The sequence below is a fragment of the Papaver somniferum genome, unplaced genomic scaffold (genome assembly GCF_003573695.1).
Source record: "Papaver somniferum cultivar HN1 unplaced genomic scaffold, ASM357369v1 unplaced-scaffold_5, whole genome shotgun sequence".
Classification (NCBI taxonomy): Eukaryota; Viridiplantae; Streptophyta; class Magnoliopsida; order Ranunculales; family Papaveraceae; genus Papaver; species Papaver somniferum.
This window is the reverse complement of record NW_020647637.1, coordinates 1,546,297-1,618,385: the sequence shown is the minus strand read 5'-3', so window position 1 is coordinate 1,618,385 and position 72,089 is coordinate 1,546,297. Positions and strand designations below refer to the sequence as shown.

General features: G+C 37.0%; 3 protein-coding genes and 1 long non-coding RNA gene across 7 annotated transcripts; 3 read left to right on the top strand and 1 right to left on the bottom strand.

Annotated features, from left to right (window-relative positions):
* Positions 1-24,928: 24,928 nt before the first annotated feature.
* LOC113342911 lies at positions 24,929-27,710 on the bottom strand. Of its 4 annotated transcripts, none has more exons than XR_003356910.1 (5): positions 26,443-27,710; positions 26,212-26,245; positions 26,010-26,112; positions 25,481-25,833; positions 24,929-25,404 (listed from the first exon to the last, which is right to left on the bottom strand). It is a non-coding gene; the product is annotated as an uncharacterized LOC113342911 (long non-coding RNA). The 4 variants fall into 4 exon arrangements; XR_003356909.1 differs by having other exon boundaries at positions 25,279-25,414; XR_003356908.1 differs by having other exon boundaries at positions 24,929-25,833.
* A 3,156-nt stretch (positions 27,711-30,866) lies between these two features.
* On the top strand, positions 30,867-32,775 carry LOC113342939 (floral homeotic protein PMADS 1-like). The gene is made up of 8 exons (XM_026587303.1): positions 30,867-31,054; positions 31,145-31,211; positions 31,313-31,374; positions 31,487-31,589; positions 32,030-32,071; positions 32,175-32,222; positions 32,346-32,411; positions 32,539-32,775. Exons 1-8 carry the CDS (start codon positions 30,867-30,869, stop codon positions 32,773-32,775), a joined length of 813 nt encoding a protein of 270 aa, XP_026443088.1.
* Positions 32,776-41,376: 8,601 nt separating this feature from the next.
* LOC113342937 (floral homeotic protein PMADS 1-like) lies at positions 41,377-41,901 on the top strand. The gene is made up of 3 exons (XM_026587302.1): positions 41,377-41,564; positions 41,660-41,750; positions 41,836-41,901. The coding sequence occupies exons 1-3, from the start codon at positions 41,377-41,379 to the stop codon at positions 41,899-41,901; spliced, it is 345 nt and encodes a 114-aa protein (XP_026443087.1).
* Positions 41,902-46,812: 4,911 nt separating this feature from the next.
* Positions 46,813-48,470, top strand: LOC113342912 (floral homeotic protein PMADS 1-like). The gene is made up of 5 exons (XM_026587285.1): positions 46,813-47,326; positions 47,421-47,511; positions 47,615-47,676; positions 47,782-47,884; positions 48,124-48,470. Exons 1-5 carry the CDS (start codon positions 47,139-47,141, stop codon positions 48,262-48,264), a joined length of 585 nt encoding a protein of 194 aa, XP_026443070.1. The 5' UTR covers positions 46,813-47,138; the 3' UTR covers positions 48,265-48,470.
* The last annotated feature ends 23,619 nt before the right edge of the window (positions 48,471-72,089 follow it).

Here is a 72,089-nt window from a genome sequence, read left to right as displayed (position 1 = left end):
TATTAGTAAACTAAAGAATCGTATATACCTCTCGTAAGGGTACATCCACCTAAACTGAACAGGCCCCAATTGATGTGCCTCTTCTGCCAAGTGTACGACAACATGAGTCATACTAACAAAAAATGCAGGCGGGAAATACATTTCGAACACACATATTGACTCCACCACACGTTCGTGCATTATAAGAAGCTCAGCACGATCAATAACCTTGGAAGTTAGTACTTTGAAAAGCAATGATAAGTGTCGAACTGCCTCACGCAAAGGCTTATGATCTTTGAAACAATGCATTATAAAAATAGGCATTAACCCCTGCATCAGAATGTGATAATCGTGAGACTTCAAACCCTTCAATTGGAACTCTTTCAGGCATACTTTCTTTTTCCAATTACCATTGTAACCAATTGGAACTTTAATCGTGCTATGAGTTTTACAGATGACTTCCCTTTCTGCCTTAGATATACAATAAGGTGCACGAGGCATCTCCACTTTTCCATTATCATCCTTCAACCACAAGATAGGCTTCAAGTTCAATAGTTTCAAATCTTTGCGCGCCAGATGCCCATCCTTGTTCTTGTCCTTATGGCTCATAAATGTTCCAAACAAATTCTCTACAAAATTATTTTCTACATGCATGACATCCACATTGTGCCGGATTTGCAGAAACTGATAAGATTAATTAATTAGAAAGGAATTTTAAACAACACAAACATATTGAAGTAAGGTAACTGCAAAGTATAATTGGTCAATACCCTCAATTTACCTTCCAATATGGGAGACAAAAAAGTATCGATCTCTTTGACCACGGAGACTCACGTACGGCCGGCCGCTTGACCAACTTCCCATATTCTTTGTCTGCGGTTGTTGTCTTGTTGAATTCGACGCCACTCAAACGTCTTGGTGCACCCCTTGTCTCCACACTTCCGTTGAAATCATATGTTTTCCGTCTATAAGGGTGAGACTTATCTCTTAGAAACCTTCTATGACCCATATAAGCATACTTAGTACCCCATTTTAGCCTGATCGCCTCTGTATTTTCTCCACACACAGGGCAACCAAATCTTCCAGAAGTACGCACACCAGAAACATGAGCATATGCAGGGAAGTCATGTATGCACCACAATAACATTTCTTTCATTGTAAAGGATGTTTGTGTATGCGCATCGTACGTTACCGCACCGAGTGTCCACAAATAAATTAACTCGTCGATCAAAGGCTGCAAATAAACATCTATGTTATGATTGGGACCAAGTGGACCAGGAATCAGTAGTGTTAACATCGTAAAATCCTTTGACGTGCATTCAGATGGCGAAAGGTTGTAACAAGTAAGCATAACAGGCCATGTACTATGCACGCTCATCATTCCGAAAGGGTTAAAACCATCAGTAGCTAGTCCCAGACGTACATTTCGCTTCTCTTAAGCAAAGTCAGGCCACTTCATGTCTATTGACTTCCATTGCGACGAATCCACCGGATGTCTCATGTGTGTAGCACTTTCTTAAACCTTAGCATACCATGTCATCAGCTCAGCTATCCATGTTGTACCATACATACGTTGCAACCTTTCTGTGACTGGAAAATACCTAAGTCTCTTCACTGGAACCTTTTTTGTTGATTTACTGCCTTCTGGTGGTTTCTGCTATCTACTTTCACCACATTTTGGACACTTATCTTCATTAACATACTCCTTGCGATAAATAATACAGTCATTGATGCAAGCATGGATGATATGGACATGCAACTGAAATGGCTTAATCATGTCCTTTGCTTTACGACAATTAGATGGTAATGTGTTCCCTTCCGGTAAAATAATTTTCAAATATCAAAATAATTCAGTCATGAAAACATCAGAACATTGATACCTCGCTTGCATACTAAGCAACTCAACTGTTGCTGAAAGTTTTGTATGTTCAGCATCACAACTTGGAAATAGGGGTTGCACCGCATCCTTCAACCTCTTCCTGCGATTGACAGTAGCCCGATCTTCAACAACATTACCATCTTCAACAGCAGTACCAGCTTCAACAGAAGTACCATCTTCAACAGCAGTACCAACTTCAACAGCAATACCAACTTCAATAGTAGTACCCGGCTGGTCTTTAGGATTATCAAGACCATCTACACGTCCTAGTGTCTCATTGAATAAGTCAAATATTCTCGTAAAAGATGCAGCTTCCTGATTCAGAACATTATTGGCAGGTAAAGTACGTGCTTGAATATTATTCACACGAGGTCGCTCTCCATGATGGATCCATGTTCGGTATTGGCTGTAGAACCCATAATCAAGAATATCCCCATGTATCTATACATTTTGGTAAACTATTGTAATTCTTACACTTAACGCAAGGACAACGGAATTCTTTGATACCTTTACCAAGACTCTTTGTTGCAAATTGGATGAAAGATTGAACACCTGCAATCCATTGAGGTGAACCCTTGCGTGCAGTCATCCATTCTTTATTTGGAGTAGTTATAAGATTTTGAGACATCTGCAAAACAAAGGAATTACATATATATATATATATATATATATATATATATATATCAGAACCAACTTAATGGGCTAATGCTTAACAGCTTAACATTCCAAAGCAATGTAAACAAATATGTCCTGTATACTTCACATAAAGACTCAAGACACCAAATCAAAGCTGATTTTTCAATCTCGATGCAACCAAGTTTACTACCAGTTCAAGCACGTAATTCTTAAGTGCACCTAATATACAGTTCACATATAAATACACGATACTCTACTTAAGAAAGGATGTCCTTAAGAGATGAACACTTAAATTCAAATCCACATAGAATATGAAAACAGATTAATGAAATTGTACATCACTCATTGATTACAAATACACCTACTTATTTTGACCTAATTAAACAAAACCCCAAGATTCAATATACATTATTCAGTTAAAAACCAACCTTCCAACTGAAAATGAAATCAATTGGGCTAAACCTTAATAAATTTTAATTCAGAAAGAGGTACTTACCCTAATAAATTGGTGAGCTAGAGATCTGAGTTCTGAAATCAAATCAGAGTTGTTGAGCCTTCTTCGTACATCCTACAATAGTTTAACTAATTAGGTCAGCCAGGTACATATCGAGAACCAAAATCCTAACCAGAAACTTCGAGAATTAAAAGCCTCATCTATTTTACCTAGTACATCATCAATTATATTTGCCTGCGATGAGAGTGTTTTTCAGAAGTAGATATCGAGAGAGAATATAAGTTTATTACGAGAGGAGAGAGCTTATTTCATTTTTCTCTTTCTTTTTTGTTCTCGGATCGATGGATAAGAAACTCATGGTGTCAAAAGAGTCAAATTGATAACTGACTCAGTTGAATGGGCCGAATCGCCTTTAAAACGAGTCAGATTTCTTTTTTGATTTTTTTCCCAGTTGATTTTTCCCCAGAGAAGTTCTTAATATGGGAAGATTTTTCACCAGAGGAATTTAACTGAGACAGATTGATAAGAGAAGTTCTTATGTGCTTATGAATGATGTAATCTTCTCTTGAATGTAAAAGATTACGGTAAACTGTAGTGTTCATCTCTTGCTGATGTTTTTTGATGAAGTTAAAATTTGAATGTAAAAGATTATGGTGATGAAAGCTACCAATTTCTATCTTTATTTTCTGATTCTGAATTAGTAATGAGTTGAAGTTTCTGTGCAACATGATAATTATCAAAAGACTAGATAAACAGATGCAAAATAGGTCTTGCAGAGATTGAAATTTGAAGTTCCTATAAAATACAAGTTACAAGTTAGTAACAATATTAAAACTGAAATGCTCGAAAAATCCGAAAGCTAATAAATGTAGGCCACTAAATATATTTCATTGGAAAAAAGCATGGCTCCAAAACATGTTGAAGCTACATATCCATATAGTAGTTGCAAGACACTTCTTTACATGTTTTGAGCCTCTTCTTATTTACAAAAAAATAAATGAGACTCAAAACCATACAAACTTGCAAGTTCAACTAAACCCCAAAATACTAACATCTGAAAGTTAAGCTTCCAAACCCCAAAATACTTACATCTAAAAATTAAGCTTCCCCAAAAAGTTACATATATAAACCCCGTACGTACGTAAATATATATCCGACATGTATATCCCAACCATGCATGTATACCCAAAAAGAAAAACCAGGCCAGTACGTAAATATGTATCAAACATGTATATCCCAGCCATGTATACCCAAAAAAAAGTTCCCAAAAAGTCAGTATCCTCCACTGCAACCCTGAACTCCAACTTGATTAAAAACCATCATCGGAACTTGGAGAAACATAGTTGTGCGGCCATAAAATCTTCTCGCCTATGTTAAGGTCCTTAAGTTCCATCGCAATCAAAAAGACTCTCAGATTCTAGACAAACTTCTTTAATCTGGACCAAACGACATTCATCATTTATTAGAGGCATAGTCCTGTCTATAAGGCCCAAGGCAACACATCTTTTTCACATATTTCTCAAAACTACTCTTTGACTGTTAGGTTGACAACCACAAGCATTCATTCCCTGCAGATCATAACCATATCCAATACAACAGTAAGAAATACTGGTGCACATAAGAAGAACAATGCAAACATAATAAATTTTTCAACTGCTCGCTAAGAAAGGTCATACAAAATCAAAGATTAAACACTCAATCATGATACAACTATTCTAAAATATAAGATTTTCTTTTCATTGTTTCTAATTCACTGTCAATTGGAACAAACATTCATTCAATCTAAAAACAACTCATGCAATTAATCACTAACTAGTTATAGAATGCTACCTGAGCATTAGCATTGCTGGTGCTAGCATTGCAGCTTAAACCAGCCATTAGTGTCTCAACAGTGACCTCAAGAGTACGGAAACGTTCTTCCATAGCTCTAGTCTTCATCACCTGTTGACGTAACTGCTCCCTAGGAATGGCAGAAGCGCGCACTTCAGTCTTTGATACTCCACCTCCCATTCCTCGAACAAATCCCCTACCATCAATTCCAAGCACCTACAAAGAAGTAAACAAAACATTTAGATAGCAATTGACAAGTTTCTTTTTTTGCAAATTGCAATAAAAATTCAAGTTCATCCACCGTGGCCACAACATCTTTTTCCAAATTAGTTTCATTTCTATACTGCTCAGTTTCGTTCAACTCTCTTATCTTTTCCTGCAAAGGACATCAGATTATATGTAAGTGGAAAACCAAGTACAAATAAAACTATAAGATAAATGTATGCAAGTCGATCAAAAACCAAGAAGCAACTTACAACATATTCTCTGCATTGTATTTCATAGCAATTTGGGTCCATTAACTCACGATGTTCTTGAGGGATTTCTTGATAAACATGTGTTGCCAAGTATACCACAGATCTTGATACACTACCAGTTGTACTTTGTTGCTCCATCAAATGTCGACGACGAGCAATGCCATCCCTTCCAGTAGTGTGGAGAGCTTTCAGTTGCTTCCTTGATTCCCTCCCTATCTGCCTTAGTTTCTTGTCCTTGTCTGAAGCATACAAATCAACAAAGCGTTCCCAATTCTCTCTCCTCACACCTGCTGGTCTATTTTGCTTTTGCTCAGCAATAGTATCAAACTTATCACACCACAGTCTTAGTTTGTTCTTTCTGTTCTTCCATGATTTATTTGCCATTCTTAAAACCTTGCCCTTTATGATTGCAGGTATCTTGTACTCATTGTTAAGGGTCCTCCAAATTTCTTAAATTCCACAGGGACGATCCTCCAATCCTCATAATGTGGTGAAACAACATTCCTGCATATCATCCCAATTCTGGAAGCATATGGCTTAGAAATATCTTCTATTGGTTGTCCCAAGGAATTGAAAGGAATTTCTGGAAGTTGGTCACCTACATAAAACAAAACAAACAAAAAAACAAATTAGATGTCAATTAATCATATAAATTAATCTGAAAAACAAAGTTATATAATATATCGTTGTTCATGCTTTCCTCGGTATCACCAGGATCATTATCCGCCTGATGAAAGGCCTCATGCCATCCATGTTCCTCGGGCTGATTCCCAGTACCTTGTCTTGGAGAATGTTCACCATCTGATGAAGACACTTGTCGACTCCCTACACTTGGACTTCCAGCTGGGTTTGCACCATCAGTTGACGGAGAGCCTAGTGAATTGAGCAAACCCCTTGGCCAGTTAGCTTCATTTGAGCTAGGAGTAGTACTTGGTGATCTAGTACTAGCAGACCTAGTACTTCCAGACCAAAATCGGATGCTACCTCCAACACGAGGTGTTGCCATATTTTTCTACAACAAAATCACACATTGAAATATTAACAAACTCACTTCAAACAAAGTTATTACCCAAATAAGTAAAAGTTGAAGAGAGTCATCACAGAGAAAACTTTAAGAAATAAACTGTAAAACCTATCTAAGTGCAAACATTAAGTTCCAGCAACGATCACATGACATCCATAAAGCACAAAAATGGTGTCATTAAGCATAGCAAACCATTTCATCAAAACCAGAGATTACACTAAGGTCATGCCTTGAATATATGACAGAAAACTGTAACTATTAGTGTTGCACCCTTCACAAGTCATCAAATAGTGAACATAAGGAAGAGGGATAACAGATGGTCAAACTTGAATAACCTATTAACCCATCACATAAAACATAAGGAACCAACTGCAAACCAAAAGGAAGAACAAAGAAAAATCTATGGGTAACAACCATAAAACATGATTCTTTTCAACAACACAAAACCTAAAAGATGATACACAGACCCAATCAACAATATAATTTAACTAACCATAATACATGATCAATTACTACCACCCAAATCGATAAAATCTGCTATACCTGATGAGAATCTGAACTGCAAAGCTGTTGACATGTACCTGAAATCAACCAAAAAAACAATAATTATTAAACCCTATGACCAAAATCGACCAGTAAAAGAAAAACAAAACTTCAATCCAAAATCCTAATTGTACATGTTAAAGAATTACAACTAGATCGCTATTGAGATTTACCTGAAATCCACCAATAAAACAGTTATTGTTATACCCCATGAGGAAAATCGACCAGTAAAAGAAAAAAAAGAAGGAAAAGAAAACTTCAATAAAAAACCCTAACTTACCGGTACCTGATGATTTTGAGAATTAAACCTAATTGTTGCACAATTGAGAGCTGTAACAGGTTAATCTTAGTAAAGATTTTGTGATACAAAGGCTTAATTAGTTTTAATGGTGGAGTTCTGGGAGAGGAGGAGAAATTTTAATGGTGTCTGGTTTTTTTCTCTGCAAATGAACTATTGGAGAGAGAGGGACGATATCAACGAGATAAATACCATCGTTAATAACGAGGTTTATAGAAATGGAGGGAACCGAGTGAGACTTCCCGCCTTAGAAAATATCACTGAATCAACCACGTGTAGCAGTCTCGGTGAGGGTTTCTAAATTAGGATATGAATGGAATTAAAAAAATTAATTGAACGACGGTTTCTAGGACTCCGGGATATGCTCCGAAAATTTACCGTATCAGAGACGGTCTTCAATGATCAACAGACCGTTGACCGGTAGTTAGGGTCTCTGATGTGGGTCCATAAAACCCCCTTTTCCACTAGTGTTCCTCGGTAAGATGCAGCATACTATCCCTAACCCCTGGGCCTAAGAAAGAACGAGCATGTTGTAACTCTCCTTCCAAAAGGCGCACTCTAGCCTCTAAGTCCGAAGCATGTCCTCGAGCTTCACGCAGGTTGTCACGTGTCCATAGCAGCGTACCATTAAATAGACGACGGTCATGATTGTACTTATTTCGCATATAAACCATCAGTGTTCGCTTTTCACGCCACTCAGCTGCTAAGGCGTTGTGCTCATCAGCACGAGCGTTCCACTTTACGGCTTCGCTTTTCAACTTACCCACCAACTCTGCAATGCGGGATTTCTGTCGTTCCCTTTCTTTCCGAAGCCATATGAGCTCGGGGACTCCACCCACTTAAGATAGGGTGGGGAGACTCAGACAGAACACCAAAGTACAAATAGAGAATAACGAGGAGTGAAAGATCGGTAAAATACGAACCTATGAGGGACGATACACTTCTACGAGCCTGCTCCAATTAGTTGCGGACTATAGGAAGTTCCGAACGGAGACTCTCCTCAGCATTACCCAGCCGTTCCTTTTACTTCAGGCGACCTCTTAGTTCACTTATTTCCATTTCGGCCGCAGATAGTTCTTCTTCTCTATGACAGAGCTTAGCCTCTAACTTTAAAGACTTTGCTTTAAAAAATTGGTATAGAACATGGTTACAATGTTCGCTCCTCATCATTAATGTCACAAACAACAAACGTTATTATACCCAAGGGATCGGATATCGCGAAGAATACAATGTTCGGATATCATGAGGGAATCAGTACAAGGATTTACCTCTAAGACACGCTGTTGGGGAAAACCGTATTGGTACCCATCAGATATATCCATCATATCATCAACAGAGGAGGCAGGGTCAACAACTAGGTTAGCTTTCGAAGCTCTCAGATTCTTCTCCCACATCTCAGCAATGCGGGCTTCAGAAGACACTTGCATCATCTGACGAGTATAAGCATCGGAGTTCTTCTCACCAGGGACCACTGGGGCAGGGTTGGGGACGAACATCAGATTCTTCTTCTTAAGACAAGCCAAAATGGCATCTTCACCTTCAGGCATTAGCGAGTAAGGGAAATCCTCTGAAGGAGACTCAACCGCAGACTTCCCTTTGGCTGTTCTCCCCTCACCCGCGCAAGTCTCGACATCACCGGCCTCAGCATGACCACCTGCATTTTCATCCTGCTGACCAGTAGCACCTTCTTTACCAAGATCCTCAAGCACATCCCAATCATCATTTGGGGAAGCAATGAGAAGTCTTCGGCAAGACCCATGGTAGCGTTCACATCAAAGGATTCCCCCGCAGAATATATCCTACCAAAATAAAATTCAGGGGAAATGACGGGCAGAGTACCCACACCACCAATATTATCTCCAATAGGGGCAAATCCACCCCTGCTAGTATCACCTACGGTAATATTACCCTCAGAATCACCATCACCACCCACGACAATTTCTTCTTCACCATCACCACCAGCGGAAACTTCTTCTTCACCATTACCACCTTCGTCATCATGATGAGAAGTATCGGTACGCTCTTCTCTATCGGACATTTCTTCATCCTAAGCATACCCTTCATTTACAGGACTCATAACCTCCTCATAAACCTCAGCCTCACCGGTCACCACAGTAGAAGATTGTTTGGGTCCAAGTTTCTTCTTCTTCGACACCTACAAACCAGTACACATCCCAACAAAGGCTCATTTTTTCCTCACTTCAAAAATGAAAATTATTTCAAGCAAGGAAAAAGTGGCAAATACAATAGAGAATACAAGAAGAAACTATACCTTGGAAGCAGCAACACTCTTCGGTGGATGGGTAGCACCAGAACCCTCCTCCTCATATCCATCAACGACATCAAGAGCGTAAGTAAAATTCATGCCCGCGAAATTAGGACGCCAAGGACAGAAATCTCCATAACGAGTAGGAGGAGTTTCACGAGGCTTGCTGTTTTCAGAAGGACGCCAACCGCGCGGACCAGGAATCCAACCATAAGCCCAATGACCAACTATCTCAATAACAGTAGCATGCCATTCATAATCATGATCACGCTTAATTCTTTCACGAGCAGGAAAGAGTTTCCGTTTAGCAGATCCCATAGTACCAGGAACATACTTCAGCTTGGCATCACTCACCTCACTCAAAAGACGAATTTCACCACGAGGAGCAGCAATGTTACGAAGACTAACACTCCACGGCTTACGGTTTCTACTGTTGACATAATCCCCAAAGGAACTGTTAAAATTCTGAGGAGTGTACCACTCTCTCTCAGCAGGATTTGGAACATAGCAGGTCATCATAGTTTCTCCCTTGCTCCGCAGGGAGAAACTATGATGACAAATGCGTGATAACAAATAAAACCCGACAATATAGAGATGAACCGCAAGTTTTAACTATCCATGTATAATCACCTGCAAAAAGGAAAAAGAAACAGAAATCAATAGCAAATTAAAAAGAACGCAAACTGACCCTGAATTGGAGAAGAGCCTCTGGTTTGAATTGGTTTCAGCAGTATCATGATCTTTCAACCATGCAACACCACTTAGGTCGACCATTAATGGATTAGATAGAGAAGTGAAAAACCTAGAATTTGCTAAACCCAGAAAAATTATAAATTTCAAACAATTTTTACGAATCCTAGCTATAATTGGGAGCTGATTTTTATATGGTAAAACTCTTGGGACCGAAACCTAGCTATAAAAGGCATTCCTCGTGACCACCCAGCCTATCATTCTTGGCCGTCCAAGTCAAACGAAATCAGGACGATCCCGACCGCGGGATGATCCTCTCCGGTGAATCCTGACCATCTAATGACTCTTTGATCAAAGAGTCAAAGACCACCTTTTTTTATTACAGTGATTAGGTAGTTCTTATGGGTTATATTGAATGAGCTGAGACTTGATTTAAAATTTAACAAAAACCCAGAAGATTTTTGTGGGAATTTGGTTTTCTTTTAAGCAAGCTTTAGACCCGAGAAAAATACTAGTTGTTGTCCATGATATTTGGCAGTGAATGACTTAAATTTTGAACGATTCTACGTGTATGAATGCTTAGAAGAGTTTCTACCAATTCGAGTTTGCAGAACATTATTATAAGTAAAGGCCAAAATACCACATCATACTCACCTCTTCATCACCGTAAATTAACGTCTTCAACCTGTTCAATGGAGTGCTTGAAAGAAGAGCGTAAAAAATATTGGAGTATTAAGACATTAGTGAATTAAGCAGAGAGAGTGTATGGTGTTCATGATTGATGTCTGTTGTGTATGACTTTGAAGTAACACTAGTTAATTACCAGTAATGCTCTCTGGTTTCACGTACATAGTATTGTGAATGATCCAATGACATAATAGGTTACTTACATCACAAATTAAACCTGGATGAAACCAGTTTTATCCTGCATTTTCCGATAAAAAATTTTTTTGGGCAAGGTGAAATTAGTTTCATCTTTCACATTCAGACAAGAAAAAACAAATTCATCCTACACAGTATGACAAAAATATTTTTGGCTTGAATGAAAAAAAAAAAATCTTCAAAAAGTTTAGCTTTTATCCTGCATAATCTGACAGGATTATATGAAATTATCGAAAAATTATAGTGTAAGCTAATTTAAGAATAAAGTTCCTTATTAATTGACCTGCAATTAAGATACATATACATTGTTAGATGAATCTAAGTTCACAAATGTAAGCAAAGTTAGATTTTTTACAAGAAAAAAACTTAAACTTTAACTACACCAATAGCTTTTTTGCAGCGATCTATTACTAAACAACCTAATGAAACGACAATCTTAGTTGTCGTTCAACTTCCAACAATTAATTTCATCATTATACATTTCTTATACGAGGTCCACTCATTTTATGCTCATCTCCTTCCTTAGAATTTCTTCGGTTTCAAAGGTGTAACCAATAGTCATCACCCATTCCATAAAGTAGACGCCATATATTCCCAAGTTACAACTGCAAAAATAAGTCTTGATTTAGTCTGTAATGAAAAAAAAATACAATGACAAATGTCAACACAGGATGAAGCATGGATGAAACCAGTTTTATTTAGTAATAAATAGGATGTTCAAAGGTTTCATCCAATGGAAAAACATGATGAAACCGGTTTCATCCTTGTTTAAAGTTGGATGAAAACAATTTCAATTCAATCGAAAACAGGATAAAACCAGGTACAAGCATAGATGGAACTAAAATAATTTTCATAACAGATTGTATCAACAATTCATTAGCTCAACAAAAATCATAAACAACATATCAAATTCAATACTTTAGTTTCATTTGACACTAGAATGAAAGTTGGGGGAACACATCGGCTAATCAATTATCAATTGCATCCAAATTCAATCAAAATAGACCATTTTGCATAAGAAAAACCTCCTCATTGCAAACATAGTTTGTATCTTACCAGCAATAAGTGAACATGAAACAACAAACTTAAACAATAAACATCAACCAACTAACCTTGTTTATGTATTTACTCGACATCTTTTATGAACAAACCAAAAAATAACATTTCAATTTGGATACTTTTAAGTACATAAGCTAGGTCAAAAGGAGGAAAATTGTTATCAACAATATCAAAATTCTGACCAACACTTACTGACCATTTTACCAAGTAAAACTTTCACACCAAATATAACCCAAAACCAGTTAAAATCAATAGGTGTCATTTAGTTATATACTTTGAGCATATATGTGTATTTTAACTAATATAATTTTATCTAAAACGAGATGAAACTAGTTGCGTCCTTCTTTAAACTTTGATGAAAATAATTTCATCTCATTCCAAAAAAGGATGAATGATTTTTTTTTTTCAAAACAGTTTATATCAACATATACATCCTTGTAACATACACAACCCAAAATCTTAAGTAACTGTAATCCACTAGGTTGAGTTCAACTTTCATTTCATAATCATTTTTTAATAAGAATCAAGAAATATTTCTAGCTAAATTTCATCCACATTTCAACATTTATATCAGAACAATATGATGTTGTTCAATAAGTAAAATTAAAATTAGGGTTAGGAAACTTACGGGTGTTTATCTTGTGAAATTGATTAAAGATAATATTTTTAACTTCAACGAATTGGAGCATTGAGGGAAGAAAAATCATTGTTGATGGTGGTGGTGGTGATGTTGGTATTTGTGGTGGTAAAGAAATACAGTGGAGTTGGTACTCGTCGTGGAGATACTGTTGGTGTTTATGATGTTGGTGTTTGTGGTGGTGAAAATGGTGGATGGTGCTAGAAATGGTGTCGATGACAGTGGTGTTGGCGATTTATTGTGATGGAGAAAGACATGATGATGGAGGTGGAGATATTTTCGTTAGTGGTGATGTTGGTGATGGAGGATATCGCGGAGGAAGAAGAGATCGATGTTTCCAGTGTTTAAAACGAAATTCGCAATTGATTTTGTCTGAAGGGTATAATTGTCTGTTTTCGAAAAATATATTGTTCGTCCAATTCACTCAGTCCAATAACTTACTTGTCTACCTCAACCAGACTTTGAGAATCTATGGGCATTTGACCCATTTTCTGTTAGCACTGATTATGATTCCATATTTTTCCCTATTTAAGATGATGGATACCTACCATCAAATGGCAATTCCATTCGGTAATTTTGGCAAATATTTAAAGTTTAGCTTTTCCACTAAAACATCAAAAGTGTAAGTCACATTCAACAATATTGAGCGTCATTCCAAATGATGCTTTAGAACTACATTTATTTCAATTTTATACTACCTTGTTCCTAGAAAAGAGTTACTATAGTTTTTTCAATTTTGCCTAAAAATAAGTAAAATTGAAAAGTTATAATAACTCATTTTTAGGAATTGAGGGAGTATATACCATGGGAGCTATGCTCAGTAAAACTGTAAATTTTTATTCCAAATTTATCCATGGTGATATAAATAATTGAATCAGGGATCAATCTATAGCCAGTGTCACAGGTTTACTTTTGATGGTGAAGGTTTACTTTGATAGGGAACGTCTCAGATTGTTTGGCTAAACTCTGAAGTCGAATTCAAGTACTCAACCACAAGTCTACACGTCACAAACATCCTAGATATACTTATGGAATTAATTACTACTCCCTCCGTCCCACTCCTAAGTGACCTATTTGATTTTAGATTTTGTCCCAATGATAAGTGACCTATATCACTAAACAATAAGATATTCCGGAATTATCCTTTTAGTTAATTATAAATAATATATGAAATATGTATAATTTGATAGGCATGTTTATATTCGTTACGTAGGTGTTTTAAAATGCTTTTCAATTGTATGAAATTTGCGAACATCCGTGGAGTATTTTGAGAGATAAACCATTTTTAAATTTCACTAGTTATTATTCATAAGGGTATAATTGTAAAAAATGATTAAAAATACTATTTTCCTTGCTTGCCTTAAAAATTGTGCAAATTTCAAATAGGTCACTTAGGAGTGGGACGGAGGGAGTATGTAAATTCAGTTATTCATTTAAAATAGTCTCGTCCATCCATATGGACTAAACTCTTATTTTCATATTCTTAGATCAATGGCTATGGAGTGATGGTTCTCATTCAATATAAATGACTCTTATTGGATTTGAGCAAATTAGGTGTCAGTATGGGTAGTGGATTTTCCCACCTTCCTCCAAAATCACTCACACACTCATTGGATTGAATGAGTGGTCAACAGTCTTCATTAGGCGGCTGAAAATTAGTCGTTTGGGGAAAAAACATATTGAGCGGCTGAAGATATGCCTTCTAGACATATTTTCAGAATTTTATTAATTTAAAACTCTTTAAAGTGGGCCCTCTTCAAGTTTTAATATTAAAATAACCTAAAAAAAGGTAAAATTGCTAGTGTTTAGCATCTTGTGTTTTTTAATAAAAAAAAAAGAAACGACTGAAAATCAGCCGTTTAGTCCATTAAATTTACTCACCACAGTCGCAAAATCCATCATTTAGCTAGTCTCTCACTGGTTTGGGAAGTGAATGAGTGTTAAAAACACTCAATCCATAGCCCTTGCTCTTAGCCACTTTGCAAGTTACGGTTCAAATTTAATATTAGACTTTTTAGATTTTTTTTTGAAGCATGACACTTTTTTTTTAATTTTCATATTATATTGCTTTACTCCATATACTTTGATGGTTCACCTGTGCTAGTTAACAATGAATAATTTTATGATGAGAAGATTGGATATATGAATCGACCAGAAAAGAAAAAAGATTGAAAACACTATATATTTATGGATATAAAACAAAAGTGTTAGAGCACTGCTCGGTCGAACTCGCAAGCATGGCTATCTCAAGCTTGTTTGTCAAGTTTAGTTGCCAAAACTATAAGTCTTGATTTCTAGTCTACTTATAGCTATGTCTCGGATTATGATAGAATGTGTAGTTGAGTTTTAGACTTTACGGAGTTCATCGATTGAAGACGAAGAACTACTAAGGGGATCTTGTGGAATTTCATCAACAAAAGGTATGTGGAGACTTGAACTCATCTATCACTCAGAATCCTATTTATATTATATCTTCTATTGAGACAAAAGTCGTATATCTATATAGACTTTATTTTATACACATTTGATATTTCGAGCTGAGTTTAACTCACTTACATATTTCTCGAAATATGTGTTGGTAAGATTTATCTTTAGCCAAGTTCATCTTTTATTCTTGACGAAAGTTAAAAGATGATCATGTGACAATTGCCTGGTAACATCTTATATGATTTGTGTGAAACAATCATTTGATGTAGACTCCGAATGTTTCGTATTTATCTCTTGATCACTGGAAAATTCTTTGAAGATAATAGTTTGTGTGAGACAACTATTCCCATCTTCTTAGAAAGTTTCAATGATTAAAATGGATTTTAAAACAATTAACCATTGATTGGATATAACATAGTATGCGTACTTGTATGCTTACGGTTGCATGTTACTCCAAGTCCGAGAACCATAGTATGCGTACCCGTATGCATACTGTTTTAACAGTTGAAGTCCGGGAACTTAGTATGCATACCCGTATGCGTACTGGCTTAACAACTCAAGTCCGGGAACTTAGTATGCATACCCTTTTGCATACTGATTCAATTGAGTTCGGTCGTGAATGACAGTATGCATACCCGTTCGCATACTGGCGGACAGACCAAGTCCGGAACTCTAAGTATGCGTACCTGTTTGCATACTTGAATGGGTTAAGTTCTAAAATCGGTTTCTCTGTGAACAAATACATTTATTTATATAATACGGAATGCAATATTTTGCAAATCGTGGCCATAATGTTCATGAATTAATTCGAGCGAATCAAAATTGATTTTTCTTCAATCGTGTCTTGTATACTTCTATGAGAATACAAACAATTGAACAACTCTATAACTAGTTTCATTTGAGTCATTTGAACTAGTTGTGATAAAGATGAACAAGGTTTATATGAAAGTTTTCATATGGCTAACTTCGGTTAACTATTGTTGAGCCAACCAAGTGTACACGTTTAGGTACGGTTACCCATATCTAAATGAAGGGACATTTCATTTGTGTATAACAAGCTAAGTTCAATATAACAGTTGAAATATATTGGCTTGAATCTAATCAGGTTTTCGTCCAACAGTGAATATTGAATGCTTTGTTACCAAGGTAACATTGATTGAAAACCCTGATTTGAAGACTATATAGGGGAGAACTCTAGCAACTGGGAAACCTAATCCCCACACCTCCTATGTGATACTAGTTGCGACTATAGTCGATTCTCCTTTAACCTAGGTTTTGCTAAAACCATTATAGGTTAACGATTTGAATACTTCATGGGGATTTTTGAAGCCAGACCCAACTATCTACTCTGCAGTTGTGTGTTCTGATCTTACTTTGTTCTATCGTATTGAGTACTATCTTCTCTAAGATTTTTTCGAGATTCAATATCTGATAGGTAAGATAAAAAGTAGTCACAAACATCTTCGTCTCATCGTTTGTGATTCCACAATATCTTGTTTCACTACCATACGATTAAGATCATTGAGAGGTGATTGATATTACTAGGATGTTCTTCGGAAATATAAGTCTGGTGTATCAATTGGTTCCTGTTCACCTTGATTTATCAAAAGACGGAACAAAATTTCATAGGTATTTTTGTGGGAGACAGATTGTTTATCAGGTCTTTGACTATGGGTCGTAGCAACTCTTAGTTGTGGGTGAGATCATCTAGGGGAATCAAGTGCGTAGAGTCATGCTGGGATTCAGAGGCGTAAAGAACGTGACTTTTCCTTAATCAGTGTGTGATTGGTAAGCGCTCAACTACATTCTAGTCCGAAGTTAACTTCTAGTAGGCTAGAGTATGTAGCGACTTAATATAGTTTGGTGTTCAAATCTGGACTAGGTCTCGGGGTTTTTCTACATTTGCGGTTTCCTCGTTAACAAAATTTCTGGTGTCTGTTTTATTTTTTTTCCGTATTATATTTTTATATAATTGAAATATCACAGGTTGTGCGTAGTTCAATCAATTAGATAATCCAACCTTTGGTTATTGATATAAATTGATTGACACTTGAACATTGGTCTTTGGTACCGTTCAAGTTATTTTTCTTATTTTTCAGGCTCACAGATTCCTATATGTTCGGTTGCAGATTGATTTCAGAAATACAGATATAACTCTTGGATGTATTTTCCTTGATTGAGTCTGACTGTTTAGTTGATTCTCTTGGAAATATATTGGAGTTAGTCCATACAGATTGCCTAAACGAAATATTGGGTGTGGTTTTTAGAATCCTTCTTATTCAAAAAGACCCCGTGCCTGTTTATTGAAAATGATCGTTTCATCTCCGATATTTTCCGTTTTAAATTTATATTTGGAAAAATATCCCTTTTTGAATTTTTTAGGTGGTGGAGAAAATTTAAAAACTAGAAATTACTACTTGATGCACATCCTTTTTTTTGACGTAAATAGCATTTCAATTCATTCAAACCAAAATAGTGATACATGATTGCTTATAATATTATCAAAAAAAGCCAATATACAAGATAATCAAAACCCAAATGCAAATGACGACAACAACTGCAAACACATCGCGAAGAGAAAGAGCCATGAATCGTAAAGATATCCAATTTTTTGTACTAGTAGCATTGACGAATGATGGTGTGAACTGAAATCAACTCCGACCATTTAAAATACTTATCTTGTTCACTAAGAGATGCTCCAAATAAAATTGAATATTTTGCCCAAAATCTTGTAGATCCAAACGAATCCGGATGCCCTAAATCCCACTTATTGAAGATGAATGTAAAGTGAATCCGAGTGGAATCATTGATGTTCTCGATGAATCGAGAATAGAAATCCAAGAAACATCATGGATATTTGGGAGAATCGCTATTAGAACGAAGAAAAAATCATTCAAATAACGAAGAAATGTGTCCATAGACACCAAAAACAACAAAAATAAAACCTAGCTAAAACTATAAATTAGACTACTTTATTCATAAAAAACTAAAAATTCTTGCTCAGATTTTTCCCAAAAGGACCAAATCTGAGCAAGAATAAGAAAGAAGTTCTAGAGTTTTTTTTTGTTCTCTTTTATTTGAGAGAAAAACTAAAACTCCTTGCCACAGCTAAATCTACTAGTTGAACATCCTAACATAAATAAAAGTGACGCTAGTACTCTTACTTGGAAGTTGGTCACTTGTGTTTTCTAATAGCCATTATTCTTGATAGACACACTAAAAATTATTATTGTTATTTGTTAGCAAGTTGCTGAGGTTTTTCTCCGGGTATTTTTATTTTTTATTTATCTTTCAAATGGATCTTTAGTTGATCAATTTTGACTTCCAATTTAGCAGATTTAAAAAAAGAAGAAAAGAACAGGGTTAAAGCCTAAGAATTATAGTAAAGTTTAAATTTCAAAAAGGTCTACTATCTACAAGCACAAATAGCTAGGATAAGAAAAAAAGAAAAAACTCTCAACTAAATGGTATCATCACCGAAAAACTTTTCCACCATAACACAATAACATCTGCGAATTTAGCTGCTTCTGCCGGTAAATCAAAAGTTCGAAGAATTTCAGATAATTTTCATATCTTATTCTCACTTAAAAAATTTCAGATAATGTTGATTGCTCCAACTGTTGATGGTCACATATATTACAAGAATTCAATAGATTTGGAATCCTATTATTGGTGCTACATCGCATGAGGATTTTGGGGTGAATAAAGGACAAAAGGGGGTTATGAAATAGTAAAATACATAACCCGTTATCCAATTATTTAAATAAAGGCTAATTTCTCCTCCAATATATTAGTGTTAATTATCGTGACTAAGTGAATTAATTACGATTAGAGGATGGATTACGATTAATTATTGGATTACTTTTCTGAAAATCAAAACTCTTTTCTTTCATTAACTATTATTTTTTTGTTTGATTAAATATGAGGATTTTGAGGATTCTTATTGATCTTTTTGAAAATCAACCACCTAATATGATGAAGCATATTCTCAATTTCAAAACACTCTGGGGAACCTTATATTATGAGGATTTTGTTGATTCAAATTTGTAAATATCCATTAAAAATCTGGTTTTCTTAGCATTTAAGGCTGGAAAATGACGTCGATTCAGCCGTAATCGCAGTTCACGGCTGAGAATAATATAAAGTCTGAGTCGTAGGTCATATTCATGGCTGGGAAATGAAGAACTCCTAACCGTAAGCTCATTCAGAATCATTTGAGTCTGCGTTATGATTTTGTTGCTTCAAATCCGTTAAAGTACACCAAATTTAGACTTTTTCTAGTATTTATAGCGGGGAATTATTACATCCATGCCGAAACCAACACTTTACGTCATGGAAATAACAAACTCTTGAACGGAATATTTTTATTTTTTTGATTTTCATAACAACTTACGGCTGGTTTTTTGTCGAAACCGCTATTTCGGCTGGCAAAACCTAGCTAGAGGTAAGCCTCTGTTGTGTGATTATCAAAATTACTCAGGGCTATGAAATCCTAACCGCAAGTACCTACTTTCGGATGGTAATTCCCATTTTCCCATTCGTGTACCTATTTACGGTTAGGAATTCATACTTTCCCATATGTGATTTATGATTTACGGTTGGAAAATAAGAACTCCCAGCCGTAAACAGTTTCAGAAACTGGTAATTTTAGCTCTGACTTAATCGAATCGAATATTGGTCCAGTCAAATGTAGAATATAAATGGTGGGTTTCCATAGTTTTTCTTTTTTATGATCATCATTTTCATCATGATGAAATTACGATCATCATCTTCATCATGATTTATGAATGAGAAGAGAATGAGAAGGTAATAGATTTAGCTTTTTTTTTATGACCTTCATCTTCATTATCTTCACCATGATTTGTGAATAAGAAGAGAAGGAAAATGAGAAGATAATAGATTTAGTTTTTTTTTTCTTTTTCTTTTAATAAATTAATAGTAAATTTCGGTAAGGATGTTTTTGACTTTTTATATATATCTTAGGTCCCCCTTATCCATATTTTGGATATTAAGATCCTATGAAGCCCAAAACCCAAAGGTTTGAAGCCCCGATAACAGGATTCTAGCTTTTTCCTCGTATTTATCCTATTCTTCCGAAACAACTTGATGAATTCACAAAGAATGATACAACATGGTAAATCAAAACCTTGCCACAAAATTCGGTGTAGTTAGTAGATTAGCTTTGTACTGCTACATTAGCTGTTTCTGAATTTTGTAAGTCATTGTTTTATGGATGCACAACAAAATTAGTTAAAAGTTCACCAAATAAAGCGTATAAGAAAATTTTAGTATAATGTAAAAAAAAAACCTGTAAAGTTGTTATTTGATGAAAAACGGTTATGATGTTGTAGGACAAATTTATTTTGTCATATGTCCGACACAAACCATACTTATATATAATGTTAACGCCATTGCTGAACAAAAAGGGTTCATTGATTAAGTTAAAAACTCTCTCAAAATGGACTCTCATAATCGTATATGCCCAAAAGGAAGTGTTCAACCCTTTAGGTAGAACGGTGAATCCCATAAGAAAGTTGTGTGAATACAAAAAAGCTTTTCATGTAAGTGGCCATTCGTTTATTTATTTATTTTTTTGCTAGAAAAAAGAGATATATTAAGAATAGTTAAGCGAAAATACACACAATTTGGGTTAGGTTGTTAACACCGTATTGCATCCTTCCCCTATTGAGAGTTTTGAAAATGTAAATAGGGGTTCCGTGATAGTCACAAGTTGCTGTTGTTTCGGGTACCTGCCCCAAATCAATAGCTACCTGATTTGCCCCTTTAGTTATACTACGCCAAATTCTGGGATTAGATACAGAACAAAGCCGTTACTAAAACGCGCCGTAACGGCTTTTTCCTGTTGCAAAAGTGGGTGTTACATTTTCTTTGTAACGGATTTGTGGCCATTATGAATTATTGTTGTAACAGCCCTCGTAACAGCTGTGAGCCGTTACGAATTTTCCACGTGGTAACAACTCTAGGCTTACGAATTTTTTTTGTAACAACGTTGTCGAGCCGTACTATGTGGCACATTGAAACGGCTTGTAGCCGTTACTACATGGCATATTGAAACAACTACAAGCCGTTACAAACTTTTTTGTAACGGTAAAAAATTACTGCCAGTCAACCTTGACCTGGTCAAAATTAGTCAATACTGACCAATTTTGACCAGGTCAATACTGACCGGCAGTTCATTTTCTGCCATACAATCCGAAAATCCAAATAACCTGCATACATTTCCATTCCATACCTCATCCAAATTCAGCAATAGTTTCTCAATCAATTCATATTAACATTCAATCAATTCATATAAATATTCACATCAGAAAAGAATACAAATTCTTCAAGTACTACATAGGAACTTACTTCGCTATAAGTTCAGTTTATTTTCACTTAATTCGCTATAAGTTCAGCTCGCATACTACATAGGAACTTACTCAAAACTTGCAGATACTTCCCAAACACTAGTTGCTAAGCATTCTTCATCAAGTTCTCCATAATCCCTGGATTTAAGTTCATAATTCCAAACCCATACTACGCGAAACAAACCAAAAATATATATATAAGTAGAGCTAGAGAAAACATCATGGTAAGAAGTATACAGTGTGTGATGAACAAAACAAACCAAAAATATCCATAAGTACGGCTAGGGAAAACATCATGGTAAGAAGTAAACAGTGTGTGATGATATTGATGTTGTCTCTGAGAGACGAGGAAAATTCACTTAGAGAATAAAAACATTACCTGCTTGTGGTAACTAATTTATCTCCATGAACGTGTCTGTAGTGGAAATTGCTGAAGTTGCAATTGAAACTTCAGCTGTTGTTGCTGTGGTATTAATTAGAATCTGTTGTTGATGCTGCGGTGCAAGAATTTGTTGTTGTTGCTATTGCTCCTTGTTCAGTCATTTCACCTGAATGAGTCAACAAACAAAAAAAGACACATAAGAAACAGGATGAACCTCGGCCAAAAGAAAAAATACAAATTCTTTAAGTACCAAAAAAATTCCAAGGGAATACATAGAAACTTTCTAAGTTCAGTTCATTCTCACTCAAATCACTCTAAGTTCAGCTCAAACACTACATAAAAACTTACTCATAACACTGGTTGCATTCTTGATCAAGTTCTCCATAATCCCTGGCTTTAAGTTCATAATGCCAAGTCAATTGAGATGGAATTTCCCCTTGAAAACTGTTAATAGTTAGTTTCCTGCAGCAATAGAACACTGCAGTTGCTAGAGCATAGATCGGTCAACCTCGCATGCGTTGTTATATCAAGCATGTTTGTCAATGTTAGTGATCAAAACTATGAGTCTTGATTTCTAGCCTACATAACTAAGTCTCGGACTAGGATAGAAAAGTGTAGTCGAGCTCAAGGACTTCATGGCGATTCATCATACAACGACGAAGATCTATACAAGGAACCGTGGAACTTCATCAACAAAAAGGTATGTGGAGACTTGAACTTATCTATCACTCAAAAGTCTATCTATTCTATCTCCTACTTATTATGAGACAAAAGTCGTATGCTATATAGACTAGATCATACACATTTGATATTTCGAGCTGAGCATTCATTGCTTATCTTTTTTCTCGAAATCGTGTGTTGGTAAAGCGTTTCGCTTTGAGCAAGTTTATCTTCACCTAGTGACAAAAGTCATGAAAAGTGTCAATCACTTTGAGAATTGCTCTGACGTGAATCGGTCTGTGAATAACGGCTACATAGCGTCCTTTGAGAATGTCTCAATGATTGAAATGAGAGTTTAGATTACATAACCATGTATTCCTTGAACCGAAGTTTTCGAACTTTGTTGATCAAGAGAAATCGGGAGGATTGTGGAATTGGCTTGCCAAGTCCGCGAACCCAGTCCGCGAAATGTCGGAAGTTCTCGACCGAGAATTTCTGCTATATTTTTCAAAACTCGTTTGTGTGCTTAGTCCGCGAACTCAGTCCGCGAACCCAGTCCGCGAACTGGCGGAAGTTCTCGAACCGAGAATTTCTTCTGAGTTTGGAAAACTCAACTGATTAACTTAAGTTCGCGAACTTGTTTGTGAATTTAAGAGGTTATGATCTAAAGATGTGCTCTGAACATGAAACATTAAATTACTAAGGAATGCTTTATGCAAACCGTGGCTATAAAGTTCATGAGTTGATTCAATCGAATCGAATAATCTTTGTTTCAACTGTGTCTTGTGTAGTTACATAAGATCTCATAGCAATTGAACAACTCTTTAACTAGTTCATTTGAGTCAATTGAACTAGTTATGGTGAAGAAGAACAAGGTTGATATGAAATGCTCATATGGTTAACCTTTTGGGTTACTATGTTGAACCAACATACACGTACACGTTTGGGCATGGTTTTCACGAACCCAGTAAACATCTACCCAAATGTGTGTGACAAGCTAAGTTTTCGATCTAACGGTTGAGAAATATTAGCTTGAATCTAAATGAGATTTTCATCTAACGATGAATAAGGATTGCTGATATGAAATGCTCATATGGTTAACCGTTTGGGTTACTATGTTGAACCAACATACACGTACATGTTTGGGCATGGTTTTCACGAACCCAGTAAACATCTACCCAAATGTGTGTGACAAGTTAAGTTTTCAATCTAACGGTTGAGAAATATTAGCTTGAATCTAAATCAGGTTTTCATCTAACGATGAATAAGGATTGCTTTGTAACTAAAGAAAAACCCTGATTTGAAGGTTATATAAAGGAGACATCTAGCATTGTGCAAAACTAATCCCCACACGTCTGTGTGCTACTAGTGCGCCCGCTAGAGTCGATCTCCATTAACCTTTGATTTTCTTCTCTAAAATCAGGTTAACGACTTAAAGACTTCATTGGGATTGTGAAGCCATACCGATACTACTTTACCGTAGTTGTGTGATCTGATCTTGCATCTTCTATCGTACGAGTACAATCGATTGATTGGCTTGAGATCGTGAGAGTTCTCCGATAGGCAAGATAAAGAAGTCACAAACATCTTCGTCTCACTGTTTGTGATTCCTCGAGAATCCGCTTGTGTAGTCAGGAAGGATTGTAGAGAGGTGATTGATTAATCTAGGATGTTCTTCGGGAATATAAGACCGAATTATCGATTGGTTCATTTTCACCTTGATTTTATATCTTAAGACGGAGCAAAAACTAAGGTTTATTTGTGGGAGACAGATTTATCCTTTGATAGACTTTTCTGTGTGAGACAAATCTGTTTATTATCAAGTCTGTGATTTTGGGTTGCATCAACTCTTGGTTGTGGGTGGGATCAGTTAAGGGAATCAAGTGCGTAGTATCCTGCTGGGATCAGAGGCGTAGGAGTACAAATGTACCTTGGATCGGTTGGAGACTGATTGGAATTCAACTATAGTCCAGTCCGAAGTTAGCTTGGAGTGGACTAGTGTCTGTAACGGCTTAATACAGTGTGTATTCAATCTGGACTAGGTCCCGGGGTTTTTCTGCATTTGCGGTTTCCTCGTTAACAAAATTTCTGGTTTTATGTGTTATTTCTTTTCCGCATAATATTTTATATAATTGAAATAATACAGGTTGTGCGTTCGTGATCATCAATTGGAAATCCAACCTTTGGTTGTTGATTGATATTGATTGATCCTTGGACATTGGTCTTTCATACCGTCCAAGTATTCCTTGTATTTGATAAAGACTCGCTATTGTTTTTAGCTTGAGTAAAAATCAAATCAAGAGAGAGATTAACTCCTTGAGATACTTTTATCTAGATTGAGTCTGACTGTCTAGTTGATTCTCTAGCAAAGTACTTCGGAGTTAGTCCATACAGATTGCTAAGCGAAATATTGGGTGGTGTTGTTAGACCCCCGCTTTTTCAGCAGTCCAAAACTCTTTAAGTATACAATAATAGTTTTCGCGAGAGTCAGGACAAAGAAAAATCAGGGCCTTATAAGGAGTTTTACTTACAAGGTAAGCATATACTCTAGATCAGCAACATAAGATGCACTTTGTCCTGAAAACCTATTGGTCGAAAGATACCAGCAATCAAAACACAAATAAGTTAGCTTAGAAATTTTTTCCTGAGAGAACAAAATTATCCAGGCTCTTCAGACTTGCAGCGTATGAATATTTATAATTCTCCCAAGCTCAAATGAATTTGTCTTCTGAAAGATTTGTCGAGAGATTTTATTTAAATTGCGCAAGACAGCTATAAAAAACAAACAAGGAGGCAAAAGGCGATAATACTATACAAAGAAGAACACTAAGATAGGTTTAAAATAATTACAGGTAAGTTAGACTTCCTGGTGGGTACCATTTGCACTTTTAGCTTTTCCAGCTTCGACAGCTTTCTTCATCCACCTAAAAGGAACACATTAGCAAATATTCATTTAATGAATTATTTTTCGAACTGATTGCAATACCTACCAATTAATGTTGTAACGACAGTGGAAGCATGGTCTTTTGCAGTAATAATTCTATGTGTAGCAAAAATGCAAAACCATCAGAGCAAAGAGGGCTAAAAGGCCTCTTCACAGGTAACTGTGACATTGTATAGACATGAGTGGAGCCCATTTGAGAGGGGCCACCACCAACTGAGGCAGGACCAAGAGTGCAGCCAACACATCTTCCTCAGCATTGTTCCTCTAAGGAGCAGTTTGTGTCGGTTTCCTTCCTACCGGTACATATATTGGAGCTGCCAGCTCCCAAGAAGAAATTCCCCACCCACAACGGTCAGGATCATACCATAAAAGATCACACATAGGTCCTTCATGTGGAAACTATTAACCCAAGACAAGGACATTGCATGAAAGAGAACAATCATCAATTAAGAACACAGTGGAAAATATAATAAAGCTTTAGATGACCGATGAAGTATGCGCAAATAAAAGAAGATGTATATTATTCAATCTAAAGTAAACAAAATACGACAATGGAAGATTTAATATGTAACTACCTGGTCCCAGTTTTTCATTGATATCTTGCATGCATCTGCAGCGAACCATGCTTCCATTCTACATAAGTACCATTGTAGGACTTCATGGGCAAGACCTTCAAGTCTACACAAGAAACAAAGAGGAAACAATATATTACCAAGAGAAAAGAGGCAACTAGATCAGCCATATAATATGCACAACTAGAGGAAACAAAGAGGAAACCTTCATGGGAAAGACCTTCTAGTTCTTCAATGACCTGCTTTGCAAACCAAGGAAAACTTAATAGAAATTAAAATAAGTTTTATTGTTCAAGAACCATTAAAGACTGAAAAAGAATAATAAACAAGTTCATAATGATGCCTGAAAACACAACAACAACATCAGCATCAAACTCAAAAATAATCGCATAATATCAGAAATCAGATTTCTACAAAGACAAGATCACTTTATTACCTACGGTGATCAGTATGTGGTGCTCTACCAGTTTGAACAGCTTTCGCACAGCCATTGTGACCATGGCTAACACTTGCAATTCACAACCATACTCAACACCACCTGACGCAGCCACCACTTGCAACTGCAATAACAACTTCATCATAATAACCACCAACTTCAGTTCATTTGCACCCTTCTGTAGCTGCAACACCATTTCAGTCTCATCTAACCATCCACTAACACCATTTGCCTAATACCAACAGCAGCACCAAACCCTTGAAAATTATCCACTGCAACAATCATTCTCATTCATTCCCACCAGTTCAATCTCCTGCAGCAGCTGCTTGCAAACCAACAACAGCATCAGCCTCAACCAAATTCAATCACCACCAACTCCTTCTGTAGCTTCTTGCCTGCACAACAACTACCAACACTGACTCATCCTGCAGCATCATTGGCTCCATTTTCTATTCCATTGCAGCTACCACTACAACAACCATTCTCCCTGCAACAAATCTGCACACATTCTCAAGCCAGCTTCTGCATACCAACATCACTGCATCTCCATACTCAGACCTTTTCAACTGAAATCAACACCTATCCTTTCACTACACTATTCAACCACCATCTTATCTTGAGCTCAGACCACATAGATTCACCACCAACCCTGTATTGTCCAAGTCCTCGTCATATTTTCCATCGAGAGATCAACGACAAAACTACCATCTCTTCACCTTGAAAAATCTCAGCTCAAATGCAACAAAACTACCTTCTTCTCTCTAATCAAAGTTCAAAACATCGATTTAAATCTCAAACCACCAAACCCAGTCTTTGATTTCTTCTTATCTATCACTAAATCGAAACTTAAATCAATTTTCAAACCCTAACTTCCTCCCTCTAATTCACCCTAGCCTTTATAACCCGAGTTAATACAGATCCACCATATCCTCTTTCTGTTATTCAATCCACCAATTCCTGCTTCGATTTTGCAAAAACTCAATACTAACTTCAGAAACCCTAATTTTATTTCTTACTGATTCGTCGTTCTTCAATCAATAAGAACCCTAACCAAAATCAAATCACAACCTTAGTAAAACCTTCCTTATCCATTTACTTCTCCAGATTTCTTCTTAATTAAGATGAACGATTTCTCAGTTCATGCTATTGAGAACTGAAAAAAAAAAAAGCGAAGAACAACAAAAAAGAATAAGTTGAGAAGAAAAAAAGCGAAGAACGGCGAAGAAGAAGAAGAGAAATGAGTTTCTCTTCGACCTGTTTCTTCTGAGAGATCGAGAGAGAGGAAGAGGAATGGAGAGAAAGAGATAAGATGTAATAATGTGGAGTGAGAATAAAATCTAGGGTTCAATGATTGAGATGCATCTCGAGAATTAAATGAATGGTAGAGGTATGATTTTAGGCATACACGGTGTAGATGAAAGGTTAAATAGCACGCATGTGAACGACACACGCACATACTCCAGGTGTTACGACCCATGTGTGACCAAGCGTGTGACTGGCACGCCTATAAAAAAATTCGTAACGGACTTAGCGGCTTCTGCATGTGACGAATATTTTGTAACGAACTTTTGTAACAAGAATTTTGTAACGGCCACTAAGCCGTTACGAATTCCTGTTACGAATCCAGAAATTTGGTTTAGTGTTATAATATACATAAAAGAATATGCTTTCCATTAATGTTTGTATTGGTCATCGCTTGTTTGCTTGCTTCCCATCTAGTTGTAGCTTGCCAAGATATTTTGCTTTGTGCTCGAATGATCATCTGGTAGAGGTTGTTGCAGCTGGTTTCGATTTGGATGTTTTTGATGTTGGTAGCCTCCAGATGTATTCCCCACCTGGTTTCGTTTTGGATGTTTATTTTTTGTTTTGGAGGACTTTTTTATGTGATTCATCAAAAATTTCTGTTTTGCTTTCTCTTGTGGGCCACGTTAATTTCATGTGGAACTGTTTCCATAGCGCTCAATAAAGCCTGTCAAATTAAGAAAGCCTATGATTAGTTAATGGTGTGTTTGGATGTAAAATTTTAAAGGTGGAATTCATAGCTCCAGGGGATTTGATGGAATTACAATTCCCTTGGTACATTTGGTTGCTCAAATTTCTTGGATTCACGTTTCCCTCGGGATTTATAATTCCACCAAATCCCACATTTTGAATACCAACTCTCCCCGTAAGATTTGCTAGAAAACTTAGGAGGGATTTATATACCCACTTTTTTTTAAGCTTAAAAGTCATATTTTTCCTTCTAAACAGTCTCCAAAAAAATACATGGGATTTAAAACAAGGAAACTTTAAGAATCCTAAGAATTCTCACTTAGCTACCAAACACACGAAGAATTTACATGATTCCCGGTATTTGTAATCCCGTGAAATTATATATCCCTCAGAATTGTGAATTCTACATCCAAACTAGAGGTGTCAACGGGTCCGGGTCCTCCCGGGTATCACTAGACCCGGACCCGGACCCTACTTATAAAGGTCGGGTCCGGTTCCTAACGGTTCCGGGTCCGGTTCCTAAATTTGTGGACCCAGAACCGGATCCGATTAAATACCCGGGTACCCGTCGGTTCCGGGTACCCATTGGGTCTAAAGAAAACTATTTAAAAAATCTCAAAAACTTAATATATTTCTCTTTTTAGCTTGGATTTAAGTAATTTTTATAAAAAAATTATTATTATTTCCTATGAATGTACTAAATAAAGATTAAATGTAAGAGAAAAAAATTTAAATGAGTAAAATATCAAATCTAAAACTAGAAAAAATACTTATAATTTTGCTAAAAACATGAATAAACGGGTACCCGATATCCACGGGTACCCGATATCCACGGGTACCCAATGGGTATTACCCGTTTGGACCCGTTTAAATTCGGGTCCAATCGGGTAATTACCCGCCGGGTCCTAAATAGCTAATGGGTCCAACTTTAGGACCCGGAACCGGATCCTAATATACCGGGTCCGGATCCGGATCCGGGTAATGGGTACCCATTGACAGCCCTAATCCAAACACACCATAAAGATTGATTCTTTAGTCCCGTCCATCCATACCTATACTTAATCACACGTCCCAACATCTCCCAGCTCAGGACCATGGTTCACCTTTTTTTTCTAACAATAATACTCTTATATCTTATTATTTCTTCACTGGTCACACTTTAATGGTTTGCCTGCATTGGTTACATTAGATAAGTATTTCATTCTCATAGCATCAATATATACATGATTAATTAGAAGATTGAAAATACTATTTATAGAAGTAATACAAAAGACATTGCGATTTTACAATTTTATCTTCGATTTTTTGGTTTGAACTTTTGGCAAAACAATCATTTGAGATGGTGGAGGAAATTGAACAATTACAAAGTAGTACTACTAGATGCCTGTACCGGAATAAATGGAAGACTATATTTTATTTTTCAAGCTCTAAATTGGTAAATCATCATCTCAGTACTGATCATCTTCAAAATTTCTCTAAGGTTTTTGGGTTGTTTCTCTATGAAGAAGAAAAAAGCGAAAAACAATGAAAAATTTTCATTTGAAGGATCGATGGTAGGTATTTTATTCGACTCAGAGGTTGGGTGCGTCGAGTAAGGGGTAATCTCGTACCGGACTCCAGCGGCCCCTAGTCAGGGGTGTCAAACGAGTCAGACAGCGAGTCAGAGGGTGTCAAAAATGAAAAACAAACAGTCTGACATCTGACTCGGTGCGAGTCAGGGGTTGACTCAGACCTAGTCGCCGAGTCAGATGCAAACAAACATGGTCCTAGTTGATTTCAGATAGTTTACTGCCGGTGGTCACATAAACAAAAAAGTTCATAAGATTGTTCCTCATATTTACCTGGTTCTCTTAAAAGCAATCGATGGATTCACAAAGAGCACGCTTTGTAATTCAAAACCTTGCCAACGTTGTTAAGTTTTTTAAGGGCATAGTCAATTAGTTAGTACAGAGTATAGACTGTTTAGCAAGTAGATTAGCTTTATGTTGCTTCACTGTCTTTTCTGAATTCTGTAAGTCATTGTTTTATGGGTGTACAACAAAATTAGTTAAACTTGTGGGATGTTTGTGCCAAAAAAGTGTACTACACAGGTCCAGTGAAATTAAATATGGACACTCCTATAATGTCAGTCTGCACAGTGTGCCAAAAACACCACCGGTCCACCACCACCACCAGAGTGGGTCTTACCTAGCCTGCTTTTAGTGTAATGAGCTGAGATGATCACGACAAAATACACCCAAACTAGAAACTATACAAACAACTTTTTTTCACGCTCACCAAATATGTAACTCTCGCCTTTTCCTCATCTTCTCATCCATTTCCCTTCCTTTCCTCCTTCAGTCCCCCTCAATATCCTGTGTACTCAAAATAGGCGATTCATTCCATAAAACCCTAGCTTAGTTTTCTCATTCTAGCTTTAAAGATCTAAAAAGATGGGTAGAGCAAAGATAGAGATAAAGTATATAGAAAACTCAGCTTATAGACAAGCAAGTTACTCAAAGAGAAGGTCAGGGATTACGAAGAAAGCTACTGAACTAACCGTTCTTTGTGATGCTCAAGTTTGTGTCGTCATGTTCTCTAGTACTGGAAAACTTCATGAATATGTTAGTCCTTCTACTACGTAAGTCCATTCATTCCTTAAAAAACTACTCATTTTTTCTTCTTTATCCCGGCAACATCTCTGTGTATTTTGATTTTCTTTTGTTTATAGGTTGAAGGAGTTTTTTGATAGGTATCAAAGGGAGACTCGTGTAGATCTATGGGCAGCTGAACAAGAGGTTATTTGTACTCTAATCTCTTTGTTTTTGTATGTTTCTTAATTGATTACTAATACTGGTTTGTTTATATGTTAAATAACCGTTTGTAATCCACTGGATAGGCGTTGCAAGAAGAATTGAGAGCACAGCAGGAGATTGGCAGGAGACTTAAGAAAGAGATTAGGTAAATGATGCGGATGAATTGTGCAAGTTACTTATTTTAACACTTGCAGTATGGATTTCTTGCTATTTCATTATGAATGGTATTAATTACTTGGGGGTATGGTTTGCAATAGCCAGAGGACTGGGCAAGACGACTTGAGTGAATTAAGCATTGAAGAACTGCGTGGACTAGAGGAAAATTTGGATGAGTCTTTGAAAATCATTCGCAAAAGGAAGGTAAATCTAATGTGATAAGAAGATCTGCAATGATATTTTTTAGCTGGAATTTCAAAATTATGTTCATTTTTGTATGCCTGTAGCTGCAATTCATTTAGTGAACTAATTCTTGACTTTGTCTCTTAATACCTGAGTTGTTCTGTTTTCACTAAATAGAACATTGGAACTATAGTTGGGTGCCTATGTTTCTGCCCATTTAGTTAGAGGTCAGCAACTTTGTGGATCCAATACATTATCGGTGTTCCATGATAAGTTCAGCACATTTTGATTTCGTTGATTTGGCTTAGTCATATGTTCCCATTTGGTTCATTTGAAAATTGAGTTTTTGTTTGCCTCATGAATTGATAGCTTCTGGTACTGGAATCGGGTAATTGACTTGTGAACATGAATCGCATTTGACTCTAAGCTAACTAGTTTGATCTGTTGTTATTGAGTAACAGGATCATGTTCTGACCAGTCGGACCAATATCTTCACCAGAAAAGTACGTATATATAGTACAACAATTTCCTTCTATTCTCTTATAGCTTTCTTTCATATATTGTTTCCTTAACTTTCAACTTGCATCATTGTGCTCTGTTTTGCAGATTAGAAACTTAGAGGAAGCGCGCAAACGTCTCCTACGCTCAGTATATGTAAGTTTCAGACTCAATAACAATATGTATGTTCACCGATAGGTCCTTTGGTTAGGAACTACAGCGTGCAGGCTTAATACTATAACATCACTGATGTGTTGGTGAATTATATTCTTTTGTTAGGCTAAAAAAGAGGAGCCCTACTATCCAGTTCCTGCTGATAATGAAGGAGACCATTATCCTGAATATGTAAGTGCCAATCCATTTATGCTCTCCAGGTTTTGCTTTTAAATTATAGCGTGGACGCTTAGTATAATTTAATGGATGGTTTAATAATCTGAATTGGGAAATTCCGTCCTTGTATAATTGGTCTTAGGTCCAAAAACAGGAGCAAGAGTTCTTCAGTGTAGTTCCTGCCAACAATGAACGAGATCAGCAATCTAAATATGGATCTGCCTCATTATCAGTGGGAAGAGATTTCATCAATGACCGTGCTGGTGATTTTGAGAGTTCGGAAATCGCATTCCACCAGCTACAACCAAGCCACACCAATCTTAATGATGAAGCAGGAGGAGTATGTCAATCCTCCTATATGAGTATGATCCTTCTGTAGAAATGCTATATATCCTAAGAGCATAATCTATCAACATTAATCAAGTAGCTCTTGCAGCAATAAAGGACCTTTTAGTAGGCTCTCTGGTACAATTTTGGCGTCTAGTAGTGAAAATCTTGTAGCAAGAAAGAAACTTCTTGTAGTCTTTTTCTGTTCGATTTTGGTGTCTAATAGTGAAAATTTTGTAGGAAAAAAAAAATCTAATCTCTGGTAGAATTTCTAAAAGTTTCACTAGCATCTGCAGGTTGACATCTCGATGAGAAACTCAGGCTGGATTTCTATACAAGTTGCAATTAGGAAATCCACTTTTTACAAGAACCCAGAAATCTTGGTACTCAAAAGTGAGTTATTCGCGGTAGATGAAAACTATAATGATCTATATGGAGAGAATACTAAAGCCTCTACTAGTAAAATACAAAGCACATCTCCATTTCTACCGCAAAATACCAATTGCATTGGACCCTATACTTTTCATGTGTTTTGCCAAATAAAAATGTCCTTCGCTGTTCATAAGACCACCCTTCTTCTACAAATTGGAAGAACCAAACAAGTAAAGTATGTTTTAGATACAAACTTTAATCCAGCACTAGAAAGATAAAACCAAACCGAACCAAACCGGTAGAAGAAAACTGAACCTAGCCATTTATTAATGGTTGATTTTGGTTTAGAAAGATAAAAATCCACAGTGACGGTTTTGGTTTTGGTTTGATGAAAAACCTGACCGAATACCAACAACAATACGGATTTGCTTTGATGTAATTAATATCAACCATTAGATCCACTTTAGATTAACTATATTCAATTTTATGTGTAGATTTAAACTATAAATGTTATGTGTAATATTTTGTGTAGTGATATTTTAATTTTTCATTTTTTTTATGTATTTTCTTATTTTAACTGTGAGTTATATGAAACTGGCGAAATAATGGTAAAATCGGAACCCAAGAGTAAAGCTAAAAACCGAAACCGTTGGTTAATGGTATGGTTTTGGTTTGACAAATTAAAACCGGGAGTAATGCATAGTTTCGGTTTTGGTTTTGATTTGATAAAAACTGAACCGAAACCGACCATGTACACCCCTTTCCAGCATTGTTAGTCTATTTATCTTCCACCTAGACGTAATATTAACACAAAATTAGTTAAAAAAACCAAAATCAACAATTCCTGGGTGAAAAGGACATTTAGATTTCGATACTGTTTAAATGGACAAAAATGTAAAAATAATCAGGATGTAAACTGTTTCATCCTACCCATTTTCAAATACTTTTTCCGGTTATGCTCATAAGGTGTTCACATAAATGCTTGAACCGCAAAAAAAAAAAAATAGAACAGAGAGATTTTTCTACCAGATGGAAGGAGATGGAAAAGGAATGGAGGGTCAAATATTTTAACAATATTTTAACTGTCAAAGTTAGTCAGCTGACGATCAAGGTGTTTTGCAAAATGTAAAAGTCATCTAACTATCTTTTAACGGTCTTTGGTTAGTTTACGACCCAAACACATCAACTACATGTTTTACGACCCAGACCCTGATATGGCCAAAAACATACGATCCTTTTACAAAATATCTCAAAAATAAACCAAAAAGAAAAGATGAACATGAACATCATCTCGTAGCATTACTCATTCTTTTTAAAGCAACTCAGAAAAATTATGAACATCATTCAAAGTTTATCCCGTCTGTGTGCGTCTAACGAGAAAATGAGATCAATCATGAATACAACAACGAGTCAAGCCAAGAGAAAAATAAGAACAAATCCACCTCTTACTCTCTTTTAACCGGTTACACCTCATCATCACTGATTTCATTAATCGTTGAAAAAGGAACAAACTAATATTAATGGTGGAGGTTCATGAGATAAGCACGGTATACTCCGGTTTAAATTTGCTTTACCTAATCCGGTCTTCCTCCTAATAACGCTCCTAGTACTTAACAAAAGATCCCTAATAACCCTCCTAGTGGACCCAAGGCGTAACCGCCGGCCGTATATGATGTCAAATTAATTGCCTGTAAAAAACTGTAATTATTTATTAAGAATATTTTTTTTAATAAATCTTTAAATTATAGAGGCTAAATTAGTCCCATATAAAAGATGGAAACTTAAATTCAAGCTATCACTATTAATCTTAACCGTACATCTAGTATTTTGGGCTATACATATATGTCATTTTAATGATGGGTTTTCTAAAAGAGAGAGAAACGAAACATGGGTTCCTCCGAAATTTCCAAAGGAACCCATATGTTGGGCTATAGATATATGTCATTTTAATAACATTTACAAAGGAAGAAATCGATGGATACGCAAAGAGCACATTCTCGTAATTCAAAACCTTGCCAACGTCGTTAAGTTTTTAATGGGAGAGTCATGTAAGGGCTAAATATCGTACAAGACAGATCTACTACTCCGTTCTAATCAAAATAACCTTAAGCACGAAGATACAATAATTATCAAGAAATATGGCGAAGAATAATTACGCGATAAAAGATGAAAGGTGCGAATGGCATCTGCAAGATAAATACAGTACGATGATCATCTCAACAGAAGAAGCACAAAGGACTAAGTAGCAGCGCGACAGGTAGAGAGAGCTCTCAAAAGCCTGGCGAATAAGACAAACCGAAATAAAATCAGTCAAATGAGATCTTGCACGTGAACCATAATTGTCTTCTACTGGTATATTTGCCTATATAAGTGTTCAAAAATAATAGAGAGAGAGAGAGAGTTCAGTTGATACGAGAGCCAAGGAATTTAAAGTATTTGTGAAACTACTCCCAAATGAAGAACACAAAGCACAATCTTTCTTCTTTGTTTCTTCGCCAACCAATACAAAATACCTCCTATATACAAGAGTGTGATCCTAAAAGATAAATGATAATCCAAGCAAATATCCTAAGCTAGGTAACAGTATATGCCCCATATCTCCTAAGATGGGCAAGATATTATACAGGATACAATGCCAAATATATTACCAGATACAATGCCAAATATACCGAGAATATATTTGGCTAATACCCCCCCTCAAGTTGAAGCATGAAGAGTCGAAATGCCCAACTTGAGAAGAAGAGATTGGAATTGTTTACGACCCAAAGCTTTAGTGAGAATGTCAGCTAGCTGAGAAGCAGTATGAACATAAGATAGAGCTATAGTACCACGAAGAAGTTCATCACGCACGAAATGGCAATCAATCTCGATATGCTTGGTTCTTTCGTGAAAAACAGGGTTGTTAGCAATGTGCAAAGCAGCCTGACTATCACAATGAAGAGGAACCGGTGCAGGGTGCTTTATACCAAGGCTCCGGAGTAAACCTTTTAACCATATAATTTCACAAGTGGTAGAAGCCATAGAATGGTATTCGGCTTCAGCAGAAGATCGAGATATCGTTGTTTGCTTCTTTGTTTTCCAAGAAATAGGAGATCCTCCCAGTAAAACAAAATGTGCAGTAAGGGACCGACGACTGAGAGGACAACTAGCCCAGTTTGCATCACAATAAGCATGAAGAACAAGAGTAGAATCAGATCGAAGGAGAATACCTTGTCCAGGACTACTCTTTAAGTAGCGAACAACACGCAAAGCAGCATCCCATTGCGAGTGAGTAGGACGTTGCATAAAAAGAGATAAAATATGAACGGAGTAAGAGAGCTCAGGTCGTGTGATAGTAAGATAAATCAACCTTCCCACCAGACGCCTATAACGAGCGGGGTCATCCAAAAGCTTGTCTGACGCAAGAGCCAATTTGTGATTTTCCTCCATCGGAATGCTAGAAGGTTTAGAACCAAGAAGACCTGTCTCAGTTAGAATGTCAAGAGCATACTTACGTTGACATAGAAAAATCCCTTGTGAACTCCGAGCTACCTCAATACCAAGAAAATATTTCAATTTTCCCAAATCCTTCATATGAAAACACTTACAAAGATAAGTCTGAAACTTACGAATAGCAGAGCTATTATTTCCAGCAATAACCAGATCATCCACATACACAAGAATGTGCAGAATAACACCGTGTTTCCGATATACAAATAAAGAATGATCAGAAGCACTGGTAGAAAAGCCATATGAACGCAAAGCGGTTGCCAACTTTGCGTACCAGCATCGTGGAGCTTGTCGTAAACCATACAGGGATTTACGCAATTTGCACACTTTGCCAGACAAACCATTACTAAATCCAGGAGGTGGTCGCATATATACTTCCTCATTCAAATCACCGTGAAGGAAAGCATTATGAACATCCATTTGTACCAATTCCCAATTATTAATAGCAGCGACATCCAAGAAAGTGCGGACAGTGACCATTTTGACAGTAGGAGCAAAAGTCTCTGTGTAATCAATCCCTTCCTTTTGATGATTGCCAAGGACTACCAACCTGGCTTTATAACGCTCAACTGAACCGTCAGATCGACGTTTGATACGGAAGACCCACATACACCCAATGGCAGTCTTCCCTGGGGGTAGAATTTCAACTGTCCAAGTTTGATTGGCAAACAAGGCCTCAATCTCACGTTTCATTGCCTCACGCCATCGAGGATCAGCCATTGCTTCCTTAAAAGAAGTAGGCTCCTTATCACTTGAAATAGCTGCAAGAAAGTGACGATGGGCAGTAGAAAAAGCATTACAATTCACAAAGTGAGTTATAGGGTAGGGAGTACCTGAGGATTGGATAGGTACAGGAGAAGAGTCGTGGGAAACCAGATTTGTGTTAACGTTCTTCCACTGAACATATTCTCGATGCCTTACATTATCTGTACGTGTACGTTTACCACGACCAAGCTCATCGGCAGATAATGAACTTGCAGGCATATCATCGTGCACTGAAGATGGTACAGACTCAATGTTTTGAGAAGATACGGCAGGTCTAACGCAGAAACTGGACAATATCGCTGCTGATCACGAACTGCTGAGAAGTAGTGTCCAGACTGGACGACTGATTTGCTGAAGAACTACCAACTTCATCTTCAGAAGTTGATTGCGTCGAGTGCTGTAGTGGAGGAGTAATTGTCGTAACGTTGTCAGAGATATCCAGACTGGACGACTGATTTGCTGAAGAACTACCAACTTCATCTTCAGAAGTTGATTGCGTCGAGTGCTGTAGTGGAGGAGTAATTGTCGTAACGTTGTCAGAGATATCCGGCTGTAGAGGTGGAACAAACGCAGCATCTTGGAAGTCATCAGTGTGTGGGAAAGAACACACATCACTCGAATCATCGGAATACAAAGACTGAAGTTGTGACAGTTCTTGGGGATTGGCCAAAGGGAAGTTGTCTTCCAAAAATTGAACATCCCGTGACTCAAAATAACTTCCTGTAGAGAGATCAAAAAGATGCCAACCTTTCTTCCCAAAAGGATATCCAAGAAAAATACACCGTCGACTGCGACTGTCAAATTTGTCAGAAGGATGAAGATTCTTCGCATAACATAAGCATCCAAACACTCTAATGAAATCAAGATTGGGAGCAGTTCCATACAGAAACTCATAAGGTGTTTTGAAGTTGAGTACACGAGAAGGAGTTCTGTTAATCAAATACGCAGCGGTTAAAACACATTCTCCCCAAAAATCAATAGGCAAAGACGCCTGAAAACGAAGAGCACGAGCAACATTGAGAATATGACGATGTTTTCGTTCCACCCTAGCGTTTTGCTGAGGTGTTTTGACAATGGAAGTTTGATGAATAATACCGTTCATACGAAAATGTTCTGTAAGACCCTTAAACTCGGTCCCATTGTCACTTCGCATGATTTTCACCTTTTTGGAAAATTGTCGTTCAATCAACGCAAAAAAATTTCTCATTAAATTAGGCACCTCATCTTTAGTTTTCATTAAGAAAACCCAAACACAACGAGAATAATCGTCCACAATAGTCAAAAAATATCTTGAGTTGCAAGCCCGATTAGCGCGATAAGGACCCCAAACATCACAATGGATTAACGCAAACAAATCGGTTGCTTTATTATCACTTAATGGAAAAACATTACGAGTCTGCTTGGCTCGATAACATATATCGCAAGCATGAAAATCTAACTGACCAGTAGTACCACAGACTGGAGGCAAAAACTTCAGAGCTTGCATGGAAGGATGTCCAAGGCGTTTGTGCCATAAAGATGTAGAAGAAGCCCCAGATACAGCATTAACACGAGTTGGTTCCCACGACATTAGGCAATAAAGCCCCTCCATAAGTTTACCCGTACCAATCGTCATCCCCAAGGTATGGTCCTGTATAACACACTCAGAGTTAGTGAATTGAAAACGAATGATATTCTTAACATGTCGAGAAGTTAAGAATTGAGAAACGGAGATGAGATTGCAGGTGAATGTTGGCACAAAAAATACATCAAATAAAACAAGAGATGGATTCAACTTGACAATGCCCATTTTGGTCGCCTTAATGCTTGCACCATTAGGTAAACCTATTTGAACAGGTTTAACTGTACGAAGAGAAAGAAAAAGAGATTCATCACAACACACATGATTTGAAGCACCAGTGTCGATAATCCATACATGAACACCCTTACCATTGAGACGAACATGATTCATAGATGCTGAAACGTCACTAATAATAACATTAATTTTGACAGATTCAGAAGAATGTTCAACTGAAGATTGTTGAACAAATGACTCACCCATAGATCGAAAAAATAAAAAATGACTCACGATACCATAAAGTATTTGTGAAACTACTCCCAAATGATGAACACAAAGCACAATCTTTCTTCTTTGTTTCTTCGCCAACCAATACAAAAGACCTCCTATATAAAAGAGTGTGATCCTAAAAGATAAATGATAATCCAAGCAAATATCCTAAGCTAGGTAACAGTATATGCCCCATATCTCCTAAGATGGGCAAGATATTATACAGGATACAATGCCAAATATATTACCAGATACAATGCCAAATATACCGAGAATATATTTGGCTAATAGAATTATTCTAGAGAGAAAAAGAAAGAAGCCATTATAACTTAACTTTCATCTCATATTTCTCCATTTTTGTACACAAACAAGTCTTGTAATCTTTATAAGAACATCAAACATTCAATTCAAAGTGTTTGAGAAGATCACATTAATGTCAAAGTGGTGAATAATATCATTAATGTTTGGATTGATTCATATTTACAACCGGTGTAGTTGTGAGATTTTCCGCAATTACAAGTCAATTAGTCGGTGTAGACTGTTCAGAACCCTAGCCTAGTTTTCTCATTCTAGCTTTAGAGATCTAGAAAGATGGGTAGAGCAAAGCCACAGATAAAGTTAGGGGCTCAATCACAGGTTGAAAATACTACTTTTAGAAGTGACACAATAAGCTTGAGTAATTGACTTAATTGATTTGCCAAGACTAATGACTTGATGCAAATGTTACTACTTAGATGAATTAATTAGTTCAATCTCTTTTGATTTCTATAGGGCAGGATTATTTTTTAAACGAAAAACATTTGCAAGTAGACACAGAACTTCTTCGGAAATTCCCAATTATGTTTTTGGTAATACCACATTTATTTAAAGCAAATGATAGACCCATTATTTATAAAGGGGATACCAGTTCTACTAAGTGCTGATACCGTTTAATATAGGATAAAAAAATCCCACCGATACTGGCCGTTGGATGGTATCAGCACTTAATAGGACTGATATTCTCCTTTATAAATCCACGGAAGAAAAGAACCGTGATTACACCGAGGAGTAATCCAATGGACACAATGAGAGTGTGATTAGCATCTGGTTAGGAAAGGGCAGAAGTGAGCCCCCTTCCCTCTCACACTTTTTGCGGTATATTTTTTTGGGGTTGTTAATCATTTTTGATTTATTTGTTATTGAATGGCCAAAAAATTGCAACTTGACTCTGTCTTCTTCTATTCAAAAATATGGGTGAGGTGAGGTCTTTCTTGGATTTCTGAAAGCTGACTGACACAGGCATGTGCTGTTGGATCAGACAAACTAATCTAAGACGCCTACGGTGATAAGTGATTCGTACAATTTTGTCTCATGAATTATCCTGGCCGTAATAATTCAGTGGCCAACAATTGCATTAAGTTTGAATGCCAAATCTTTCTTTCGTCCCAGTGTTTCACTAGATCCGACTTGACTCTCTCTTCTTCTCCAAGTTTTTTAATAATAAAATGTAAAGTTTTCTTGTCGGGTTTCAAAATTGACTGACAAACCCATGTGTTGTTCGATCAGTCAACTTAACCTAAGACAGCTATGTTCATTCGATTTTGTCATCCATATTCTGTACTTTGCCTGAAATGATCGCCAAAGATATTGGTTGCCAACTGCGTGGAGCTCATATATTCATTTGCCTTGGGATAAGCATCAGAAAATTTGCTCTCTTTAGTGCAACACAAAAAATGTGTTGCAGTCTTGCAGACTTGCAGGGTTGCAGACTTGGTTGTAACCAGAGGCTATACGATTTTGTTTCAAGTGTAGTCAAACTCTTGAATGAAGTTGGGTATTAATCTATTGAAATACAGTCCTGGTTCTTTCCCCTTTTTATGAGAGTGGCGAGGACTGAGGAGACACTAGTTTGGTTATTGCAAGGGTTTAGCCTTTGCATATATTCCTGAAGGTCCTGAGCTATTTGTAAACTCCCTCAGCAGAGTTCTAGCTATAGAAAAGATGGGTAGAAGAAAGATAGAGATTAAGTTTATAGAGAACACAACTAAGAGGAAAGCAACTTACTCTAAGAGAAGGTCAGGGATTCTTAAGAAAGCTAGAGAACTCTCCATTCTTTGTGATGTTCATGTTTGCCTCGTCATGTTTTCAAATACTGGAAAACTTGCTGAATATATCAGTTCTTCTATTACGTAAGTTCATTCTTTCATTCACATACTACTCAGTTTTTGCATTTGGAAAGCCTGCAACATCTCTTTACATTTGTCTTTGATTTTTTTTGGTTTAGGATGAAGGACATTTTTGATAGGTATGAAAAGAAGACAAATATAGATCTATCGGCTTCTGAATACGAGATTGACAATAAAGATCTCTTGAAGGTACTAGTCCTTTTAGATTTTTACTGTTTATTCTTCTTTTCGTTGTTTTTACTGATGATTAAGACTAGTTTATTTGTATGTGTAGAGTTTGCAAAGGGAATTTAGAAAACAGGAGGAGATTAACAGTATACTAAGGGAAGATATCAGGTAATGATGGATGATTTGATACTAATTATAACACTAATGCTTGCTATTTAATGATGAATATGGTATTTATTTTTGTTGGAAGAGGCAGAGGACTTAGGGTGAATTTTGCAATGACGAACTGTGCGTTCTTGAGGAAGATTTGTTTCGTTCTCTGGCTAGCGTTCGACATCGCAAGGTAACAAAATAGAACTACAAAACAGAAGGCCTCTTGCGACGGCCAAAAAACGTCCCAAAAGGACAAAAAACCGTCCCAAGAGGTATTAGGGACGGTTTATGTACCGTCCCCTGTTCCACCGTCACTAATACTATTTGGCCATGTTTTCTTTTTGGGACGGACATATTTTAGCTTTGATTTAAATATTTTATGACTATTAGGGACGATCAGGCCATCACCGTCCTAAATATCCTTCTTTAGGGACGGTTTTTTCAAAACTGTCTGTCCCTAGAAACCTTCTTTTTTGTAGTAGGATACTCCTAAGTGTAATTCCAACACTCATATCTACTTTCTACGTATTAGTATATTATTCTAAACTAACTAGTTTGATTTATGGTTATGGGGTAACAGAACTATCTTATGACCAGTAAGAAATTACCGAATAATGTAAGTACAGAAATTTACTTCTATATATTTATTTATTTTTTTTGCAAACAAGGGATTTTTAATAATTGAAATGTGAGATAACTACATTATTCATATCCTCCAAGATTGCACTGGCAATAAAGGTTGGAGGATAGCCTGACCAAATATATTTTGTTTAGTCCTTCAGTTGTAGGACTAAACACCATTTTTTGCTACTTTGCAGATTAGATTCGAGGAAGCACGTAGACGTATTCTCCAGCGCTCGTTATTTGTAAGTTTTAAACTCAACAATAATAATATAATCTCTGCTAAGGTTCTTTTTTTTTTAACAAACCATCGGCTTCGTTTGGTCTTAGGCTAAAAGAAAGGATCAGGGATCTCATCTCGATGCTCTCAATGCAGTTCCATCTCAAGTTACTTTCCAACAGCAACCAAGCCAGCCCAATCTTCTTGATGCAGCAGGAAGAGAATACTTCAATTCTAACAGTTTGCACTAGTACTTTCTTTCAATGATCCAGTAGTACTTAGGCGAAGTGTCAGGTTATTGTGTGACTCTGACTTTAGGTTTGTGACGTTTGTCCATTACACTTTGAGCTAGTACTTCGCATTTATGTGAATGGATGTTTCAGCACTACGAGTCTACGACTCCAAATTGGTTCTTTCATATCGTATCTATCTTTGGCTTTTCTTCATTAAGCATTTAGGTATAGGTTTTTTGTGGCCATGTCTTTAGCACTCTCTATTCCTTGGAGTGGGATGTTGTTTCTCGGCGCTCTTGGTGTTGTGCTGAGAGCACAAGAAAGAGATGGTTTAAACTACTAAGTGCACTACTGTTTGTGCTCATGAAGCGAATTAAAAAAAAACAACAACAAAGAATCAAGCTTAACGGATTCAATGAATCAAGGTGTTCATGATTCATCATAAATGAATAAATAAAAAGAAGTTGGGGCTTTATTTCCTCTTAATATTTGATTAATAATCTTCATAAAAAAATCTCCATTGATAAGAACGATATAAAAAAAATCTCCATTCATAAGAACAATATCTAAGTTGGAATTTAGCTTTTATTACGTTGGATCGTAATTAAGGTTAGATAACTAATAAAATTTTATTAGATTTGTGAAGGGCAGTTCGGGTGAAATTTTAATTTGCTAAAAACAGGAAGAAAAATATAGACAAATGTCAAATTCTCATTCGTTCCCCACCCCCCATCCATATTTGCCCCCATCAAAAATTTTCTCGTTAAATTGCCAAATAGCAAATGTGGCCATTAAATGTAGTAATCGCTAAAATATAGCTATTTGCCCTTATAAGCAAAGCTGTTTAGCTTTATAGCAACTCATAACTGCAGTTGCTCAGAGCAAACCTCCTTAGATTTGTCTCTTTTTTTTTTTTTTTTTTTGCCCCACAGAGTAAAATCTTTTTGTCTATCATACTTTCGATCCTAATTCTCCACACTAGTGGATCAATATTTGAAGTCATATCTTTTGGATTCTCTTGCATGGGGTTTTCAAGTGTTGATTAGTCAAGAGTAACCAACCACTAAGCATGCTTACTAACTAGGCACATGTATTCCATTTTCCAAAGTCAAAATTACCAAATGATACTTTCTTTGATTGAAAATGCTATTTCTATAAATGACACAGAGACATCAATGTAATCGTTAATAATGGTTTCATCTTACATTTTCTATTTTATATCTAGGTCATGTGCCGTGGGATGGTGGAGAAAAATTAAAAAAATTAAAGAACAAATATACTATGGCAAAAAGAGGGTTTGTTTTTATTAAGATTATATGACACCCAAAAGGTTTATCTCAACCAAGGAGAAACCGAGAAAGGTGTTAATGTCCAGTAATTTGGTTTTGTCAAATACACATGATAAGCTTGTCTTTGACTTGAGTAGTTCGGGTATTAAATCCCCAGGTATATTTATCTCGGTAAATCCTTAGGTACATTTGTCTCATATTATTTTTTAGCAACACCACATCCTGGAATTCAGAATTTGTAGAGAAAAATACCTAATAATCTTCGATGGTCAGTTTTTTTATAAAAGTCGTACCCATGTTTATCAATTATTATGAGTTGATTTTGTTTGCATTGTTTAAATTTCGAAGATTCTAAACGATTCTTTTAGCTGAAAAACTGCGGACTACCGGATGTTATTTATATTTTTCTATATAAGATTTTTATTTATGAATTATTAGAAATAAAAATCTTAAGGTTTGCACAATGACCCCTGATTTACTCGTTGGTTCCAGGGAGCTTGTAGAATAACCTTGTACATTATATATGCCATGGAACCTAGAAATGGTTCAACTCCATAACCGGTTGTAAAATGCTGGCCTTTCATCGCATCTGGGAAGTTGATTGTATTCAGTGGTGAGTCAGAAATTAATAGCGCGTTTGGATACAAATTTTCCTCTGAATTTTGCTTCTTCATAAGCAGAGGGGAAGCAAAAGCATTTTGCTTCGTGGGCCAAAATACGATAAAACTGAATTTTGCTTCTTCATAAGTAGAGGTGGGAAAACTGAGAAACCGGAAGTGAAAGTGAAATAGTATCATTACTTTGCAAAACATAAGGAGTAGATACAAAAAGTTATGAGCTGCAAATGCATATAGTTCGTGTACACATACTGTATAATTAGCTGGGATAAACCCATAGATTTCAGTGTAAATCTAGAGTTCGGATATAGAAAATGCGTGTCGTGTTTGTAGGTTGATGCATCTTCTTTGCTCATCGAAACTAACTGAATTTGTTTATTCATATATAGTGTTGTTACTACAATACATCCCTGCATTTGTTTATTTCATATATTACATTAACATGCGTTATCGTTTCTTTTTCGTGGAGAATCGAGAGTCTTGGAGAAGACACTTGACAACATACGATTGATTTAAAAGCTAAAAATTTTAAAGGAAAACTTTACTTACCGTGTTTGGAGTTTTACGGAAGTTATAATTTAATTCGGATGTCGAGTACCTATCATATTCAAACCCTTTTTTCCAAAACACATATTTTCTATGAAAATACAAGGAAAAAATAAATAAAAATTCGCAATTATATATTCATACTCCCTCTGTTTCTGAAAGACTGTCCTCTATTCCTTTTTCGTCAGTTTCAAAATTGTGTCCAGCTTCTGTTTATAGTCATACTTTTTCAATGAACTCTCTAATATACCCTTGAATTCTTTATAATCATAAATCCATTTTTAACGTGACTCAATTTAAAATACTAAAGAAATTTAATATAATTGAGGAAACAAATATATCCTTCATTCCTTTTAAGGAAATATACATTTAACTCTAAAAATTAAATTCCTTATAAAATTTATACTTCATAAATTCGATATCTTTTAAATTTTCTTTTTATATTTCGTATTTATAATTCTCAAATCAATTTTGGATTGTCTTTATTGGTGGCATTTTTATTAAAATAAAATAGATAAGTAACTAAGGGTAGTCAAGTAAAATAATATGTTCTCCTTAATATTTTGAGAAAGTCAAAGCGGACTTTCTTTGTGAAACGAAGGGAGTATCTTTTTTCTCCCCCTATTTAATGTATTCGCCCCGCCATACTAAATCGAAAATGATTTTCCACGGGAGACAAAGTCTCGCGCACACCAAATCAAAATGTATCGCCAAATTAAAAGGGAAAAATGCCCGGTGCATAATACGGGCACAAATCTAGTAAAAGGCAAAATATTAAGTAAAAATCACGACCTATTCTATTCCTTCTGCTCTCTATTTCCTCTTTGCTTTTTCCATGAACTAATCTACGAAATGAACGAAATTGGTGCTTCTGCCATGAATCAACTAGCTAACATGTCTTGTGTTGTATATGTATATTTTGTTGTTATCAAATGCTATTAGGTGTTATAATACAAATTCTTTTCCATGGGCAATGAATTTGTTTTCTTTTTCATGCGCAATGAATTTTTTTTATTAAATATGTTCTTCTTGTTGCCTACCTTCTCCTAAAATCCTGGCTCCGCCACCGCATAAGAGAGAGAGGTAGTTTTTGTTCGGATCCTTTGCTCGGTTCATAAAGAACCGACCACGTTTATTCAATCAATTTATTTTCTCCCCCTGGTGTCCATCGCATCCGACCCAGTTTTCTAGTAAAAGTAGGTGGGGGTTTTTGTCTGGAATTTGAAAACTGACTGACACACGTAAGTATTGTTTGATCAGTCAACTCACCTAAGACAGCTAGATATTCGATTTTTTTCTCGTGACCCATCCATATTTTGTACTCTCTCTCTAACTAGTACAGTGGCATTTAAGTGCATTTAAGTTAGTTGAACAGTCCCACTGAAGTCATCGCCATTGATGCTAGTAGCCAACTGCGTGGAGCTCATACATTCATTCGTCTTGGGATAATCACTTGAAAAGTTGCTCTTTTTAGTGAAAAAAAAAAGTTGTGTTGCAAACTTGCAGATTGGTCATATAGCTGGATAATTTTTTTGTCCAAGTGTAGTCCATTTTGAATGAAGTTGGGGTCTTTATTGCTATACAGACAGCACAGGGGTTCATCTTTCCCCTTTGTATGAGAGAGTGGTGAGGAGAGACTAGTTTGGTTGTTAGACTTTGCATATTTACCTGAAGGTCCTGAAGCTGAACTACTTGCAAACTCACTCAGTAAAGATCTAGCTACAGAAAACATGGTTAGTGGGAAGAGAGTGATGAAGTATATAGAGAACACAACTAATAGGCAAGTAACTTACTGCAAAAGAAGGTCAGGGATTATGAAGAAAGCTCATGAATTATCCTATCTTTGTGATGCTCAAGTTTGTGTCGTCATGTTTTCTGAAAGAGGCAAACTTCATGAATATGTCAGTCCTTCTACTACGTAAGTTCATTCCCTCACATACTAGTACTCATTTTTTTGCATTATGAACACCTGCAACATCACTTTACATTTTTTTGATTTTTTTGGGGTTTAGGATGAAGGAGTTGTTTGATAGGTATGAAAAGAACACTGATATAGATCTATCGCCTTCTGAATATGAGGCTGGTAATGTAAATCTCTTAAAGGTACTTACTAGTCCTTTCTGATTTTTGATTTCTGATGTTTGATGTTTATTCTTCTTTTCTGTGTTTCTACAAATTAATAATACTAGTTTATTTGTATGCACAGACTTTGGAAAATGAATTGAGAAAGCAGAAGGAGATTAACAGTACGCTAAGGAAAGAGATCGGGTAATAATAGATGATTTGACACTAATTGTAACACTAGCTATATATGTAATGCTTGCAATTTCATGATGAATATGGTATTTATTGGTTGCTTATGGGTTGGAATAGGCAGAGGACTGGACAAGAGGACTTGAGTGAATTTAGCTATGGCCAACTGCTTGTTCTCAAGGGAGATTTGCGTCATTCTTTGGAAATCGTTCGACATCACAAGGTAACGTAATAGAAAGATCTGCTCTGATACTTTTAGTTGTAGTTCCACCACTCATATCTGATTTCTATGTATTAGCATTTCATTGTAATTAACTAGTTAATTTAATCTGTGGTTATTGGCAGAACCATGTGGTAACCAGTCAGACCCATGTATAGAAGAAATTTACTTTGATTCTATTATATTAATTTTTCCTTTAGGCTTCAGTTGTAGGACTTACACCATTTTTTGCTACTTTGCAGATTAGATCCGAGGAAGCACACAGAGGACTCCGCGTAAGGTTCCTCCAGGGGTCTCATCTCAATCCTCTCAATGCAGTTCCATCTCAAGTTACTTTCCAACTGCAACCAAGCCAGCACAATCTTCATGATGCAGCAAGATGAGAATACTTCAATTCCAACAGCTTGCTCTAGTACTCTATCAACGATCTGAGTAGTACTTAGGCAAAGTGTCAGATTGTGTGACTATGAGTTCAAATTATACTTTGAGCTAGTACTACGCATTTTGGGAATGGTTCGAATGGATGTTTCACCCGTGACTCCAAATTGGTACTTTCATATTGAATCTATCTTTGACTCTTCGTGATCAAGTATTTTAGATATTATACTAGTTTTTTGTGGCCATGTTTAGCACTCTATTCCGTGGAGTAGGATGCTGATTTTTGGCTGTTGGGAGCTCTTGGCGTTGTTGTGCAGCTGTGCTGACAGCACAGGGAAGTGATGGTTTAAATACTAAGTGCAAGAAAGAAGTCTTTTGTAGTACCTTTTCCAGTTTGCACTTCTTCATGTACTGTATGATTAAACAAAAATTCTTTACAGACCGATCTGAAGAAACCAGCTCAAAACCACCAGACACAAACCCATTCCCGCACGTCTTCCGAAAGCACGGATTTACTGGAACCCACAAAAAAGAAAAAGGAAAAAAATTGTGTGTCTGAGGGTTTTGAGCTGGTTTGGTTTTCTCGGTCGGTAAAGAAGGACCGATGATTAAATGGCCATAACGATGCTAAAAGACATCTCTTATTGGCCCCTTTTAATATGCTTTTTCTGAATATGGTCATGGGAGTCCGAAATATGTCACATGATTTACATCCAATGGCCAATTGTGTATCCGCTGGTTCTTGGGTGGACGGTTATTTTATCCCGGTCAAATTAGAGTATATCCAGATTAATTGGGATATATCCATTTTGTTCCCATCATAATAGAGGGTTAAGGGGTGTCTAATATGTGTAAAGTTACCTAATTACCCTTCTCCTAATAATAACCAAAATCATCCCTTTTGGGTTTTAGATCAAAACCTTATTAATTTCTTCCCTTCTCCTTCATCATCAATCTAATGATCAATTCCTTTCTCCTACTCTATATTTCATCGTTTTCAAATGAGAAAATACCGCCGATTATGATCTTTTTTATTGTCGATTAATCCTTTCAAAATCATTCTAGTACTTTGTTTTGTTATTTGAATGACAAATTAGATCAAAAAATTTGAAATTGTTGAATTATAGTTACACAATTGGCATGGTATTTGTTTGTCGAGCATGCTTACTTTTCATATTTATTTTTAGACGGCAAGCTTATAGGATGAATAGCATGCCTACTTTTCATATTTATTTTTAGTCGGCAAGGTTATAAGATGAATAGCATGCCGACTTTTCAAAGAGTTTTGTTTTTGAAAGTAATATTTACAGGGTCGGCACGGTATTCATCCTTATACCTTGCCGACTAAGAACTTGAAAATTTGAACCTTGCCGAGTATAGTTTAGTCGACAAGGTTATGAAATTAAAACCTTGCCGACTAATTATGTATTTGTAACACCTTTCTCTGTATGTCAAAAATCTTATAGTCGGCAAGGTATTTTTTGTCAACCTTGCCGACTATAAGTTAGCCGGCAAGGTAAAAAATCAATAAGATGCCGACTAGTGAAACATTTACAACAGTCTCGTGTGTGTCAAAAATATACACAAAATTGGTTAAAAAGACCAAAATCAACAATTCCTGAGTGAAAAAGACATGTAAAATTTGATACTGTTTTAATGGACAAGAATGTACAAATAGCTAGGATGTAAACAGTTTCATCCTGCCCGTTTTCAAATACTTTTTCTTATTTTTAATTTACATCAGGATGCATCCAGTTCCATCCTCGCTCTTTTTTAAGTTTAAGCCAGGATGAATCCAGTTTCATTCTTGCTATTTTCTTTGGTTCTATTTCACCCATACTAATTTTTACTCGTCCATTAGAACCATGTTTTAAAAATATTTGGACAAATGACCCATTTTCCGAAAATAATAAAGTCGGCATCTTCTTCATTCACCGACATTGTCGGCCGGATATAGTCGGCATGTTATTCATCCGTCGACCTTGCCGGCCAGATATAGTCGGCATGTTCTTCATTCGTCGACCCTGCCAACTTTTCATAGTTTCATAACTGAAAGTGTTGATTTCTTCTTTAATTTTGAGTATGATTTCACACATCATCTCTGCAATCCCCTTTTTAGAAGTGTTTGGGTAGTATGTTTTCGTTTCCGTTGCAAAAAAAAATCTCAAAACAAATTTTTTCATCAAAAATCTTCCCACATTAGTTCAATCAAAAACAAAATTTGATAACTGAAATTCATAAGTTTTAATCTACTTAATTAATTCATCTAAACTCAATTAATTAACCTAATCAAAATTTTTAGTGTTAATTTAACAAAGGTATATTATCCATTTAGAAAATACAAGGTTAAAGAGTGGCCTGTTTTACTTCAAAATGACATGGTTTTTGTCTCATTAGGTATACCCCAATTAGTGGTTTAACTTGTGAAAGTTATTTTGAACCTTAGGATCTTTTTTGCCATATGTCCGACACAATGTCCCTCGGTTTATATAATATATAATAATCACGTTGTTGGGTTAGACTCTAGATAAACAACCTAAGACAGTCCCTATCGAAGAAACATATGACTAGCTATATATTGTCGATTGATTAGTCATATTCACTTGTCTAGTCATATTCCCCATCCACCCATAGCATTAGTCTATTTTGTTACTTCTACACTTTTTGTTAGCTTAGACTTAATCCAGCCAATGTCGGTCAACGTACTTTTGAAATACCAACTACTAAGTTGGGCACATGTTAGACTGAATACTATTTCGGACCAAACTTGAGTATCAAACATCATTTGATCCATAATTTTCTAGATCCATCACTGGGAAAAGTAGTTGGTGTAGTTGCATTTTTTCTGATGACTACATCCAAGTAGATCTAATGATATAAAACTATGAACATTCAAGATTCAAACTAATTTAAGATGAACAGAACATGAAAGTAAAATATAACACAAGCACCTAACGTGGTTTGGTCATTTTAGCCTACATCTATGGTGAAACAACTATTTCTATATTAATGAAGGTCTTACCTTTTGGTGAATTACAAATATCACTCAAACTCTTCACTCTAATCTGTTCTAAATCTCTCTCTAGAATTTTCTGTAGAAAGACCATCTAAGATTACATGTCCATTTCCTTCTACATGGACTGGTATTCATATACAGACTGGACGCGTGAAGGTGTAACTCGATATGGGTCGGATGGTGACGCTATCGTACACCATGTCTCTACTCGGACTGCTCTTCTGCCATCCTTTGAATCGTTCGATCTCTTCTCTCCGAGTTATCTCGCGTTGTCCGTATGGATCCTTCTTTTGGGGTATCATATTACATCTTCTTTGGTTAGCACTATTCGTCCGAGTATCTGACATGATGTGCCCTTGCCCAAAGAGTTATATCTCCTATATAATCTTCCTAAGATAAAGAAACATGTTTTTATTTTCTTTCCCTATTCTGCAGAGTTCAGAACTTTTGTTCTCTTTCTCCTCTGTCTTTTCATGTTCCTTCCTGACTTCTTCGATTTCATTAAAGTCTTTGCGATGTCTGGTAGGAACTCTCCTTTACGCAAATGGTAAGAGTTATTGCTCCTTCTTTTTCCTTTTTAAGGTTGTTTGGTGTATTAATGGCGCTACTGTTCTCGCCATGATTTTATCATCATCATCTCGGTATTTTCTCAGTTGTTTGTTATCAATTTATGTTTCTTTACTTTTCTCCTACTTTGTAACTATTTGATATTTTAGTGATAAAAGGCCAGTTACTGCATCCTATGATACAAATCGTCCTTCAAGTGTTTCTGATGAAACTTACTTGGAGAATCTGAATATTAGGCATCGTCTTCAGATATTTCAGGTTTCTTTTGCTTCTCCGGAGGGTGAGGACAGAGTTCTTACCAGGGATATCGCCGAGCAACAATGTGGTCCGAACGAGATCATCATCCCTGAAGGCCAGTTAGATGCTGGACTTCTCCTTCCCCTGTATTATCCTTTAGACCCCTTCCAGTACAAGGTGCTATGTCACTTAGACCCTCAGTGAGCCATATTTCATCCTAATGGCAACTTCTATCGGATCACCTGCGAGTGTGCTCGCCGAAGTCTGGGGAGGGTGACCGAGCACGAGAAAAATGAGTTCGTTCCTGCCCAAAAAGATCTATATACTATTGCGAATTTCCTCGACAACTACTTGTGTGAGAAGAAGGGAAAATTTGATGGTTTTGGAGTGGAACTTTCACGATCTCGCCGTGCTTTGAAGGGTCAATCTGGATCCTCCCCATGCCAGTAATTATACTATTCGTCGGATAAACGATCCGTAGTGGTTTTTAGTTCCTCTTCGGGTTGTGGGTCCTTATATTTATGGTTGTGACGAGGTAGGTGGTATTCTTCATGGGATCCCCGATATACATAGACAGTTTCCGCCTTATAAGCCACGGGAATTCAGGTGGATTGATTCTTCTAGCCGTAAACGTCGTGGGAGGACTGTTCGAGTTGTTGATGATGCTAAGGTAGAAAATATTGTTTTGTTGTTTTAAGGTATATATACCTTGCCCATGTTTTATAGCTTAGCATCAGAGTTTAATTATGTGCAGCTAGGGAGGCTTGAGGATGGTTCTGGTCCATCAAATGTTGCGGAGGATGTTCCCGACCATGCTTTGGGGGTTGATATGGCTGCTATTTTTGGTGTTGATGAAGTTATTGAGTTGGATGGTAGGTTCTTTGAAGATGTGGACCCTGCGTTGTTGCATGAGTTTTTCCCTTCTCAGAGCGAGGTGCCTCTTCCGATGTCGGAGATGGAGATGCCCCAGGCGAGTAATGTCGCTGATAAGTGTCCTTCATTTAATCGGGGGGACGAGATGTTGTTTCTGGTGGTCAAGGTGTTGTTGGTGTTAGTGGGGTTCCTAGCTCTTTTGATGGCAGTTTTACTGGTTCTTCTTTGGTTTCGTCTGTTCCTTCTTTCACCATTGTTGGTGGAATTGCTAGGCTGCTTCTATGATATACTCCTAGGAGTACTCCAAGTTGAGCGAGGAGGAACATGCTCAAATATTGACCACTTTGGATAAGTCGACTAAGCATCGTCTTGTGATGTCGGTGTTATTATGTTTTGATAAATTTACTATTGGTTCTGTGATTTCCCTAGTCTTACTGGTATTGTTGTCGATATGCTATAGCAACAATTTGAGGGTTGGCATGCTAGCCGAGGCTCGGATTTCCAGGAGGCAGATCAAAGAAGTGGAGAACGAAATCCATCATTTGCGGCTCGCTTTGGATATGGTTAAGGAGGAGGTTGTGTTACGTCGCCGAGATAAGAAAGAGTTGGAAGGTATTTGTCCTTTCCTTTATCTTTAGCTTTTGGTATGATAATAGGTGTTAGACTTCTGAACTAGTCCCTCTATTGGTAGCTACTGTGCATCGTTTGGGGGAGAGGATAGATATTAATGGTCATAAGAATGCTATAGAAATTTGCAACTTAAAGCTCGATGTGAGCTCTCGTCAATGTAAGATCGATTCTTTGGAAAATGAGATCATTTAGCTTCATACTGATGTGGATGTTCACCGAGATCATACTGTTGAGCTTCGTGCGATATTAGAGAATGCTAAGCAAGTAGCAATTGATTGTGCAAATGAAATTAAGCTGCTCCGGGCTCAGAAGGACGAGCTTATTGAATGGAAGTTTGATCATATGCCCAAGTTGGCGCAGGAAGAAGATGACAGGGAGGAGCTTCAACGTCTTAAGTGGGCATATGTGAAGTTAGAGAATGAGCGTGATAAGAACTTGCTTTCATGTCCTTCAAGCAATGATGCTCTTACTCCGTCTGAGGCACAAATTAGTGCATTAGATAATGAAAAATCCCAACTGGAATAGACTTTAGAATCTGTCTTAGCTGAACATGAAGATTGCTTGTTAGCAACTTTTGGCTTTATGTATTTCATTCCTTGTGAAACTTCTTTGGGTTGAATGTATCTTTTCTGTCTCGCAGAGGCTCGTAAGCGCAATGTTGAGTTGCAGAAGCAGCTAGATGAAGTTACTGAGGAGAAGCAGAACTTAGACGATGAACTCAATGGCTTAGAGACTCGTTATGAAAATACAAGGTTAAAGGGTGGCCTGTTTTACTTAAAAATGACATGGTTTTTGTCTCATTAGGTATACCCCAATTAGTGGTTTAACTTGTGAAAGTGATTTGAACCTTAGGATCTTTTTTGCCATATGTACGACACAATGTCCCTCGGTTTATATAATATATAATAATCACGTTGTTGGGTTAGACTCTAGATAAACAACCTAAGACAGTCCCTATCGAAGAAACATATGACTAGCTATATATTGTCGATTGATTAGTCATATTCACTTGTCTAGTCCTATTCCCCATCCACCCATAGCATTAGTCTATTTTTTTACTTCTACACTTGTTGTTAGCTTAGACTTAATCCAGGCAATGTCGGTCAACGTTCTTTTGAAATACCAACTACTAAGTTGGGCACATGTTAGACTGAATACTATTTCGGACCAAACTTGATTATCAAACATCAGTTGATCCATAATTGTCTAGCTCCATCACTGGGAAAAGTAGTTGGCGTAGTTGCATTTTTTCTGATGACTACATCCAAGTAGATCTAATGATATAAAACTATGAACATTCAAGATTCAAATTAATTTAAGATGAACAGAACATGAAAGTAAAATATAACACAAGCACCTAACGTGGTTTGGTCATTTTAGCCTATATCTATGGTGAAACAACTATTTTTTTTTGTTAATGAAGGTCTTACCCTTTGGTGAATTACAAATATCACTCAGACTCTTCACTCTAATCTTTTCTAAATCTCTCTCTAGAATTTTCTGTAGAAAGACCATCTAAGATTACATGTCCATTTCCTTCTACATGGACTGGTATTCATATACAGACTGGACACGTGAAGGTGTAACTCGATACGGGTCGGATGGTGACGCTATCGTACACCATGTCTCAACTCGGACTGCTCTTCTGCCATCCTTTGAATCGTTCAATCTCTTCTCTCCGAGTTATCTCGCGTTGTCTGTATGGCTCCTTCTTTTGGGGTATCATATTACATCTTCTTTGGTTAGCACTATTTGTCCGAGTATCTGATATGATGTGCCCTTGTCACAGCTGTGTCACACCTCTTCTGATCCTTCATTAAATGCTTGTCCATCTTTTTAGACTTGACCGTCTGAGTGATCTGACTACTCCATACATGCGTCACACATACACATGTGATTAAGTAGTAGATATCTCGATTCATTTGCAGATCTCCTTTTAGGGCATGATTCGCTCTATTCCTTTCATCTTTTGATCATGAAATCACCTCCTGTGATGCTTCCACGTGACGATTGGGTATTTTACTCTCACAATTTGCTCCTTTTCTTTTCATCTTACCACAGGTACGATGGGAAGAAAACATATGACCGTTTACCCTCTTCTCACCATGTCCCGAGGTTTCCGCCACGTTGTCGTCTTTAATGTGTTTTTCACGTGCTAACCGGAGGCGTCGGTTTATTGCCCAAAGAGTTATATCTCCTATATAATCTTCCTAAGATAAAGAAACATGTTTTTATTTTCTTTCCCTATTCTGCAGAGTTCAGAACTTTTTGTTCTCTTTCTCCACTGTCTTTTCATGTTCCTTCCTGACTTCTTCGATTTCATTAAAGTCTTTGCGATGTCTGGTAGGAACTCTCCTTTACGCAAATGGTAAGAGTTATTTCTCCTTGTTTTTCCTTTTTAAGGTTGTTTGGTGTATTAATGGCGCTACTGTTCTCGCCATGATTTTATCATCATCATCTCGGTATTTTCTCAGTTGTTGGTTATCAATTTATGTTTCTTTACTTTTGTCCTACTTTGTAACTATTTGATTTTTTAGTGATAAAAGGCCAGTTACTACATCCTCTGATACAAATCGTCCTTCAAGTGTTTCTGATGAAACTTACTTGGAGAATCTGAATATTAGGCATCGTCTTCAGATATTTCAGGTTTCTTTTGCTTCTCCGGAGGGTCAGGCTGGAGTTCTGACCAGGGATATCGTCGAGCAACCATGTGGTCCGAACGAGATCATCATCACTGAAGGCCAGTTAGATGCTGGACTTATCCTTACCCTGTATTATCCTTTAGACCCCTTCCATTACGAGGTGCTATGTCACTTAAACCCTCAAAGAGCCATATTTCAGCCTAATGGAAACTTCTATCGGATCACCTGCGAGTGTGCTCGCTGAAGTCCTGGGAGGGTGACCGAGCACGAGAAAAATGAGTTCGTTCCTGCCCAAAAAGATCTATATACTATTGCGAATTTCCTCGACAACTACTGGTGTGAGAAGAAGGGAAAATTTGATGGTTTTGGAGTGGAACTTTCACGATCTCGCCGTGCTTTAAAGGGTCCCTTTTTCCTGTCCGATCTGGATCCTCCCCATGCCAGTAATCATACTATTCGTTGGACAAACGATCCGTAGTGGTTTTTAGTTCCTCTTCGGGTTGTGGGTCCTTATATTTATGGTTGTGACGAGGTAGGTGGTATTCTTCCTGGGATCCCCGATATACATAGACAGTTTCCGCCTTATAAGCCACGGGAATTCAGGTGGATTGATTCTTCTAGCCGTAAACGTCGTGGGAGGACTGTTCGAGCTGTTGATGATGCTAAGGTAGAAAATATTGTTTTGTTGTTTTAAGGTATATATACCTTTCCCATGTTTTATAGCTTAGCATCAGAGTTTAATTATGTGCAGCTAGGGAGGCTTGAGGATGGTTCTGGTCCATCAAATGTTGCGGAGGATGTTCCCGACCATGCTTTGGGGGTGGACATGGCTGTTATTTTTGGTGATGATGAATTTATTGAGTTGGATGGTAGGTTGTTTGAAGATGTGTACCTTGCGCTGTTGCATGAGTTTTTCCCTTCTCAGAGCGAGGTGCCCCTTCCGATGTCGGAGATAGAGATGCCCCAGGCGAGTAATGTCGCTGATAAGGGTCCTTCATTTTATCGGGGGGACGAGATGTTGTTGCTGGTGGTCAAGGTGTTGTTGGTGTTAGTGGGGTTCCTAGCTCTTTTGCTGGCAGTTTTCCTGGTTCTTCTTTGGTTTCTTGTGTTCCTTCTTTCACCATTGTTGGTGGAAGTGCTAGCGCTGCTGCCATGATATACTCCGAGGAGTACTCCAAGTTGAGCGAGGAGGAACATGCTCGAATACTGACCACTTTGGATAAGTCGACTCAGCATCGTCTTGTGATGTCGGTGTTATTATGTTTTGATATATTTACTATTTGTTCTGTGATTTCCCCAGTCTTACTGGTATTGTTGTCGATATGCTATAGCAACAATTTGAGGGTTGGCATGCTAGCCAAGGCTCGGATTTCCAGGAGGCATATCAAAGAAGTGGAGAACGAAATCCATCATTTGCGGCTCGTTTTGGAGATGGTTAAGGAGGAGGTTGTGTTACGTCGCCGAGATAAGAAAGAGTTGGAAGGTATTTGTCCTTTCCTTTATCTTTAGCTTTTGGTATGATAATAGGTGTTAGACTTCTGAACTAGTCCCTGTATTGGTAGCTACTGTGCATCGTTGGGGGGAGATGATAGATATTAATGGTCATAAGAATGCTATAGAAATTTGCAACTTAAAGCTCGATGTGAGCTCTCGTCAATGTAAGATCGATTCTTTGGAAAATGAGATCATTCAGCTTCATACTGATGTGGATGTTCACCGAGATCATATTATTGAGATTCGTGCGATATTAGAGAATGCTAAGAAAGTAGCAGTTGATTGTGCAAATGAAATTAAGCTGCTCCGGGATCATAAGGACGAGCTTATTGAATGGCAGTCTGATCATCTTCCCAAGTTGGCGCAGGCAGAAGATGAAAGGGAGGAGCTTCAATGTCTTAAGTGGGCTTATGTGAAGTTAGAGAATGAGCGTGATAAGAACTTGCATTCATGTCCTTCAAGCAATGATGCTATTACTCCGTCTGAGGCACAAATTAGTGCATTAGATAATGAAAAATCCCAACTGGAACAGACTTTATAATCTGTCTTAGATGAACATGAAGATTGCTTGTTAGCAACTTTTGGCTTTATGTATTTCATTCCTTGTGAAACTTCTTTGGGTTGAATGTATCTTTTCTGTCTCGCAGAGGCTCGTAAGCGCAATGTTGAGTTGCAGAAGCAGCTAGATGAAGTTACTGATGAGAAGCAGAACTTAGACGATGAACTCAATTGCTTAGAGACTCGTCATGAAAATACAAGGTTAAAGGGTGGCCTGTTTTACTTCAAAATGACCTGGTTTTTGTCTCATTAGGTATACCCCAATTAGTGGTTTAACTTGTGAAAGTGATTCGAACCTTAGGATCTTTTTTGCCATTTATCCGACACAATGTCCCTCGGTTTATATAATATATAATAATCACGTTGTTGGGTTAGACTCTAGATAAACAACCTAAGACAGTCCCTATCGAAAAAACATATGACTAGCTATATATTGTCGATTGATTAGTCATATTCACTTGTCTAGTCCTATTCCCCATACACCCATAGCATTAGTCTATTTTGTTACTTCTACACTTGTTGTTAGCTTAGACTTAATCCAGCCAATGTCGATCAACGTTATTTTGAAATACCAACTACTAAGTTGGGCACATGTTAGACTGAATACTATTTCGGACCAAACTTGAGTATCAAACATCAGTTGATCCATAATTGTCTAGCTCCATCATTGGGAAAAGTAGTTGGTGTAGTTGCATTTTTTCTGATGACTACATCCAAGTAGATCTAATGATATAAAACTATGAACATTCAAGATTCAAATTAATTTAAGATGAACAGAACATGAAAGTAAAATATAACACAAGCACCTAACGTGGTTTGGTCATTTTAGCCTACATCTATGGTGAAACAACTATTTTTTTTATTAATGAAGGTCTTACCCTTTGGTGAATTACAAATATCACTCAGACTCTTCACTCTAATCTGTTCTAAATCTCTCTCTAGAATTTTCTGTAGAAAGACCATCTAAGATTACATGTCCATTTCCTTCTACATGGACTGGTATTCATATACAGACTGGACACGTGAAGGTGTAACTCGATATGGGTCGGATGGTGACGCTATCGTACACCATGTCTCTACTCGGACTGCTCTTCTGCCATCCTTTGAATCGTTCGATCTCTTCTCTCCGAGTTATCTCGCGTTGTCCATGTGGCTCCTTCTTTTGGGGTATCATATTACATCTTCTTTGGTTAGCACTATTCGTCCGAGTATCTGACATGATGTGCCCTTGTCACAGCTGTGTCACACCTCTTCTGATCCTTCATTAAATGCTTGTCCATCTTTTTAGACTTGACCGTCTGAGTGATCTGACTACTCCATACACGCGTCACACATACACATGTGATTAAGTAGTAGATATCTCGATTCAGTTGCAGATCTCTTTTTAGGGCATGATTCGCTCTATTCCTTTCATCTTTTGATCATGAAATCACCTCCTGTGATGCTTCCACGTGACGATTGGGTATTTTACTCTCACAATTTGCTCCTTTTATTTTCATCTTACCACAGGTACGATGGGAAGAAAACATATGACCGTTTTCCCCTCTTCTCACTATGTCCCGAGGTTTCCGCCACGTTGTCGTCTTTAATGTGTTTTTCACGTGCTAACCGGAGGCGCCAGTTTATTGCCCAAAGAGTTATATCTCCTATATAATCTTCCTAAGATAAATAAACATGTTTTTATTTTCTTTCCCTATTCTGCAGAGTTCAGAAAATTTTTGTTCTCTTTCTCCTCTGTCTTTTCCTGTTCCTTCCTGACTTCTTCGATTTCATTAAAGTCTTTGCGATGTCTGGTGGGAACTCTCCTTTACGCAAATGGTAAGAGTTATTTCTCCTTCTTTTTCCTTTTTAAGGTTGTTTGGTGTATTAATGGCGCTACTGTTCTCGCCATGATTTTATCATCATCATCTCGGTATTTTCTCAGTTGTTGGTTATCAATTTATGTTTCTTTATTTTTCTCCTACTTTGTAACTATTTGATTTTTTAGTGATAAAAGGCCAGTTACTACATCCTCTGATACAAATCGTCCTTCAAGTGTTTCTGATGAAACTTACTTGGAGAATCTGAATATTAGGCATCGTCTTCAGATATTTCAAATTTCTTTTGCTTCTCCGGAGGGTCAGGCTGGAGTTCTGACCAGGGATATCGTCGAGCAACCATGTGGTCCGAACGAGATCATCATCACTGAAGGCCAGTTAGATGCTGGACTTATCCTTCCCCTGTATTATCCTTTAGACCCCTTCCATTACGAGGTGATATGTCACTTAAACCCTCAAAGATCCATATTTCAGCCTAATGGCAACTTCTATCGGATCACCTGCGAGTGTGCTCGCTGAAGTCCGGGGAGGGTGACCGAGCACGAGAAAAATGAGTTCGTTCCTGCCCAAAAAGATCTATATACTATTGCGAATTTCCTCGACAACTACTGGTGTGAGAAGAAGGGAAATTTTGATGGTTTTGGAGTGGAACTTTCACGATCTCGCCGTGCTTTGAAGGGTCCCTTGTTCCTGTCCGATCTGGATCCTCCCATGCCAGTAATTATACTATTCGTCGGAAAAACAATCCGTAGTGGGTTTTAGTTCCTCTTCGGGTTGTGGGTCCTTATATTTATGGTTGTGACGAGGTAAGTGGTATTCTTCCTCGGATCCCCGATAAACATAGACAGTTTACGCCTTATAAGCCACGGGAATTCAGGTGGATTGATTCTTCTAGCCGTAAATGTCGTGGGAGGACTGTTCGAGTTGTTGATGATGCTAAGGTAGAAAATATTGTTTTGTTGTTTTAAGGTATATATACCTTGCCCATGTTTTATAGCTTAGCATCAGAGTTTAATTATGTGCAGCTAGGGAGGCTTGAGGATGGTTCTGGTCCATCAAATGTTGCGGAGGATGTTCCCGACCATGCTTTGGGGGTTGACATGGCTGCTATTTTTGGTGATGATGAAGTTATTGAGTTGGATGGTAGGTTATTTGAAGATGTGGACCCTGCGTTGTTGCATGAGTTTCTCCCTTCTCAGAGCGAGGTGCCCCTTCCGATGTCGGAGATGGAGATGCCCCAGGCGAGTAATGTCGCTGATAAGGGTCATTCATTTAATCGGGGGGACGAGATGTTGTTGCTGGTGGTCAAGGTGTTGTTGGTGTTAGTGGGGTTCCTAGCTCTTTTGCTGGCAGTTTTCCTGGTTCTTCTTTGGTTTCGTCTGTTCCTTCTTTCACCATTGTTGGTGGAATTGCTAGGCTGCTTCTATGATATACTCCGAGGAGTACTCCAAGTTGAGCGAGGAGGAACATGCTCGAATATTGACCACTTTGGATAAGTCGACTCAACATCGTCTTGTGATGTCGGTGTTATTATGTGTTGATAAATTTACTATTTGTTCTGTGATTGCCCCAGTCTTACTGGTATTGTTGTCGATATGCTATAGCAACAATTTGAGGGTTGGCATGCTAGCCGAGGCTCGGATTGCCAGGAGGCAGATCAAATAAGTGGATAACGAAATCCATCATTTGCGGCTCGCTTTGGAGATGGTTAAGGAGGAGGTTGTGTTACGTCGCCGAGATAAGAAAGAGTTGGAAGGTATTTGTCCTTTCCTTTATCTTTAGCTTTTGGTATGATAATAGGTGTTAGACTTCTGAACTAGTCCCTCTATTGGTAGCTACTGTGCATCGTTTGGGGGAGAGGATAAATATTAATGGTCATAAGAATGCTAGAGAAATTTGCAACTTAAAGCTCGATGTGAGCTCTCGTCAATGTAAGATCGATTCTTTGGAAAATGAGATCATTCAGCTTCATAATGATGTGGATGTTCACTGAGATCATATTGTTGAGATTCGTGCGATATTAGAGAATGCTAAGCAAGTAACAGTTGATTGTGCAAATGAAATTAAGATGCTCCGGGATCAGAAGGACGAGCTTATTGAATGGCAGTCTGATCATCATCCCAAGTTGGCGCAGGCAGAAGATGACAGGGAGGAGCTTCAACGTCTTAAGTGGGCTTATGTGAAGTTAGATAATGAGCCTGATAAGAACTTTCTTTCATGTCCTTCAAGCAATGATGTTATTACTCCGTCTGAGGCACAAATTAGTGCATTAGATAATGAAAAATCCCAACTGGAACAGACTTTAGAATCTGTCTTAGATGAACATGAAGATTTCTTGTTAGCAACTTTTGGCTTTATGTATGTCATTCCTTGTGAAACTTATTTGGGTTGAATGTATCTTTTCTGTCTCGCAGAGGCTCGTAAGCGCAATGTTGAGTTGCAGAAGCAACTAGATGAAGTTACTGTGGAGAAGCAGAACTTAGACGATGAACTCAATGGCTTAGAGACTCGTCATGAAGCTAAGCTGGAGTCAGAACATTCTTATTGAGCTCGTCATGAAGCTGAGTATGGTTTTAAGATGACCGATGCTTGTATGTATATTCTTATCCGAGAGCATCAAAGGGTTGCGGCCAGTGGCACTGCAAATGTTGTTATTGTTAGAGCACTGCTCGTTCGAACTCGAATGCGTTGCTATCTCAAGCATGTTTGTCAATGTTAGTGATCAAAACTATAAGTCTTGATTTCTATTCTACTTATAGCTAAGTCTCGGACTAGGATATAAAGTGTAGTTGAGCACAAGATTCCATGGCGATCATCATACAAAGAAGAAGAACTACTCAAGAAACTTATGTAACTTCATCGACTAAAAGATATATGGAGACTTGAAATTATCTATCACTCAAAAGTCTATCTACTATATCTCCTATCTTGAGACAGAAGTCGTATTGCTAATATAGACTATGATTATACATATTTGCTATTTCGAGCCGAATTTATTTCGCGTATCTATTTCTCGAAATATGTGTTGGTAAGCTTTCGCTTTGGCCAAGTTCATCTTTACTAGTGACGAAAGTCATATTAGTTTCAATTACTTGAAAATGGCTTTGACGAAAAATGGTTTGTGAATAACAATCATATAATATCCTCTAAGAATGTTTCAATGATTAAAATGAGAGTTTAGAATATATAACCTTGGAAGGATATAAACATTGTGTAGTTACACATATGTATAAGTCCTTATTCCTTGAACCAAAGTATGCGTACTTTGCTGCTCAGGAAAACTGGAACTAAATTCCGCGTACCAGTACGCGCACCATCGGAAGTTCACGTCCCGTGAAAATCTGCTGGAGTTTGTGAACTGAAAACAAACTCATTCTGGGTACTTAAGTCCGCGTACTTAGGTTGGTTATTTTCTAAAAACGATTATTCGTGACTGAAACTTATATAAACTAAGGAATACATAATTGCAAACCGTGGATATAAATTTCATGAATTGATTCGAGTGAATGAAATCGTTTTTGCTTCGATTGTGTCTTATGTACTTCTATAAGATCTAAGCAATTGAACAACTATATAACTAGTTCATTTGAGTCAGTTGAACTAGTTTTGGTAAAGAAGAATATGGTTGATATGGAAGTGCTCATATGGCTAACCATTTGGTTAACTACTGTTGAACAACCTAAGTGTACATGTTTGGGTACGGTTACTCAAACCTAAATAAACGTGCATTTCATTTGTGTGTAACAAGCTAAGTTCGATCTAACAGTTGAAAGATATTATCTTGAATCTGATTAGGTTTTCATCTAACGGTAAATAATGAATGCTTTGTTACTAAGCTAACATTGATTGCATAACCCTGATTTGAAAGTCTATATAAAGGAGAACTCTAGCAACTGGGAAAACTAATCCCCACACCTTCTGTGTGATACTAGTTGTATTAGCTAGAGTCGGTTCTCATTTAACCTTAGGTTTCTTCTCGAGACCCTATAGGTTAACGACTTGAAGACTTCATTAGGGATTGTGACGCCAGACCCAACTATTTTCTCTGTAGTTGCGTGATATGATCTTGCTGTTTCTATCGTATTTGAGTACAATCGTAAGATTGGCTTGAGATTGATTTCATCGATAGGAAAGATATAAAAGAAGTCACAAACACCTTTGTCTCATCGTTTGTGATTCCGCAATATCTTCTTTCGCTAGTAAATTAAGATTATTGTGAGGTGATTGATAATTCAAGGCTGTTCTTCGGAATATAAGTTTGGGTTATCAATTGGTTCATGTTCACCTTGATTTATCAAAAGATGGAACAAAAACTCGTAGGTATTTCTGTGGGAGACAGATTTATCTATTACCGTAGACTTTTCTTTGTGATACAAATTTGTTTATTAAAGTCTTCGACTTTGGGTTGTAGCAACTCTTAGTTGTGGGTGAGATCATCTAAGGGAATTAAGTGCATAGTATCTTGTTGGGATCAGAGACGTAAGGAGCGCAACTGTGCCTTGGATCAATGTGAGATTGATTGGGGTTCAACTACAGTCCAAACCGAAGTTAGTTTGTAATAGGCTAGTGTTTGTAGCGGCTTAATACAGTGTGTGTTCAATCTGGACTAGGTCCCGAGGTTTTTCTGCATTTGCGGTTTCCTCATTAACAAAACTTCTGGTGTCTGTGTTATTTTTTTTTCCGCATTATATTTTGTTATATAATTGAAATATCACAGGTTTTGCGTTGAATCAATCAACTGGGAAATCCAACCTTTGGTTGTTGATTAAAATTGATTGATCCTTGAACATTGGTCTTTGGTACCGTTCAAGTGATTTCTCTTGTATTCAATTAGACTCGCAGATTTCTATTTGCTTGAGTAAGTATTGAATCGAGAAAGTGAGATATAACTCTTTGATATACTTTTATTAAGATTGAGTCTGACTGTCTAATTGATTCTCTTAAAAGTATATTGGAGTTTGTCCATACAGATTGCTAAGCAAAATATCGGGTGTGGTTGTTAGACCCCCGCTTTTTCAGTTATTCCTTCTGAGCATGTCGAGGACAATACCGAGCAAGATGCTCCTTGTGGTGGTGCGACCGAGGAAGACAGTCAGGCACAACTCGATCAGGTTTGAATTCTTCCAAGTCTATCGTTGAGAGCTTCGTTTGTGATGGTATAAGTTGGTGGATAATTCCTCGTGTTGTTTGCGAGGCAATATTTAAAGTTGGGCTGTTTAGTAAGTCCTCGTGCTCCTTGCGAGGCATTATTTAAAAGTAGTTCTTGTGACCATGTTACTTGGAAAATCCTCTATTGTTTTGGAGGCATTATTTTGCTAACCATTTTTTGGTTAAGTCCTCATCTGTGGGAGGAAAACGCTATCTTATATTAACTTGTTATGGATTCAGTTGCATGATGCAACATTTATTCCACCTTATATGTTTGTTGATTTTGAGGATAGTTTTCATTTATTCTGCTAGTTCGATTATGGGTGACAAGGCCGAGGAGTGATCGGTTCCTTCATTGGACAAGCCATCTCTTACAATATTGAAGCTGGAGTAAACTGAATCTTCCTTCTTATGTAGTGCCTATTGAGGTCTTATAGATTTTTGAATATTAATTGTGCCCCTTGTTGGTTGCACATGCCCCTTGGTTGGGTGGTCAGATGTTTGATCCACCTTCTTTTAACCTTTTTTTGTAAGGCGATATCTCGGCCGATTGATTCTTTCCTTAGCCAGAGAAAAGTACATCAGTTCTGGATATAATCTGAATATTAGGACATCATCTAATATAAGATCGTGATGGCATTACCCTAGGTTTGTTTCCGTGTCATGTAGCTTAGGATGTTTCCTGAATCATATCACTTCATTAGGTCAGATGGCATTTCCTTAAGTCTTAGTTGTCCGTCTTAGGCAGCTTAGAGTGTCCTTGCATCATTCTTTTATTAGAATGGAAGGTGTGGCTAGCACCGTGCCATATATTTGATGGGATTTTAGTATGTTTTTCTGTATCATGCGACAAGAAAGTAAGGAAAAGAAAAAAAATCAAGGCAATAAATAAAATTAAGGAAAAGGAAAAAACAACAAATAAACAAATAAAAGTAAAGAAATTAAGACAAATATAAGCAAAAAACGGGATATTTCATTGATTCAAAAGAGGGTATGTAACCTTTAGTACATTCAAGTAAGGTTTCATGACCTTTTACAAGTTAAGATTTTTGATCCTATGATATCCCTTTATTGGGTTAGTCGTGGTACTGTTTCAAGTACTTGATATTCCAGGGTCGCTCTAGCTCTTTCCCGTTAGGTTTTAGAAATCTGTATGCTCCATCGCCTGCCTTTGCAAGGATAGTAGTAGTCCTTCACATATATGTGAAAGTTTGCCAGCTTCCCTTTGATATGAGGGAATTGCTCTCCAGACTTTGTCGATTGGGTTGAAGTGTCTCCTCTGGACACGCTTGTTATATTCTCGGGAGAGTCTCCGATGATAATTCTCTATCTTATGGAGAGCTATTTCCCGATTTTCTTCGAGATCATCGAGCTTGGAAAATATCATATCCGAGGTTAAAATCTTTTCCCAAGATTTTGTCTTGGTTGTGAGGATCATTTCCTTTAAATTTCCAACATTTATATCTGCTCTGTATGTTTTATCTGTATCGTTCATTCTAAACTAACTAGTTTGATCTATGGTTATTGGGTAACAGAACCATGTTTTGACTAGTGAGACCAGTATCTCCATGAAAAAAGTAAGTATAGCAATTTACTTCCATTCTCTGTAAGTTTGATCTATGGTTATGTTAACGTTTCCTTCAGTTGTAGGACTTGCATCATTTTATTTATTTATTTTGGAAACTTTGCAGATTAGATTCGAGGAATCACGAGATGTATTCTCCTACGCAAACTCGTATTGAAAAGCTAAAGTCCAATAAAATCCTAGTCCATATATAGGCCAAAAGGTCTTTCGCAAGATATGAAAAAGATCGTGCACAATAGACCTTCCCTTCGGAATGCATCATAGAGATGCGGTATTGATTTAGTTGTGTAGCACTAATAATCATGGATACGTATCGTGAGTCTATCTCGAGTAAGCAACATGGTATAAGGATACGTTTGCACCGTATGTGCTCTAAGGGCCTAGCTTTAAAGATTAAGGATGTATCTCCGTATTATGCACCTTCAACCAACACTCCTTCGTATTTCTATAAATAGAAAAATGGGAATACATTTCCATGTTGACTATGGATATTACACCATAGTGACGCATTTCTAGTTCTTGGCGATGCTCAACTTGCAAAATTCATTATAATGGTGCATTTTAGCTTTTGGACAATGTCCCACTTGCGTGATGCATCATGATGATGCAATTTATGGTTTGGGTCAATGTTCACTGCACGCTCAATAAAAGCTTGAGATGCAGCTTCATCTCATTTAGATAACGTATTTCATGTGTCATGCAAAAAGCACGGGCTTTACAATGGTTTTAATTGGATCATGATATTGTATGTCTCCTTGTAAATTAGTTTGATATCATACTATTTTTATTCTTATACATATTTATTATTCTTTTAATAGTCATTAATCACACTTTTTTGCATTTGTGTTAGTTACCGTGGGGATAAGTATTTCTTTAATGTTGAATCAATAATTTCATGACTAAGATTCGAAATATTATTTATAATACTAAAATACGAGTCATTGTGATGTTGCCGAAAAATGACTGCTTCACCTCTCATTTCTAGTTTTAAAGTATCTGAAATCACTATAGTTACGGTGATAGAGAAAATTGAAAAGTAAAAACATATTTATGTTGGATGTTTTAATGTACAACGGGATTCATATAAAAATTATACTTGTCCAATTGTTTGCAGTTCATTCTTCCTTCAGAATGTGATGATTTTTCCTTAAGATGAGTTAATTTAATTCTTCAATTTAATTTGTCGTTTCTCATCTATCATTCTCATATTTCTTGTTGTGTTTTTATCTTTTAACACTTACATTACCTTTCTAAGTTAGATTATCAAGGGAGATGGAGTTTGCATACTTCCATAACCTTTTTATAATTTTTGTCGGTTGTGGTACGACAAGTGCGATATGGGGTTAACTGTAGCAAATATATTATATTCTCACGGAATAAAGGATTATCGGGTTACTCTAAACAAGTAAAGTGCAAGAGTTGATAATTACTTTGTCGCGTGTTATATTTTCCCTGTTCGCGTCGGTTTATATTAAAGTAAATAAATGCAAGACAAAATCTAATATAGGTTATTTTAATTTTTCTTACATGATTTGCATAATTTTTGATTTGCAGTTGTCGTATATTCTAAACTTTTTTTTTTTTGATTTGCTTAATTTTGCAAAAAGAACAAAACAAAAAACAAAAAAAATCGATTTGCTTGATTTTTAAGCCAGGTTTTAGCCTTGAGGAATGCCATTTCGCGTAAAAAATAAAAAATACTTTGATAAATGCTTGGCTCAAGGTTTTGGCTTTGACACCTTAGCTTTCACGACATTTGGGGAACTTGGTGAGGATTTCTTGCATTTGTTGAGGAGGTTGCACAATCATTTGTCTAGGTTTTATGTTAGTGCAAAGAAATGTAATATCTTTTTTCATAGATTAGATATTGTCATCTAGAAGGGTGTTGGTGCCCAACTGCCGACAAGGATCCTAACAGTTATTTGAAGTAATTGATAATAAAAAAAAGAACACTCATGTACGACGAAAACACTCATGTGTGAGCAAAGCGAGTGAAAATAAAATAAAACAATACAATTAAATACAGAAAACAAAAGAAGAGCAACAGTTGAGAGAATAATAAATATGTTTAAAGTATAAAAAAATAAATAAACTGATATTACCGTTATACCAGTTGGATAGATAATTGAAAGGGCTTTCATGTTTATACATTTACCCGTGTATGGTTTGAAATGAAAATTTTATATTATTGTCACCAATTTTATAAAAAATGACCTAACAAATAGCTTTCACAAAAAATTACCTAACTGGAATAGGCTTAATCTAGGTGCGAAAAAAAGACAATCAAGCCAATATTCAAGTGTTATACAAGAATGGAATAGTAGTGCACTCCCGTGCTTGACAATATTAATTTATTCCAGTCGTTGACCAGTTAAGAACACTCTAAAAATGACTTGGTTGACAAAAACAGTTGTTTGTCAAAATTCCTTAGTCTGAAGTGGAGAATTTTATGTTTGTAGATGACTTTTTGAAGGATTTTAATTTTGGAATTGGTGTTATTTGGTGTGATGCTGCAGGGAATGTAAGAAAGGTGCGCTCGGACTTTGGGTTGAATCAAGATGCAGTGGGAGCTGAAGCTGCTGCTCTTAGTTTTGCCATCTCTTGGGAAGAAGAGATGAATCTTCCCAAAGTGGTGTTTGTTAGTGATTGTCTCCAACTGGTGCATTTTGTGAATGGCAGTAACATCTCTGTGGGCTGGAGAAGCCAAGACCTCTTGGAGCAATGTCGGAGTTCTATTTCTAGTTCTGTTTCCTTTAATGTTATGTATATAAAGCGGTTAAATAACCCCTTAGCGGACCGTCTTGCGCGACGGGTTAGGAAAAACAATCTTAAGGGTTTATGGTTTTCTCTTCCAAATTTTCTTGATGGTGTGTTCATGAAGATAAACCTTAGTGTAATTTGTAACTCTCTTGTTTCTTAATGAAGGTGGTGTTTCTTAGCAAAAAAAAGATAAAAACAGTTGTGAAGGGTCCTTATAAGGGATAAAATAGAATGTGCGATTAGGGGATATTAAAACTAATTGGGGGATATAGGAAAAGGACAAAAACATGATCCAAATATCCAATCAGGGTCACCCCTTATCTAAGAATATAAGTAATTCCTAATCTACCCCTCACTAATCCTGATTAGTGATTAATAATAATTAGTAAAATCATAAGATTTTTGATAAATGATTAGTGTGTATCATTATTTGTGTTTGGATGAGTGAGGTGAGAGTAGAAGGAGGGAAAGAAAATTTGAGAGGGAAATTCTTTTGGTGAAAATGGAGGATGATTGTGAAGAGAGAATTTTTGCTGCTGAATCTTTAGCTCAACTACAACAAGGAGCATATTTTGAATCTTTAGCTAATGACAACAACTCACAATTGCAACTCTATGTTGAGAATGATGATTTTTACGAGCATGGAGAGTTTTTTGAAGAACCTACACAAGAAAGTAAACTTGCACAACATACAAGCATCCTCAATACACAGGTAAAGCTGCTAAGACGTTGAAAATTTGATTTTTTTCTTTGAACCCACCATTTCTGCTTCTGAAAAAGCTCGGTACCGTCATGGTCTCGGTATGAATGCAACACCGGAACCTTCAATACCGGCATAAAATTCATACTACTTTCGTGTCGGAAGCTCGATATCCCCCATTTTGAAACTAAAACCGGCATAGTCTGCAACTAAAAATCTATGTCGGTACAAAAGTTACTTTTTACCTACCACGGAATATTAGAAGGAATATGCTACCGGCATGGTTAAATTATAAGGTTACCATGCCGGTACTTCATAAAAAACATACAGGAAGCAGTGTCTTCTAATGCTAAATACCGGCATAGTGATTTAGTTAACTACCAGGACGGAACTACGTATCGGCGTAGAACCATAGATAACAAGCATGCCGGCACTATCGCCGGCATTGTTAAATTTTAACGTTACCATGCCGGTACCTACAAAAAAACATACAGGAAGGAGTGTTTTCCAAGATAAAAACCGGCATGGTATATTATATATTGGTTACGTCGGAATCATATACCAGCGTAGTCACTTAGATTACGAGCTTGCCAGCATTTGTTTTTCCGGTGTTGATTTCAAATAAAATGTTTATTCCGGAAGCGTATCAAAATTGTCTTCAGTTTCGGTGAAGTTAGACTATACTGGTGTTGTGATCGAGCATGCTGGAAGTGCATACCGGCATAGTATTTGATTTTCTTTTATGGACCTAATTTTTTTTGTTTTCGTTCGATCCTTAGGCTGTGACATATATTGATCTAACAAATTCAACGTTATTAAAACCTCAAAAGTGCAACGTTATTAAACCTCAAAAGTTGACGGTTTTCTCTAGCCTCCCTGTAAGGGTCGAACACAACATATTTGGTAGTCATCGCGTCCAGAGCCAATCTCATATTTGTCAGTCGACGTGTTACCGGGCTTCGGAATATTGTTTAACTCGTATCTATTGGCTTTAGGCTCCTCAGAGTCGTCAATGTGTTTGATCTTCAAGAAGGGCCAGTCCTTGAACAATGTTGGGAAGTGCTCATAAGCCCACACCTATACCAATATGGAATGATATATATAAGAATCAGTAAATTTTGTTTCTAAGTTCATTATAAGGGTACATTTGAAAAATGTACATAAGAACATAAGTTTAAAGACAAAATTAGCTGGAGTAGAGTGAAATTCCCGACAAATTGGTTTGTAACAGCTTTAGAGGCCCTTCTCATCTCCGTCATCAAATGTTCCATTACCACGGTGCCCCAAGAATAGCTAAAGACGTCTTCCAATGGATCCAAGTATTGAAGATCGTTTGCACTAACCCTGTTGCCACTAGTGTCAGGGAATACCTTAGTGCCCAAGACGAATAACAAGTACGCTGCGGCAGTATAAAAAATTTGTGTCGGGTCCCATCCATCCTTCAAACTTCTTTCCTTTATTTTTTCAAAGGCCTTCTTAAGCAGCGTCAGCTTGATGGTCTCTTTCCTACTATTCTTAGATACATAAAAGCTTTCCACAGAAGTTTTGTGGTCTCAACCCAACATCTTGTTAGTCAGAGTGTGCAACATGGAAAAAATCTAGGTCCGGACAGTTATCTCCTTCTGCAACTGATTTGTCGGTAACACTCAAGCCTAGAATGTTCTGAGCATCATCAGGGATCAAGGCCATCTCACCCAACGGGAAGTGCATGGTATCAGTTTCACAATGATACTTTTCAACGAAGCAACTGACTGTCACATAATCAGGCTTCACATAATTTTCAACCAAAGCATATAGACCAGA

Coding starts and splice junctions, on each gene's coding strand:
- LOC113342939 (XM_026587303.1), top strand. CDS start 30,867: ATGGGTAGAGCAAAGATAGAGATAAAGTATATAGAAAACTCAGCTTAT. Junction 31,375..31,486: donor AGACTTAAGAAAGAGATTAG/GTAAATGATGCG, acceptor GGTTTGCAATAG/CCAGAGGACTGGGCAAGACG. Junction 32,412..32,538: donor GAGACCATTATCCTGAATAT/GTAAGTGCCAAT, acceptor AATTGGTCTTAG/GTCCAAAAACAGGAGCAAGA.
- LOC113342912 (XM_026587285.1), top strand. CDS start 47,139: ATGGTTAGTGGGAAGAGAGTGATGAAGTATATAGAGAACACAACTAAT. Junction 47,327..47,420: donor TATGTCAGTCCTTCTACTAC/GTAAGTTCATTC, acceptor TTTGGGGTTTAG/GATGAAGGAGTTGTTTGATA. Junction 47,512..47,614: donor GTAATGTAAATCTCTTAAAG/GTACTTACTAGT, acceptor TTGTATGCACAG/ACTTTGGAAAATGAATTGAG.
- LOC113342937 (XM_026587302.1), top strand. CDS start 41,377: ATGGGTAGAAGAAAGATAGAGATTAAGTTTATAGAGAACACAACTAAG. Junction 41,565..41,659: donor TATATCAGTTCTTCTATTAC/GTAAGTTCATTC, acceptor TTTTTGGTTTAG/GATGAAGGACATTTTTGATA. Junction 41,751..41,835: donor ACAATAAAGATCTCTTGAAG/GTACTAGTCCTT, acceptor TTGTATGTGTAG/AGTTTGCAAAGGGAATTTAG.